This window comes from Salvelinus namaycush, chromosome 4, assembly GCF_016432855.1.
Source record: "Salvelinus namaycush isolate Seneca chromosome 4, SaNama_1.0, whole genome shotgun sequence".
Taxonomy (NCBI): domain Eukaryota; kingdom Metazoa; phylum Chordata; class Actinopteri; order Salmoniformes; family Salmonidae; genus Salvelinus; species Salvelinus namaycush.
Genome location: NC_052310.1, coordinates 7,361,791 through 7,433,879, shown reverse-complemented (window position 1 = coordinate 7,433,879; position 72,089 = coordinate 7,361,791). Strand labels below are relative to the sequence as shown.

Genomic DNA, 72,089 nt, shown 5'->3' with positions numbered 1-72,089 from the left:
GGATTCAGTCAGATTGACACTCATTTTAGGGCTGGATTCAGTCAGATTGACACTCATTTTAGGGCTGGATTCAGTCAGATTGACACTCATTTTAGGGCTGGATTCAGTCAGATTGACACTCATTTTAGGGCTGGATTCAGTCAGATTGACACTCATTTTAGGGCTGGATTCAGTCAGATTGACACTCATTTTAGGGCTGGATTCAGTCAGATTGACACTCATTTTAGGGCTGGATTCAGTCAGATTGACATCCGCATAGCGTTGTTTTGGCGGTGTCACTCATCTTAATCTAACAGCCCATGTTTTGAAATTAGAACAGCTTTTTACAATAAGTCTACTGACTGGTAACCACTCTCTGAACTTGATATTAAATTGTTAAACATCATTTAGCTCCAGTCATTACTGTCTGTTGAATATTAATGTTAAGTGGATGGTGGTATAAAACATATCTTCATGGAGGGTCATAAACAGTATCTACTCCCTTGAAGTAAATTGACTAAACAAAAGCTAATTTACAAGCAAATTACCTCGATAAAACCATTATTTATTTTTTTCATTAAAAAGAAACTTCCTGAAATGGGGGAGTTTACATTTAACATTGGTGTACCAACGAGACACACCTTTAGTAAGGGCCCCTATGGTTTCAACCTCTACCTTCAAGCCACTAAGTGAGGGCTTCCAGAGCTCACACCTGGATAATCTGCCTGCTCCACCTGAGCCTTTAAAATGGGACCCAATGTTGGTGCAAACCACATTTCAATAAAGGGACATCGAAACAATGTATCAAGGACATTAAAACAGCGTCTTCTCTCTCTCTCTCTCACTCTCTCTCTCTCACAAATGTTGTGTATTTCCCCCTGAGCAGAATAATACACGCTGATAGATCTACCCTATATATACATAAGTATGTGTACACCCCTTCAAATGAGTGGATTTGGCTATTTCAGCCACACCCGCTGCTGACAGGTGTATAAAATCGAGCACACCGCCATGCAATCTCCATAGACAAACATTGGCAGTAGAATGGCCCGTACTGAAGAGCTCAGTGACTTTCAATGTGGCACCGTCATAGGATGCCACTTTTCCAACAAGTCAGTTCACCAAATTTCTGCCCTGCCAGAGCTGCCCCGGTCAACTGTAAGTGCTGTTATTGTGAAGTGGAAACGTCTAGGAGCAACAGCGGCTCAGCCCGAAGTGGTAGGCCACACAAGCTCACAGAACGGGACCGCCGAGTGCTGAAGTGCGTGAACATCGTCTGTCCTCGGTTGTAACACTCACTACCGAGTTCCAAACTTCCTCTGGAAGCAACATCAGCACAAGAACTGTTCGTCAGGAGAATGAGTTTCCATGGCCGAGCAGCCTAAGATTGTGTGGATTATTAATGGTCTTGGGCTGTTTTTCATGGTTCGGGCTAGGCCCCTTAGAAATCTTAACGCTAAAGTATACAATGACATTCTAGACGATTCTGTGCTTCCAACTTTGTGGCAACAGTTTGTGGAAGGCACATTCCTGTTCCAGCATGACAATGCCCCTGTGAACAAAGTGAGGTCAATACAGAAATGGTTTGTCGAGCTCGGTGTGGAAGAACTTGACTGGCCTACACAGAGCCCTGACCTCAACCCCATTGAACACCTTTTGGATTAATTGAAATGCCGACTGCGAGCCAGGCCTAATCACCCAACATCAGTGCCCGCCCTCACTAATGTTCTTGTGGCTGAATGGAACCAAGTCCCTGCAATGTTCCAACATCTAGTGGAAAGCCTTCCCAGAAGAGTGGAGGCTGTTATAGCAGCAGTATATCTATTAAACTAGAGCAGTAAAAATAAATGTTTTGTCATACCCGTGGTTACAGTCTATTATAGCACAGATGTCAGCCAATCAGCATTCAGGGCTCGAACCACCCAGTTTATAATTAAGCAATAATCTCTCTGTCTCTTTATCACACACAATCACATATACACAATGCAGACACACATGCATACAAAACAGAGCAAGTACATTCCTCTAAATTCAGTGCACACACACACTTGCTTATGTAAGCTAACACTCGCTTATGCTACAACTACAAAGTGATAGGTCTACACGTCAAATACGAGATTTTACTTTTTAATAACATAGTGCCCTGAAATCTACAGGCCCTCCAGGATTCTGCGACTGCAACATTATTTAGCAAAATCAACAATTCCCTGCATATTATGCAAGGGCTTGCGAATTTGACTAATCACTGCAATATTTCTGCATAAAATAGTCCAATCATTGTAATATTTCTGCATAAAACTACCCATCACAGCAGTTCAGATGTAGGATCTTAATTTTACCACTCTCTTGCCGGAGAACATTCCACCAATACAGGACATTTAAAACGTGAAGTAGTGAACTTGAAGTTTAAAAAGGCTTCTGAAGTTTTTCATTTCCACTTTGAAATTTCCAACATGATTATCCCTTCTGAAAAATGTAGCAACCCCTACAAATATGTCCATGAATTATACTGAACAAAAATATGAACGCAACTAGCAACAATTTTAAAGATTTTACTGAGTTACAGTTCATATAAGGAAATCAGTAAATTGACTGGGCAGGGGTGCAGCCACTGGGGAGCCAGGCCAATTCAATCAGAATGAGTTTTCCTCCACAAAACGCTTTATTACAAACAGAAATACTCCTTAGTTTCATCATTTGTTCGGGTGGCTGGTCTCAGATGATCTTGCAGGTGAAGAAGCCGGATGTGGATGTCCTGGTCTGGCGCACTTACATGTGGGCTGTGGTTGTGAGGCCAGTTGTACGTACTGCCATATTCTCTAAAACGATGTTGGAGGTGGCTTATGGTAGAGGAATTAACATTACATTCTCTGGCAACCGCTCTGGTGGACATTCCTGCAGTCAGCATGCCAATTGCATGCTCCTGGCATTGTGTTGTGGGACAAAACTGCACATTTTAAAGTGGCTATTTATTGTCCCCAGCACAAGGTGCCCTTGTGTAATGATTATGCTGTTTAATCAGCGTAATCACTGATATGTTACAATTGTCAGGTGGATAGATTATCTTGGCAAAGGAGAAATGCTCATTAACAGGGATGTTGTAAAGAACACGATAGGAGACAGAGCTCTGAGAGAAGTGTGTCTCAAAACAAACAATACCTCACAGTGATGGGGTGCAAGGAACTGAACTAAATAGAGTGGGATGATGACATGCAGGTGTATGAACAGGTGATTAGAATTCCGGTGATTGGGATCTAGAGAGTGAGTTGGAAAGTGGGCTGCGCTCCGGGGATCTAAGTGTTTGGGAGTGTGAGTTGGACGCAGACGTTATAGTACCTCCCCCCCTCCCCAGACGGCTCTTGACGGCCTAGGAAGCTGAGCAGGGGACGTCCCCTGGTGGTGTGGAGTTGGGCGGTCAGGACGGTTACAGTGGAAAGCCAGGATCGTGGCTGGGTTGAGGCTGTCCTGAGCAGGGATCCAGGACCGTTATTCGGGTCCATACACCTCCCAATCCACCAGGTTGTGGATGCGACCACCCAGGCGCTTGGAGTCAAGGAGGGCTTGGATGGAATAAGCCGGTGCACCGCCGACGTCAAATGGGGGTGCGCCACAGGAGGATGGAGAGGGATGTACCTCACAGGCTTGAGGAGGGACACATGGAAAGATGAGGAGATCCGGTAATGGCGGGGCAACTGGAGACGGTAGGTGACAGGATTGATGCGGTGTGTTATTTTGAAGGGACAAATGAACCGGGGACTGAACTTTTTGCAGGGTCACAAAGCCGGATGTCCCGGGTAGAGAGCCACACACGTTTCCCAGGGTGGAAGAGTGGAGTAGGTCGGCGACAGCGGTCAGCGAACTGTTTCTGGGAGAGGGACGCTTGACGGAGGTGCCGATGTGTGGTCTCCCAAACCTGCTCGCTCCGTCGAGACCACTCGTCGACAGCAGGCACAGTTCCGGGCTCGGTCTCCCATGGGAACACGGGGGGTTGGTACCCGAAGGACACACTGAAAAGGAGTGAGATGGGGTGAGGAATGCACCAGGGAGTTCTGTGCGTATTCGGCCCAGGCTAGATAGCGACTCCACTTGTGTGGTTGGTGGGTGCAGTGTTGGCGAAGGTACTTCACTATTTCCTGATTCAGACGTTCCGTCTGCCCGTTGGTTTGGGGATGGTATCCAGAGGATAGGCTGATGGAGACCCCCAGTCGGTTGCAGAAGGCTCGCCACACCCTGGAGGCACACTGGGGTCCCCAATCCGAAACGATGTCTTTCGGGATCCCATACAGACGAAACACCTGTTGGAACATGCACTCGGCCATTTCCATGGCATTAGGTAGATGCGGAAGGGGGATGAGTCAGCACATCTTGGAGAACCGGTCCACTACAACTAATATAGTCGTGAAGCCCGGAGAGTCCGGCAGATCCGGGAGTAAATCCATGGCGATGTGAGACCATGGTCTGTGTGGTGTAGGTAAAGGCTCGAGCTTACCGGTAGGTAGTTGGCGAGGGCTCTTTGACCATGCACAGACGGGACAGGAGAGAACGTAATCTCGGACATGCTGTTAGGGATGATCACTAGAATTTGCGTGTCAGTAGCTCCGTGGTCTGGGTGATTCCGTGAGGGCCAGAACTCAGTGAGGTATGGCACCACTGCATTAGTTGGGGTCTGACGGACGCCGGAACGTAGGTCTTGCCTGCAGGGGTGTCGGGAGGTCCTGGGTCATGACGTATGGCCTCTTGGATGGCTGATTGGATTTCCCACTGTATGGGTCCCACGACGCAAGATGGAGGCAGGATGGGCTCGGGAGCTGGGTTAGAGGAAGGGGAGTCAAATAGACGGGATAAGGAATCAGCCATCACATTTTTCTTGCCGGGCAAGAAGAGTGCCCAGCGAGCATGTCTGGGGTTGAGCCTCTTAGCACTTCTTAAGTACTCCAAATTGCGGTGGTCGGTAAAGACAAGGAATGGGTGATGAGCTCCCTCTAACCAGTGGCGCTACTCTTCGATAGCCAGCTTCATGACGAGAAGCTCTCGGTTCCCCACATCATAGTTCCTCTCAGTTTCTTTGAAAAGAAGCCACATGGGTGTAATTTGGGAGGTGTCCCGACCTGCTGAGAGAGAACCGCTCCTACACCAACCTCAGAAGCATCCACCTCCAGAACAAAAGGAAGGGTGTGATCTGGCTGCCTACGGATAGGTGCAGAGGTGAAGAGGCGTCAATCGCCATTTGTCAAGGTCTCAAATGCAGTAAGGGCGGGGTCAGTCCATTGGAGGGTACGGGTTTTTTTGCTGGTAAGAGCTGAGAGAGGAGTGGTTGTGCTGCTGCAGTTTTGGATGAACCGGCGGTAGTAGTTGGAGAACCCTAGGAACCATTGTAGTTCTTTTACGGTGGTAGGTTTGGGCCAGTTAAGCACGACCGTGACTTTGCCTTCATCCATGTCGACCCCTCCTGGTGTCAGCACGAACCCTAGGAAGGTTACCGTAGTAACGTGAAAGGCGCTCTTCTCAGCCTTGACATAAATATGGTGGTTCTATAGTCGTTGGAGGACCTGTTGCACATGCTGTATGTGTTCTGCAAGGGAGTGAGAGTAGATCAAGATATCGTCAATGTACACGATGAGGAAATGGTTGATCATGTCCTGGAAAACTTCATTAATGAAGGACTGGAAGACTGCGGGAGCATTTGTGAGACAGTAGGGCATAACCAGGTATTCGTAGTGACCCCTAGCGGTGATGAACGCAGTCTTCCACTCATCCCCACTTTGGATTCGGACCAGGTTGTAAGCCCTATGTAGGTCCAGTTTGGAGTAGATGGTAGCCTGTCCAACTTGTTCTAGTGCTGCCGGAATCAGAGGAAGAGGAAAGCGATTCTTAATGTTGAGGTCATTGAGGGGTCAGTAATCTATGCAGGGATGGAGACTACCATCCCTTTTCTTCACAAAAAAACCCAAACTGGATCCAGTCGGAGACGTGGATGGATGAATCCCATGTCGAGGCCGTCTTCTATATAGGTGTCCATAGCCTCATTCTCTGGGATGGACAAGGGGTAGATCCGACCCTTAGGGGGCGATGCCCCAGGAAGGAGGTCGATCGCGCAGTCCTCTGGGCTATGAGGGGGCAGAATGGACGCCTTTTTCTTGCTGAAGACACTCAGAAACTGGGCATATTCAGGTGGGATGTGGGTTGGAATGGCAGGCTCCAATCCTTCTATAGAGGTGGCTCGACAGGGTAGACTGAAGCAGTTCTTAAAACAGGTGGGAGACTGCTGTCAAGCAGTTCCCGTTGTCGCCAGGAGATGACAGTGTCGTGAAGGCTTAGCCAGGGGTGACTGAGGATTAGGGGTTCTTTAGGTGAAGACAACACCATTAACTGAATGACCTCAGAGTGAAGGAGGCCAATCTGAAGGGTGATACTTTCAGTCATGCGAGTCATAAGACCAGTTCCGAGAGGTTGTCCGTCTAGCGCATTAATCCTAAAGGGAAGATTAACAGGGATTAGTTTGACTCTCAACTCTTGTGCCAATTGTTCGTCAATGAAATTTCCTGCGGCCCCCCGAGTCCTCTAGTCCCTCCACAAACTGAGTGGTCCCATTAGCAGAAAGAAGAGCCGGGATACCAAACTGCCTTTTGGTAATATTCACAAATGTAGAGGTGCTTACCCGGGTGGAAGTGGAGGGGTTGTGGTTACCCCTTTGTGGGGGGCGAATCGGACAGCTAGTGAGTAGGTGGTTACTCTCTCCACAATAGAGGCACAGGTTTTCACGTAACCGCAGTTGTCTCTCGGCAGGCGTGAGAGGGGCGCGGCTGATTTGCATGGGTTTGGGGCTATTGAACCGTGGTGGACGAGAGATGGGCGTGGAAGAATCCCAGGCAATGGGCAGTCCACCAGTAGGTCCACCAGTCCACCAGTAGGTTTGTTTTTTATTTCACCTTTATTTAACCAGGTAGGCTAGTTGAGAACAAGTTCTCATTTACAACTGCGACCTGGCAATATTCATTGGTTGCCAATGGATATGGACATTCGGATGTATTGGTTTAGGTCCGTTAAATCTCCTCTATATGCCAGTTCGGTCTGTAACTCCCGATTAAGACCATTCCCTTTGCTGTGACCCAATCCAGAGCTTTGCCTGTGAGTGGGAGATGACAAAGTCCACCCTGTCTTTGTCAGAGGTAAAGTCAACTGGGTGATGGTCTATGTACAGGTTACACTGCATGAGAAATCCTTGACATTTCCCTTGGGAGTCGTCATATTTATTAGGCATGGATATAGGGGAGGATATAGGGGACGATGAACGAGAGGAGGCTGTGGCACCTGATATCGGTGAAGCGGGAATGGACTGGCGAAGGAGGTCGCAGAGTTCATCGATCCGTTCCTCCTGTCGGGCTAGACGTATCTGCAGCTCCGCTGAATCCATCTGTCGTTTTTGGTGAGGTATTCTGTAATGAACACGATAGGAGACAGAGAGCTGGTTTCAGGGGCAGGCAGAAGGTTATATACGGTAGGTCCCAAATGGCAACAGTACAGGCAGGCAAAAACTATCATACACGGGAGGAGTGAAGGACGGGGAAAAAAAACTGAGCTCCGAGAGAAGTGTGTCTCAAAACAAACAATACCTCACAGTGATGGGGTGCAAGGAACTGAACTAAATAGAGTGGGATGATGACATGCAGGTGTGTGAACAGGTGATTAGAATTCCGGTGATTGGGATCTGGAGAGTGAACTGGAACGTGGGCTGCGTTCCGGGGATCTAAGTGTTTGGGAGTGTGAGTAGGACGCAGACGTTACAGATGTAAACAAATGTGTGCACTTATTTGAGAAAAATAAGCTAATAAGGGTCCAACACTATAAAGTTGACATTCATATAATCCACATTTCCTGGAGGATTATTTTCCTGCTTTCGCAAACTGTCTCAAATTAAGATCCTACATCTGCACAAAAAGAGGGCTAGCAAAAACAGGGCTAGCAATCTGCACATTTACCATATAATATGGTTCAATCCAGCCACACGTCAACAAACTTTTTTCTTCGTCACCACATTTTCACAACAAATTGGACAAAATCATTGCAAATTGCCATGCAAAATGCTAGAATTGCCGCAGCAAAATCAAGCATTTCCTATAGTGCCCAGCCTGACATATGAACACGCACAATAGGCCAGGGGTGGGCAACTCCAGTCCTCGGGGGCCTGATTGGTGTCACGCTTTTTCTCCCTCCCTAGCAAACACAGCTGATTAATCAAATTGCATTCTAAACTGAAGATGATTAGGTGATTATTGGAATCAGGTGTGTTAGCTGGGGCTAGGGCAAAACTGTGACACCAATCAGGCCCTCGAGGACTGGAATTTCCCACCCCTGTGACTATATACGATGCTATACACTTTGAGCCATGATGCTCTTTGATGTAGAAAGTGGTTTAATTATGAAAAAGTCCCTGCTGGGACATCTATTATTCATGCGTTCTCTTCTTTACACAGGGACATCTCTGCTGCTTATGCAAGTGTGTGTGTGTGTGTGTGTGTGTGTGTGTGTTTGTGTGTGCATGAATGTCCACGTGAGTATGCGTGTGTGTTTCAAGGATGCGGGTGCGGACAGCGAGGTGCTAATTTACTGTTTAAATGGAGTGGTAAAGTTCACAGGGAGACGCTGCCACACAGAGGCTTGTGATTGATTAAACACCTAACATAACTCACAACTAGACAAGTTGACGTTTCATTCAATACTAACCTTATTAGACATGCTAATGGCTCATTTGAATGCGAGGTGCTTGTGGAGCTACTATTGGTCATTTTAACTCACTCTACATGGGATGCACACAGGGATGGAAATTAAGCTAGCCCGAGGCTAGTACTTTTCAGACCGGCTAGTAAACAATGTGCCGAACCAGCCCACTGGATAGAGGAATGTTGTATTTTTAAAATATCGCAGAGCACTGATTTTAGACCTGGGCTAGTAAACATTGTGGTCTACTAGCCTGGCTGGCCACTGGCCCTCTCTGGACCACCCATCCCAGATCCGGGATAACTGTCATCAAAAACGCTGACTAGCATAGCCTAGCCTAGTGCCACAGGGTTTTAAATTCCATCCTTGGATGCAAGTGCAGCACATCTATCTGAGCTATTCCAGTAGTTTAATAGAGATGACATTGACTTGAAATGATCAGTGTTTCCCAACTCTCTCAATCATCGTTCAGTCAGCCACCTGTCAGACAAGAGAGTAAAATAACATGCTAACAGAGCAGTCACTACGGCAACAACACTGACTCCACGCGACTATTGTACCTGGTGATTATGCTAAAGATAAATTGTGTGTGTGAATATCAATGCATAAACATAACCAAACACGTATAATAATGCCACACTAACACATCAGCTCAGCCTGATCAAATATTGCAGTCAATCTCAAGTGAGCATGTTACCATGAACTATGACTGACCATTAATTGTCATAACTTTGTTCCAGGTGCCACTAGCAAAGATGGTGAATAAATTAAGATGTATTACTAAAATGGTTATACTTCCGGTCTGTCAGCCTGGTCTCAGAGCCAAACGAAATATACATTTACATATTTATGATAACTTCCAAGAAGTATGATACCTACTAATGGTTTAGTTACTTCAGACAGAAACGAAGGTAGAGGGAGGTTGGTCGGGGAAGATGGGTATGCGTAATCCGCAACCGACTAGCAATCCAAAGGTTGCATGTTCGAGTCGTGTCGGGGACAACTGTAGCATTTTAGCTTCCCTTCCCCTTATTCTAAACTTAACCCAATTCCCCAACCGGCTACATAAATGGATCTAACCTTTGTCATTTTAGTTCGCCTAACCTTCAATATAAATAATTCTATATTGTCATTAGTTAAATTCTCCCCAGTAATTGTCCTTTGTTGTTATGATGCAACAAGCAACCTGGTCTCAGAGAAAGATGTATAATACTGTACGTCCACCAAGATGTATGATAATTTACATAATCTAATTTGTATGCTATTGTACGACCAGGTAAGATGTATGATACTACACGTCCTCTTATTGTGTGACCGCAATTCCATTCCAAATGTAACCTAACTTAACATATTATAGCGTCACAGATTTACATACAGAATAATATGAATTGCCCTGATACGACGTTGATAAACTCGCATTCATTGGGAAATATGAAGATGGAAGACGGATGTTAAGTTTTGAGAAGAGTCCAACCTTGTAGAATTATCTTGCATCAGACTTCCCCATAAGGGAGGTCTTGTGGCCTATCGGGTGAGAGGACAGCAACAGAATGGTGATTATACATTTTTCAGACCCCAGAGAGAGCGAGGGAGATGGAGAGAGATTTCTGTAACCTCTACAGAAGAGAAGAGCTTTATGTTCCACAAAGGATATTATTCAACCCCATTCACAATAGTGGGGTGGCGGGGAAAAATAGGACAATCAATGTAAGATCGGGAGAGAGATTGGCAGACAAGAAAAATAAAGACTCTCTCTCTCTCTTTCGTCATTCACAGTCAATCACCCCCTCCCTCCCTCCAACTCCGTCCATTCACAGACCCACTGAACAGCTACAGCACAAGTAAAGGTCATTTCCATCCTGGCATTCACCTCAGATATCTCCCATGTCCAGGTGTTCCCCTTTTCTCCAAAATGCCTTGTCAGTTCATTGTAATTCCTCAGGAGGACGTTAGCTGGCCAGTTAGCTGCTGTTTTACCGAAAGAGAAGAGATGGGAACAGACAGACAGACAGAGCAGAGCAGATCAGGTGATCCTCCAGCATTTTAAACAAGGCTGATCAACTGGCTGTGGAGAATCTCTCTGGAGGCGGTAGAAACGCACACCTGGTGTGGATAATCTCTCATATTAAAAGTTCACAGAGTGTCCTTGTTGCCTCGGCTGTTGTTGTTGTTATTGTCTGACGGCGAGCAGAGGGTCCTCCGAGGTAACTGAGCACTCAGTGGACCAAATCATCTTCTGGAGAAGCACTTCTCACGCCATGGAGGTAAGGCCTGACAGATGCTGTTTGTGTGCTTACCGTGGACTGATGAACATCAAGGCTTTTATAGATACTTTTGTAACCCTTTTTATGCAAGTTTTTTTTTATAGGGCAGGGCAGCTCTAACCAACATCTCCAATCTCGTCTCATTGATTGGACTCCAGGTTAGCTGACTCCTGACTCCAAATAGCTTTTGGAGAAGTGATTAGCCTAGGGGTTCACATACTTTTTCCAACCTACACTGTGAATGTTTAAATGCTGTATTCAACATAGACATGAAAATACAATAATTTGTGTGTTATTAGTTTAAGCACACTATGTTTGTCTATTCTTGTGGCTTAGATGAAGATCAGATCAAATTGTATGACCACTTTATGCAGAAATCCAGGTAATTCCAAAGGGTTCACATAGTTTTTCTTGCCACTGTACATAACAGAGACTGCCAAGAGAAACACACGGACAGTAGTAATGACAGGGAATGAGAGATAAAGAGTAAAAGAAGATAGAAACAGACAAAGGTAAAAGAGCAACATGACAACCATGACTTTACACACACGCACTCAGAAACAGAACATTGTGAAGTTCTGGTCACCAGCCATTACTTTCCTCCTCTAACCCCACAGGACTGGTGTTCTGCCTGTTGGCTGTTATCATGAGGGCTGAGAGGAGAGAGAGAGTGGGTGGAAAGAAAGAGAATATGTGTGTGTGTGTGTGTGTGTGTGTGTGTGTGTGTGTGTGTGTGTGTGTGTGTGTGTGTGTGTGTGTGTGTGTGTGTGTGTGTGTGTGTGTGTGTGTGTGTGTGTGTGAAAAAATATACATCACAATGATTAACCCTAAAGATCCGAAGTGATCAAAAACATAATTTCGCTTTTGAGCTACTAGTTACCGAAATAAAAATACAATTTACCATGATTTCTGTCTTAATATGGAGGAATGAAAAATAATATCTGTTTTGTATACTAGTGTATGCTGACTCAAAAATGCACTTTTGCCACAGAGGTAGATGTTCAGTGCATTCTGAAAATATTCAGACCCCTTGACTTTTTCCACTTTTTGTTACATTACAGCCCTTTTCTAAAATGCATAAAAATGTTTCCCCTCATCAATCTACACACAATACCCCATAATGACAAAGCACAAAATGATTTAAAAAAAAACAGAAGCATCCAGGGTCAATGCCCTGCTCAAAGACATGTTCTACCACCAGATGAAAAAACGTGAACCCGAACCCTCCAAGATCCCCCCACAGTTCCCCAATAGCTGTCCCTCAACCATTCGAGACCCCTCCCACAGACCCCAACCCAAGAAGAAAAATAAAAAATAAAAAATACAATAAATTCCATTCCCCACCCCCAAGAACCCCCCCAATGCACCAACAACCAAGAGAATGAACTAAAAAGAAAAAATGAAAATACAGAAGAAAACAGCAAACAACAATACAAAAAAATAAATAATAATAATAATACATGTAAAACAAAGGACATCAAGGACAACTAAAATCCTAACAGCAATGCCAACTGTATATGTTTGTGTGCATGTCTGGCACTATTACATGTATGTGTGTGTTCTTGTATGTGTTAATTTGAATGAGAGTGTGTGTATATGCATGTGTACAAACACCTCCACGGCATCATCCTCAGGCAAACCGGCATTAGTTGTAAAAACACTGCCACTTAGTGTCATTCAAATTTACTTATTATTATGTTTTATTTTGACTTTTTACATTTTTTTATTTTATCTTTGACCATCATTCTATCTCCCAAACAGCAACTCCATTCCCACTTGTCTCCAATTCCACATACCAACCCTCAGCTTCACTCAGCCCATCCCATCTATCTCTGCTGGCCACCCACTTCGGGTTTCTACGCAACACATATCTTTCAACTATGCTGTGATGTTTAACGTACAATTTCAATCTATCTACTCGAATAGAATCCACAGATTGTGAGTTGAAGATAAATACTTTTACTAAGAGTATTAGTATATTAGTAATTGACTGACCCGGTCTCTCCAGATCTCCTAACTATACTATTTCTAGGGTCAATTTTCAGCCATTCCTGAACCTGAGACCAGAAACCAAAGGCAATACCAAAATAAATGGTCTATTGATTCTGTTTCCTCACAACAAAATCTGCAGAGCTTTGATGATTTTATGCCTCAAATATTCAACATTTTGTTGGTGGCAAGAATTCTGTGTAATAAGTCTTGAATCTTGCGTTGTTTTATATATCAACTCATACACCCTGTACCATGGAATCGGTACATCAAAAATCTATTCCCAACTATTTTGCAATCTGTATGGCACAGTTGTCAACATCTTGGTCCTCAAATAAAACTGGTATACTTTCCTATTTATGCTATTTTTATTCCTCCGCCAGTTTTGATCCTTTATATTTGGCAGACAGACCAGTTCACCACCTCCTCCCGCTGCCACACGCCTCCTACATTTTTGGGATAATGCTGTAATCAATTGGTTGTACTCCTGGATTGAGCAGACCTTTCTGTACAATTCTGATAACTCCATGAAGGACATAACTATATCATTCCAATTTACAATATAATTTAAGAACAAAATACCCCTTTCAAACATCTTTCCCATAAATACAGGTATTTTATCAACCAGCACATTTGAGTTCAGCCATAATATTTGTTGTAATATTTGTTCTATCTTTTCAGGGGGATGAAATTGAAATTGTAGCCAGCTCTGCAATGCTTGTTTGAAAAAGAGAGATACTTTGAAAAAAGTATCATTTTCAATTAATCGAAAATGAAACATGGCAATCTGCACAAAGGCAAAAAGTTAATTTTTAAACAATGGATGAGCTTTTCTTAGTAATCTACTTGAGAACCATTTAAGGTTCAAATAAAACTTTAGAATGAGTGAAGCTTTTAGAGAGAGGTTTAGTGCTTTTATATTTAATCATCTCAAACCACCCAACTCATATTCATTATATAGATAGGCACAAAAACAAAGTGGAGCGAGCTTTAAGGTCGCGTGCCCCAACCACAACAGTACACTTGGCTATCCACCCAGATAGGAAATGGCTACTTCTTAATTTATCAAAGGAAAAACATTAACCAATTTCTAAAGACTGTTGACATCCAGTGGAAGCGATAGGAACTGCAAGCAAGTGCCTTAGAAATCTAGATCCACATAGAAAACTCATTGAAAACACTGTCCCCTCAACAACAACAAAAATTCCTGGATGGTTTGTCCTCGGGGTTTCGCCTGCCAAATTAGTTCTGTTATACTCACAGACATAATTTTAACAGTTTTAGAAACTTTAGAGTGTTTTCTATCCAAATCTATTCATATCCTAGCTTCTGGGCCTGAGTAGCAGGCAGTTTATTTTGGGCACGCTTTTCATCCGGACGTGAAAATACCGCCCCCTAGCCCGAAGAGGTTTTAACACTGTGTTATAGTCTCCGACCATAATGATTAGATCATTTGTTGCCTGTAAGTTCAATAAATTCGTATAAATGTTTTCGAAGAAGTGTGGATCATCCTGATTTGGAACATATAGATTAATGAGCCAAATCTCTTTTTTGTCCATTTTCAAAAGGATCCACCTTCCTTGCGAATCATTCCTGACTATTTGCACATTCAGATTGAAATTTTTGTTAATTAATATCATCACACCCTTTGAGTTCCTTTGTCCTTGACAGAAAATTATTTCACCACCCCATTCCTTTTTCCACACAACTTCATCTAAGGATGTAGAGGGAGTTTCCTGTAAACGGTATATGTTATATTCCTTTTCTTTTAGCCATGTAAAGACTGATCTTCTTTTTTTATAATCTGCTAAACCGTTACAATTATGACTGGCTATACTTATTTCACCCCTTACCATAACAAGATACTATTCTCAGTATATATTGACCATAATTAGTGCTTGTAAAGTTACTGCCATCAGAGCTATTATGAAGGTCAAACTAGAGCTTTCAAATGTCTGAAATTTAGAATTCAAGAAATAGGTTCTAGCAATATTTGTTTTATTCCCTTGCCTGTTTGCCTGTGAGCCAATGCCACAGATCTTAGAAAATTGAGACAAGATATTATGTGTGTAGCAAATCTGAGTAGGTTGATGTGAATGATATTGGATGTGATATAGTGAGAGTTGGTGCGATGTCAGTATAAGAGTAAGACTATAATGTGTGATGTCCAAATAAATAATAACTCTGCCAATTTGCATGGTTGAGTGTCTATGTGTGTAACATGTAGTGCGTATAGCCTTAATGTGCATGATGATAATTGTAATCCATATCGTATCACCATCAGAGTTGCATCATAATTACCTTTAACATAACTGAAAAACACATCCCAGCATTTCCATAGCAATTGACGTTTCACATGATCATGAAAGAGACCTTGCATTACTCTAGAGACAGCTTCACTACAGTATAAATATATTCCGTACAATGCCCCTATTATTCCCCAATGCCCCTATTCTGATATATTCCCCTTGCTTGTTGTAAACATATATAAACTTGTAGAGAAATACATAAAAAAGATAGATAAACAATAAACACATTAACTTCTTATGGCTGGGGGGCAGTATTGAGTAGCTTGGATGAATAAGGTGCCCAGAAGAGTAAACTGCCTGCTACTCAGGCCCAGAAGCTAAGATGTGCATATTATTAGTAGATTGTGATAGAAAACACTCTGAAGTTTCTAAAACTGTTTGAATGATGTTTGTGAGTATAACAGAAATCACACGGCAGACAAAAACCTGAGAAGAAATCCAACCAGGAAGTGGGAAATCTGAGGTTTGTAGGTTTTCAAGTCTATCCAATATACAGTGGAAATTTGGTCCACTTCCTAAGGCTTCCACTAGATGTCAACAGTCTTTAGAACCTTGTTTCCGGCTTCTACTGTGAAGGAGGAGAGCATAAGAGCTGATTGAGTAAGAGGTCCATTGCATTTCTAAAGACAAAGGAATTCTCCGGTTGAAACATTATTGAAGATTTATGTTAAAAACATCCTAAAGATTGATTCTATACATTGTTTGACATGTTTCTACGAACTGTAATGGAATTTTTTTACTTTTCGTCTGGCCTGCGCATCGTGAATTTGGATTTGTGAATTAAACGCACAAACAAAAAGGAGGTATTTGGACATAAATGATGGACTTTATCGATCAAAACAAACATTTATTATGGAACTGGGATTCCTGGGAGTGCAATCAGATGAAGATCATCAAAGGTAAGTGAATATTTATAATGCTATTTCTGACTTCTGTTGACTCCACAACATGGTGGGTATCTGTATGGCTTGTTTTCGTCTCTGAGTGCTGTACTCAGATTATTGCATGGTGTGCTTTTTCCGTAAAGCTTTTTTAAAATCTGACACAGCGGTTGCATTAAGGAGAAGTTTATCTATAATCCCATGCATAACACTTGTATCTTTTATCAATGTTTATTATGAGTATTTCTATAAATTGATGTGGCTCTCTGCAAAATCACCGGATGTTTTGGAAGCAAAACATTACTGAACATAACGCGCCAATGTAAACTGAGATTTTTGGATATAAATATGAACTTTATCGAACAAAACATACATATATTGTGTAACATGAAGTCCTATGAGTGTCATCCGATGAAGATCATCAAAGGTTAGTGATTAATTTTATCTCTATTTCTGCTTTTTGTGACTCCTCTCTTTGGCTGGAAAAATGGCTGTGTTTTTCTGTGACTAGGTGCTGACCTAACATAATCGCATGGTATGCTTTCGTCGTAAAGCCTTTTTGAAATCGGACACTGTGGTGGGATTAACAACAAGTTTATCTTTAAAATGGTGTATAATACTTGTATCTTTGAGGAATTTTTATTATGAGATTTCTGTTGTTTGAATTTGGCGCCCTGCACTTTCACTGGCTGTTGTCATATCGATCCCGTTTACTGGATTTCAGCCGTAAGAAGTTTTTAAATTATAAAACATTTCTCGACAATAGAGAGAGAGGGAGAGAAGAGAAAAGAGAGAGAGTGAGAGAAGAGAGCGAGATCAGGTGTGTGTGTGTATATATAAGTCTGTATGTGTAAGCAAGCATGTAATTGAGTACGTGTGTGTTCATATCCACTCCATAATGTTCAGATATTTTTACAGTTCCCATACCTTCTTTTTTTTCGTAACCTGAAGTCCCTGTAGAATTTAGTATAGCCACGGTGTTATTGAGCTGTCTCATAATAGCTGTCCATCTATAAAGAGTTTGTCCACAATGATAAAGGCACGCGTACCATCAGGTGGTGGTCCTTCTGGAAGGTTCTAGCATCTCCACAGAGGAACTCTGGAGCTCTTTCAGAGTGACCATTGGGAGTGACCTTTCCCCCAGATTGCTCAGTTTGGCTGGGCGGTCAGCTCTAGGAAGAGTCTTCGTGGTTCCAAACTTGCTCAGTTTGGAAGAGTCTGGCTCTTGGTTGTTCCAAACTTCTTCCATTTAAGAATGATGGAGGCCACTGCGTTCTTGGGAACCTTCAATGCTCCTGAAATGTTTTGGTACCCTTCCCCAGATCTGTGCCTCAACACAATCCTGTCTCGGAGCTCTACGGACAATTCCTTGGATCTCATGGCTTGGTTTTTGCTCTGACAATCACTGTCAACTGTGGGACCTATATAAACAAGCGTGTGCCTTTCCAAATCATGTCCAATCAATTGAATTTACCACAGGTGGAATCCAATCAAGTTGTAGAAACATCTCAAGGATGGTCAATGGAAAAAGGATACACCTGATGTCAGCGTGTGTAAAAGAGGCGAAGTCAAGTGCAGGAGAGTAGCGTGATGTAAACAGGCGCACTTTATTAAAGTTCCAAAGCGAGAGCACAACATAAATAAAATGCGCTCAAAAACACGGAACACAACAAAAGTATAGCGCGTAAAAAGACACCACAGTAACATGAAACAATTACACACAAAACATGATGGGAAACAGAGGGTTAAATACAAGTAGCTTAATTGGGGAAATGAAAACCAGGTGTGTATGGAAACAAGACAAGACAAATGGATATATGAAAAATGGAGCGGCGATGGCTAGAAAGCCGGTGACTTCGATTGCCGAACGCTGCCCGAACAAGGAGAGGAGCCGACTTCGGCGGAAGTCGTGACACCTGAGCTGAAGTACGAGTCTCATAGTGAAGGGTCTGAATACTTATGTAAATAAGGTATTTCTGTTTTTTATTTTGAATACATTTGCAAAAATGTCTCAATCACCATCCCTACGGTGATGCATGGAGGTGGCAGCATCATGCTGTGGGGATGTTTTTCAGCGGCAGGGACTGGGAGACTAGTCAGGATCGAGGGAAAGATGAACGGAGCACAGTACAGAGAGATCCTTGATGAAAACCTGCTACAGAGCGATCAGGACCTCAGACTGGTGCAAAGGTTCACCTTTCAACAGGACAACGACCCTAAGCACACTGCCAAAACAATGCAGGAGTGGCTTCGGGACAAGTCTCTGAATGTCCTTGAGTGGCCCAGCCAGAGCCAGGGCTTGAACCCGATCAAACATCTCTGGAGAAATTAGTTCACTGGGCTGTAGGTAAACCTATTCTAATTCAACTAAGTAAACCAAACGGACTGTTCGTCTAATTTCTACATTGATACAGTATGTATTGTTTCAATATAGCTATTTACATGGAATTCATTAGGAGTAGCTTGCTGCTAGTTTAACTAAATATAAATATTCATAGTGTTTTCAGTGATTAATTACTTTCATACCAATTTATGAAACAAAATCTTGTAAATAATGGCTAGATTAATTTATTGCTATATTCTTGCTGAAGCAGTACAGATTCCTCAATAGAAATGTAAAGTTAAGCGCTGAGGTAATTGATTTCATGGTAAGGGACTGAATTCATCTCCCCTGGGAGATTATACTGCCTACTGACGGTTTGTTTTCCTTTGTCTGTGTAACCAATGTGAAATGGCTAGCTAGTTAGCGGTGGTGCGCGCTAATAGCGTTTCAATCGGTGACGTCACTCACTTTGAGACCTTGAAGTAGTGGTTCCCCTTGCTCTGCAAGGGCCGCGGCTTTTGTGGAGCGATGGGTAACGATGCTTCGTGGGTGATTGTTGTTGATGTGTGCAGAGGGTCCCTGGATCGCGAGGGGACGGACTAACGTTATACTGTTACATCTGTTTATGACGGGGATAATAAAGTTGTGCAATTCAAATAAATTATTTTGGGGGAGGGAGAGGAATAATGAACTTGCCCAATATACCAACTACATCATATGATGTTAACGTCAGTCAGACTCGGTAAGAAGCCTATACTGATGTGCATGCTTTTGTGTCTTTTATTCGTTCTGCTAAATTGCCCCCCAAAAACAGGGAAATAAACCAAAAAATAAAAATAAAAAAAGAGCCCGGACTTCCAAATGCCTGTATCTTTGTCAGCATCTGTGAAAGCGAGTCAGACAATGGGAACACTGCCAAGACGCTGCTATACAAATATATTCTATTGATTCTATTCTCACCTCTCTCTGTATCTCTCGTTCTCTGTCTCTCTCACTCTCTGTCTCTCTCTACTTTTAAAAGCCTCCTTCATTTGTGAGGTGAGGACCAGTCGATGAAAAAGTTATATATAGTGGATTAATTTGTATTGCTGTTGTTTTGATCCGTTGCTATGGAGACCCGTGAACCACAAACCTGAATACTTTCTATGGCCCTAAACAACAATGTAGAGTAGCTTATATTTGCAAATAGGCTGCTAATAGGTTCTGATTTTGTACAGCAACAACTGTCTGTGAGTCATATTAGTGTCACGGGCGGAACCCGGGTCTCCCACGGGAGACACCAACTTCTTGACAAATAAACAAAGAGGGTAACACTGGTAACACTGAGTCTCAGGCAGGGCTACATCAAATCAAATACTATTGGTCACATGCACATATTTAGAAGATGTCATTGCGGGTGTAACAAAATGCATCAGCACAACACCGTTAGCCTGACTCATGTCCACTACACTACAACTAATGCAAAGAGGAAATCATACAAAGTCTTTTTTTCATTCACACGTATACAAACATAATCTACATGCATGTACACACTGCTATATCTAGCTTAGCTGTCAAAGAATGCACACATGCACAGTTTCACATTGTACATCACTCTCTCGTTTAATGACATGTGCCACTCATTCTGACAACCCATGAATCCGTAAAAGCAGCACACTGTCGTAAACCATAACAACGTACAGTACGGCGAACAGCACGTCGTACCATACATAACATTGCCCCCTCCAAAACCAGGGACTGGTACATTTATAAACATGTCCATAGGCCAAGAACCTAGAGTGACACCTGTAAGAAAGAAACATTAACCCTTAAACGGAAGAGGTAAATAATGACGCTCCAAACTAGCCTGTTCAGTCCATTAACCTGGAGGTTGACTAAGACACCTAACGGAGCCTAAGAATGAAAGGAGGTTAAGTAGGCCCCCAGATGAGCGTGGCTCGTTCGTGCCCTCATAGGCCCTTCTTCAGCCGCCCCCGCTTGTGGCTCTGGACCTTGGGGAGCCCACAGAGGCTGGGGCTCGGGTGGTAGTAGTGGAGGAGGTGATTCAGGTGGCGTCTCTGGCCTGTATGTCAGTTTTGTGGGCATTTGTATTTCTTGAGGGGCAGGGACTATTCTGCGGCGGCTGGAGTGCCAGCGTGATCCATTGCTCAGCATGAAGGTGGTGGGCCCCAGTTGTCGACTGACCTGCAAGGGGTCCGACCAGAATGATGTCATTTTGTTGCACCGCTGAGACCGTCGGGCTCAGACCCAGTCTAACACTTGGATGACCGGCTTCTTCACCCTGTGTGCCTTGTCGAAACGCTGTTTCATTGCTCTTTGGTGCCTGGTCACTGCCTGCTTTTCTTGGGTGCGCCTAGTCGCCGGGTCTGCTATTCTCTGTGTTCTGAGTCTGACCAGTGGCAGTTCCATCTCACGACCTAGCATGAGAGATGCCAGGGAGACCTGTGTTGTTGTGTGTTTGCTTGCGCTGTAGTGCATTAGCGTTTGGTTCAAAGCAGTTTGGAATGTGCACCCCTGGACCAGGTGCTCTCTGATGCTGTTCTTCAGCGTTTTGTTGAAGCGTTCCACCCCTCCGTTAGCTTGCCGTGCGGATGTGTTTGATTCCCTTGCTGCTGAGATAGGAGGAGAACTCGACAGAGGTTAGCTGCTACCCATTGTCCGTGGTGAGAGTGAGGGATAGGCCCCACCTTGTGAACAGGCTGTCTAGGATGTCCACGATGGACTGTGCTGTGACAGTTCCAACAGGAACCACTTCTAGCTACTTAGAGTGGAGGTCATATACCACCACCAGGATGCGCTGATGGTGAGGGACTGCATGCCCATGGATCTCGCCACAGATATCCAGCTGGATGTGCTCCCATGGTTGGGACGGCCACGCGAGAGGCTGCAAGGGACCTGGGGCGGACTTTCCTGTTTTCCCACTGAGGAGGTATGCAGCACAATCCCTGACCAGGGCTTCAATGTCGTGGTCGATGCCTGGCCACCACACAACAGAGGTAGGACCATGTCATTGTTTTACAAGTCACAAGTAAGTCTCAAGTCTTAGCACTCAAGTCCCAAGTCAAGTCCCAAATCAAGACAGGCAAGTCTGAGTCAAGTCTCAAGTCAAGACCAACAAGTATCAAGTCAAGTTTCTTTCTAAAATTATCTGCCGAAATTGTTGCAACCCCTATCACTAGTCTGTTCAACCTCTCTTTCGTATCGTCTGAGATTCCCAAAGATTGGAAGGCTGCCGCAGTCATCCCCCTCTTCAAAGGGGGAGACACTCTAGACCAAAACTGCTATAGACCTATATCTATCCTACCCTGCCTTTCTAAGGTCTTCGAAAGCCAAGTTAACAAACAGATTACCGACCATTTAGAATCCCACCGTGCCTATGCAATCTGGTTTCAGAGCTGGTCATGGGTGCCCCTCAGCCACGCTCAAGGTCCTAAATGATATCATAACCGCCATCGATAAAAGACATTACTGTGCAGCCGTATTCATAGACCTGGCCAAGGCTTTCGACTCTGCCAATCACCACATGTGGTGATTGGCAGACTCAACAGCCTTGGTTTCTCAAATGATTTCCTCGCCTGGTTCACCAACTACTTCTCTGATAGAGTTCAGTGTGTCAAATCGGAGGGCCTGTTGTCCGGACCTCTGGCAGTCTCTATGGGGGTCGTCTCCATGGAGGCCGACTCTCTTCTCTGTATACATCAATGATGTCGCTCTTGCTGCTGGTGATTCTCTGATCCACCTCTACGCAGACAACACCATTCTGTATACTTCTGGCCCCTCTTTGTACACTGTGTTATTAACAACCCTCCAGACGAGATTCAATGCCATACAACTCTCCTTCCGTGGCCTCCAACTGCAAGTAAAACGAAATGCATGCTCTTCAACCGATCACTGCCCGCAACTGCTCGCCTGTCCAGCATCACTACTCTGGACGGTTCTGACTTAGAATACGTGGACAACTACAAATACCTAGGTGTCTGGTTAGACTGTAAACTCTCCTTCCAGACTGACATCTCCAATCCAAAATTAAATCTAGAATCGGCTTCCTATTTCGCAACAAAGCATCCTTCACTCATGCTGCCAAACATACCTTCGTTAAAACTGACCATCCTACCGATCCTCGACTTCGGCAATGTCATTTATAAAATAGCCTCCAACACTCTACTCAAAAAATTGGATGCAGTCTATCACAGTGCCATCCGTTTTGTCACCAAAGCCCCATATACTACCCACCACTGTGACCTGTAAGCTCTCGTTGGCTGGCCCTCGCTTCATAGTCGTTGCCAAACCCACTGGCTCCAGGTCATCTACAAGTCTCTGCTAGGTAAAGCCCCACCTTATCTCAGCTCACTGATCACCATAACAGCACCCACTCATAGCACGTGCTCCAGCAGGTATATCTCACTGGTCACCCCCAAAGCCAATTCCTCCTTTGGCCGCCTTTCATTCCAGTTCTCTGCTGCCAATGACTGGAACGAACTGCAAAAATCACTGAAGCTGAAGACTCATATCTCCCTCACTAGCTTTAAGCACCAGCTGTCAGAGCAGCTCACAGATCACTGCACCTGTACATAGCCCATCTGTAAACAGCCCATCCAACTACCTCATTCCCATACTGTATTTATTTATTTATCTTGCTCCTTTGCACCCCAGTATCTCTACTTGCACATTCATCTTCTGCACATCTACCATTCCAGTGTTTAATTGCTATATTGTAATTTACTTCACCACCATGGCCTATTTATGGCTCATTCAAGACATGGAATTGTGCGGTCAGCTCCTCAACTGTATGCAAGGGGTACTTATCCGGGACAGCCTTGTTCACAGCACAGAGATCCACACAGGTCCGGATTCCACCAGACTTTTTGGTTGCGATGACCAAGTTTGAAATCCAGGGGGCAACATTGACTGGCTCAATGATACCTGCCTCCAACTGTGACTGGAGATCTTTTATGAAGTCATCACGAGTGCAAAGGGAATGTGCCGCAGAGGCTGCATGACTGCGCTCACCTCCGGGTTCACTAGCGGCCTGTGAGTAAAAGTTGTAAGGCAGCCTGGTCAGTCAAACAGAGTTGGCCAGTTCTGTTGCCATGTGCAGGTAACTTGGTGGATAGCTGACCCACTGTCATGTCTCAGTGTGAACCCTAAGCCTGTGAAGAGGTCAAGGCCCAGGAGGTTGGCACCCCGTTTGCAACGTGAAATGTGAATGATGGCAGATGCTTGGCGCAGTAGTGCACTGGGACCTGGGCGGTGCCTGCAATGTCTATCTTGGATCTACCATACCCACACAGGGCAGTGGAGGGCTTGGATCTACCACACCCACACAGGGCAGTGGAGGGCTGTTGGACTGGTAGGTGACTGAAAAACGTGTAGTAACTGGCAAGGTTGAGCAACGACACCGCAGCGCCAGTATCCAGTAGCAAAGGCAAACCCACCTCGCCCAGCTGCACAGTGCATGTCTTGAATGACACATAGTTAGTGGAGATGGTTCGGATTTCAGCGTGTTCATGTTGAGAGTGAGATGAAAATAAGGGCCTGTTCTGGGTGGAGCTAGTAGCTGGGGCAGAACGACACACTTTAGCAAAGTGATTGTATTTTGAACAGTTCTTGCATATCGTTCCACGAGCTGGGCAGTTTGAAGCCCTTGAATTGTGAGAGCTAGCCCCACAGTTGCCACAGCTACTTCTGTTTGTTTGTCTGTGTGCCTGCTGCACGGGCATGTCGGTGTCTGTGTCCATGCAGCTATCGACGTGGGAGGGCGTGAACAGCACATGATTGTTGTAGTGGCCTGCTCAGGCTTGAAGCTGCTGTCTGAGAATGGCTGGGGGCCGAGTGTATGCTGCAGAGCTGTCTGTTAGCATAGTAGAGCATTCCAAAGCCACGTCAACTTGGAGTGCTATTTTAATAGCTCCATCAAGTTGTAAATTATCTGATTCCAAAAGTAGTTTCTCCCTTGTCTTTTCACATAATGTCCCCTCTATCAGCTAATCCCTGATGATCTCGCCCTGAAGTGTCCCGTAGTTACAAGAGCTAGCCAAATCCCTCAGATTAGCCACGTAGCGTTGAATGGACGCATTGGTGTCTTTTCTGTAGCCGGTAGCATCGGAGGAGCACTCGCTCTTTCCCAGCGAAGTGGTTCTGTAGGAGGCTGACTGCAGCGGTGAATATAGGAGCCGATCCAAGCGCTCTGAAAATCCTCTGTCCCTCTGTACCGAGGCAGTGATGGAGCGGTGCTGTCCTCCGCTTGTCGGAGATTCTAGAAAAGTCCATAGCTTCGAGATAAATGTTAAAACTTTTAAGACAGTTATTCCACGGTTCGCCAGGCACGGAGAGGAATGATGCTGGTGGTGGTAAGCTGAATTCAGCCATCTTCGTCGCCAATGTTATACCAAACTTAGCTGTCAAAGAACGCACATCTGTACAGTTTCACATTGTACATCACTCTCTCGTTTAATGACATGTGCCACTCATTCTGACAACCCATTCATCCGTAAAGCAGCACACTGTCGTAAACCATAACAACGTACAGTACGGCGAACAGCACGTCATACAATATATAACACACACACCATTTTAAGATTTTTTTTTTACCACCTAACATAGGTAGGCCGTCATTGTAAATAAGAATTTGTTCTTAACGGACTTGCCTAGTTGAAAAATAAAACTCATTATACATTTGTAAGGTTCTGCACACAAAGTACACACCACACAGTTATGTCCTTTGTAATTTCACATGAATCCATGCCAATACATTACTCAAAGTTAACACGATACAATAGGAACTTTCCATTTACACAAAGATAAAAGTCCTCCATATTTTGTGAGAGCAATGTTGGAATCAATTGTTCATTTCAATTCAAAACAACTTTATTTATCCCCTCAGTAGCAACTAGGAAAGGTATCGCCACATTACATTATGGATTTTTATTTTTTTATTTTTTTATTACACCTTTATTTAACCAGGTAGGCTAGTTGAGAACAAGTTCTCATTTGCAACTGCGACCTGGCCAAGATAAAGCATAGCAGTGTGAACAGACAACAACACAGAGTTACACATGGAGTAAACAATAAACAAGTCAATAACATGGTAGAAAAAAAGAGAATCTATATACAATGTGTGCAAAAGGCATGAGGAGGTAGGCAATAAATCGAATAATTACAATTTAGCAGATTAACACTGGAGTGATAAATCATCAGATGATCATGTGCAAGTAGAGATACTGGTGTGCAAAAGAGCAGAAAAGTAAATAAATAAAAGCAGTATGGGGGGTGAGGTAGGTAAATTGGGTGGGCTATATACCGATGGACTATGTACAGCTGCAGCGATCGGTTAGCTGCTCGGATAGCAGATGTTTAAAGTTGTTGAGGGAGATAAAAGTCTCCAACTTCAGAGATTTTTGCAATTCGTTCCAGTCGCAGGCAGCAGAGAACTGGAAGGAAAGGCGTCCAAATTAGGTTTTGGCTTTAGGGATGATCAGTGAGATACACCTGCTGGAGCGCGTGCTACGGGTGGGTGTAGCCATCGTGACCAGTGAACTGAGATAAGGCGGCACTTTACCTAGCATAGCCTTGTAGATGACCTGGAGCCAGTGGGTCTGACGACAAACATGTAGCGAGGGCCAGCCGACTAGGGCATACAGGTCGCAGTGGTGGGTCGTATAAGGTGCTTTAGTAACAAAACGGATGGCACTGTGATAAACTGCATCGAGTTTGCTGAGTAGAGTATTGGAAGCTATTTTGTAGATGACATCGCCGAAGTCAAGGATCGGTAGGATAGTCAGTTTTACTAGGGTAAGTTTGGCGGCGTGAGTGAAGGAGGCTTTGTTGCGAAATAGAAAGCCGACTCTAGATTTGATTTTGGATTGGAGATGTTTGATATGAGTCTGGAAGGAGAGTTTGCAGTCTAGCCAGACACCTAGGTACTTATAGATGTCCACGTATTCTAGGTCGGAACCGTCCAGGGTGGTGATGCTAGTCGGGCGTGCGGGTGCAGGCAGCGAACGGTTGAAAAGCATGCATTTGGTTTTACTAGCGTTTAAGAGCAGTTGGAGGCCACGGAAGGAGTGTTGTATGGCATTGAAGCTCGTTTGGAGGTTAGATAGCACAGTGTCCAAGGAAGGGCCCGAAGTATACAGAATGGTGTCGTCTGCGTAGAGGTGGATCAGGGAATCGCCCGCAGCAAGAGTAACATCATTGATATATACAGAGAAAAGAGTCGGCCCGAGAATTGAACCCTGTGGTACCCCCATAGAGACTGCCAGAGGACCGGACAACATGCCCTCCGATTTGACACACTGAACTCTGTCTGCAAAGTAGTTGGTGAACCAGGCAAGGCAGTCATTAGAAAAACCGAGGCTACTGAGTCTGCCGATAAGAATATGGTGATTGACAGAGTCGAAAGCCTTGGCCAGGTCGATGAAGACGGCTGCACAGTACTGTCTTTTATCGATGGCGGTTATGATATCGTTTAGTACCTTGAGCGTGGCTGAGGTGCACCCGTGACCGGCTCGGAAACCGAATTGCACAGCGGAGAAGGTACGGTGGGATTCGAGATGGTCAGTGATCTGTTTGTTGACTTGGCTTTCGAAGACCTTAGATAGGCAGGGCTGGATGGATATAGGTCTGTAACAGTTTGGGTCCAGGGTGTCTCCCCCTTTGAAGAGGGGGATGACCGCGGCAGCTTTCCAATCCTTGGGGATCTCAAATGATACGAAGGAGAGGTTGAACAGGCTGGCTCACAAATAACAAAATATACAGCCAACAGACATAACATCCCCAATAACACACACAAAATAATTAAGGTTCCTCAAAGGTTCTTTGGGAAGGGTGATGGTTCTATGTGGAACCAAATTGACTCAAAAAACGCTTTGAGCCCTTTAATGGTTCTTTGTAGTTCAAAATAGGGATTGGGGAAGGTTCTTTATAGAACCATGAAATCAAATTCTCTTTAAAGGTTCCATAAAGAACCATATAAAAGTTTTTTTTGGTGCTACTGTATATAGAACCCTTTTTTAATTGTTCTTTACAGAACCTAAGGAAAGGGTTCTTTATGGCAATGTACAGGTTTCATTTAAAACCTTACGAGCATGGTTCTTTACAGAACCTTTAATAAAGAGGTTCCATATAGCACCAAAAAGGGTTCCCATATGGTTATGTAGAATATAGAATATATAGAATCATTTGTTTTTAGTGTGTACATACATAAATGTACTGAACAAATATATAAATGGAACATGCAACAATTTCAAAGATTTTACTGAGTTACAGTTCATATAAGGAAATCAGTCCATTTAAATACATTCACTAATCTATGGATTTCACATGACTGGGAATACAGATATGCATCTGTTGGTCACAGATACTGTACCTTTAAAAAAAAGGTTGCGTGGGTCAGAAAACCAGTCCGTATCTGGTGTGACCACCATTTGCCTCATGCAGTGCGACACATCTCCTACGCATAGAGTTGGTCAGGCTGTTGATTGTGGCCTGTGGAATGTTGTCAATCCAGAGCATCCTAAACATGCTCAATGGGTGACATGCCTGGTGAGTATACAGACCAGGGAAGAACTGTGACATTTTCATCTTCTAGGAATTGTGTACAGATCCTTGTGCCATGGGGCTGTGCATTATCATGCTGAAACATGAGGTGATGGCGGCGGGTGAATGGCACTACAATGGGCCTCAGGATCTCGTCAAAGTATCTCTGTGCATTCCAATTGCCATCGATAAAATGCAATTGTTTTTGTTGTACATAGCTTATGCCTGCCCATACCATAACCCCACCGCCACCATGGGGCACTCAGTTCACAATGTTGACATCAGCAAACTGCTCGCACACACGACGCCATACACGTGGTCTGCAATTGTAAGGCCGGTTGGACGTACTGTGATATTCTCTAAAACGACGTTGGAGAGGAATGAACTAGAGCTAGAGGAATGAACATTCAATTCTCTGGCAACAGCTCTGGTGGACATTCCTGCAATCAGCATGCCAATTGCACGCTCCCTCAAAACTTGTGTTGTGTGACCAAACTGCACATTTTAGAGTGGCCTTTTATTGTCCCCAGCACTAGGTGCACCTCTGTAATGATCATGCTGTTTAATCAGCTTGTTGATATGTCACACTTGTCAGGTGGATGGATTACCTTGGCAAAGGAGAAATGCTCACTAACAGGGATGTAAACAAATTTGAGGAAAACATTTGATAGAAATAAGCTTTTTGTGGTTATGAAACATTTCTGGGATCTTTTATTTCAGTTCATGAAACATGGGACCAACACTTTACATGTTGTATTCATAATTTTGTTCAGTGTAGAATATGATATTATTTTGGTCCCTCTTGGAGTCGAGGGCATCCAATAAGCTCCTGGATGAACTGGCTTAATATGCATTGTTAATGTAATGTATGAAAAAGAACAAGCAGTGTTGCATTTTTAATATTCAACTATGCAGCGATAACTACAGAAACTCTTAATATTCATGGGGAAAACATGTTATTGAAAAGTTTTTTGGGGGGCTGATTCCAATGGTTTTCATGCCAATTTTAAATGTCTTTCATTTTACTATTGACTTCAATCTAACTGACTGATTGCATGGCTTTCAGGGCTGAACGGGGCATTCTAAATACCTGCGTCTCATTAAAATATTCCATTAGAAAGCAGCTCTCCGTGTGATCGTTTCCGAAAGTATTTGCTCATGAACCTGAAAATATTAGCAAGCCAACTAAGAACGGTTGAACCTTTTCAATAATGCATGGGGAGTGCTTTGGGGACTCCAGCAGGGACGATATTGATAGATTTTTATTCATCTATTCCACAGAGCTGTTATGTGTTTACCACCAGGTCCCTCGTAGAGGTGGTGGTTATAAAAGGTGCTCAATTAGCTTTACATCTTCTATTCTCCCAGTCAGAACATTAGCAGGAGAACTAGTGGTTTTAAAAGAGAGAAAGAAAGAGAGAGAGGACAGGAGGAGAGAGAGGATAGGTAAAGAGAGGAGAGAGAGAGGACAGGGAAAGAGAAGAGAGAGAGAGAAGAGAGAGAGAGAAGAGAGAGAGGAGAGAGAGGACAAGTGAAAAGAAGCGAGAGAGAGGAGAGCGAGAGGACAGGTAAAGAGAAGAGAGAGAGGAGAGAGACAGGTAAAGAGAGGAAAGAGAGAGGAGAGCGAGAGGACAGGTAAAAAGAAGAGAGAGAGGAGAGAGACAGGTAAAGAGAGGAAAGAGAGAGGAGAGCGAGAGGACAGGTAAAAAGAAGAGAGAGAGGAGAGAGACAGGTAAAGAGAGGAAAGAGAGAGGAGAGTGAGAGGACAGGTAAAGAGAAGAGAAGAGAGGGAGAGGACAGGTAAAGAGAGGAGAGAGAGAGGAGAGAGAGGACAGGCAAACAGAGGAGAGAGGACATGTAAAGATACTTTTTTTGTATGGAAGTTTTTGTATGGAGGTCAATGTGAGAGTGTCAAATTTGGCCATCAAAAAATGTAATTGCTATTTGCTACGTGAGGTTTATTTGATCGAATAGAAGTTTTGTAATGATTAGGTTATTACGAGTTTACTGATATAAGTAGGACACATAACATCCAGGCAACTTTGAGAAAAAACACTTTATATCAGAGTTGTCTCGAAATGGCTATTCATATTCATGACATGAGGCTGGTAGCATCAGTGGTGTAAAGTACTTAAGTAAAAATACATTACAGTACTACTTAAGTCGTTTTGGGGGCATCTGTACTTTACTTTACTATTTATATTTGTTCCAAATTTTACTTTTACTTCACTGCATTCCTAAAGAAAATAATGTACTTTTTACTCCATACATTTTCCCTGACACCCAAAAGTAATCGTTACACTTTGACATGAAAATGGTCCAATTCACACACTTATCAAGAGAACATCCCTGGTCATCCCTACTGCCTCTGATCTGGCAGACTCGCTAAACACAAATGCTTCATTGGTAAAGTATGTCTGAATGTTGGAGTGTGCCCCTGCTATCCGCCAATAAAACAAAAACGGGAAAATTGTACCGTCTGGTTTGCTTAATATAAGGAATTTGAAATGATTTATACTTTTACTTTTGATACTTAAGTATATTTAAAACCAAATACTTTTGGACTTTTACTCAGGTAGTATTTTACTGGGTGACTTCCACTTTTACTTGAGTCATTTTCTATTAAGGTATCTTTACTTTTACTCAAGTATGACAATTTAGTATTTTTTCTACCACTGGGTAGCATAGCATCTCTCTCCATTGAATACAGGCGGTTGGCGTCAACAACCGTCATTAAATATTCAAAAAAGTATGAAAATAACAAGATGTATCCACCAATCCAAAGAGAGGAATAGGCGGGAGCTAGAAAGCCCGCCGTTCCATTCTGTGGACAATGAATCCCATTGTTTGAGCAGAGACATAAGTATCTCATTATTATATCAAAATCTTTGGTATGTGTTTGTTCACTGCATGCGTGTGAGAAATAGAGAACAGGGAGAGTGAGAAGAAAGGAAGAGGGAGAAAGAAGGATGAGCGAGAGAGAGAACTACCAGCGTCCTGTTTAATAGTAAAAGAAACTCAACTGAACTCCTCAACTGAACTTATTATTATTACATATTCATTATTCCGAAACCCACTCTTTTTGTGCTTAAATATTACATAAATATGTGGTATCCCTGCAGCCCACACACTACATTCATTACCATTTATTTCAGCAAGCGGCTAGTATACATAACTTTAATGTGCATATTATCAATTTATGCAGCACCAGTGCCAAACATTAGCCCACAACATACAGTAATATTCTAGTAAGACTGTAATGTTTGCGATGGGAGTCGGAAAGCATGTTCATGGAGTGCATCATTTAATAAACAAATGAACAAAACAAAAAACATGAACAACGCACAGACAAGAAACAGAAACAATGACACCTGGGGAAGGAACCAAAGGGAGTGACAAAAATAGGGAAGGTAATTAAGGAGGTGATGGAGTCCAGGTGAGTCTGATGACGCGTAGGTGCAAGTAACGATGGTAACAGGTGTGCGCCATAACGAGCAGCCTGGTGACCTAGAGGCTGGAGAGGGAGATCACGTGACATAAACATTCAAACTGTAGCTATCATTGCCACCTTTTGTATAGTGCCGTGAGTAAATACTGAGACAGTGATACCAAACTTAAGGTGGCTATAAATAAACTTTATATCACTGTCTATGTTCCACTGCTTTACTATGTCGCATAGTTTTGAGCGAAAGTTAGGCCCATTCAACTTCACATATTCATACTGTCTCCACTGGCCACCCGGATAAGAATATCTGCATCACACTGCATAAGGTCTACAAACCCGTAGGACTGCATCAGGTCTGTATGACATCACTCCTACACTATCATTGCCGTCATGTTGACGCACTGCTAGCGGCAGTTGAGTAGGCTGTAATAGCATCTGTAGACGTACTGTATATGTCTAGAAGAGGTGGAAATCGAATCACATCACAGAGTTAACATAGCGTTAGACACACGTAAAGCAAATGTTTCATACACTTTGTTACATAGCAACAGACAGATAGGATGTAGTATGGGTAGAATCCCCAGGAGGAGACAGGCCTCCGGAGGAGAATGTCTCCCTGTTCAAACAGTGCTGTAGGAGATTAGCAGTTAGAGAGAGATAATGCAGTGCCGTGAGAGGGATTGAGAGGGGGTAGTGAGGGAGAGAGAGAGAGAGAAAGAGAGAGAGAGAGAGCTTAAGCCCCACTCTACAGATACAGAGCAATCGGAAAGTATTCAGACCCCTTGACTTTTTCAACATTTTGTTACCTTACAGCCTTATTCAAAAATGTATTAAATTGTTTATTTTCCTCTTATCAATCTACATAAAAACAGATTATAAAAACTTTCCTCAGTTACTTTGTTGAAACAGCCTCGTGTCTTCTTGGGTATGACACAGCAAGCTTGGCACAGCTGTATTTGGGGAGTTTCTCCTATTCTTCTATGCTGATCCTCTCAAGCTCTGTCAGATTGGATGGGGAGCGTCGCTGCACAGCTATTTTCAGGTCTCTCCAGAGATGTTCGATCGAGTTCAAGTCCGGGCTCTGGCTGGGCCACTCAAGGACATTCAGACACTTGTCCCAAAGCCATTTCATTGTCTTGGCTGTGTGCTTAGGGTCGTTGTCCTGTTGGAAGGTGAATCGTCGCCTAAGTCTGAAGTCCTGAATGCTCTGGAGCAGGTTTTCATCAAGGTTCTCTCCGTACTTTGCTCTGTTCATCTTTCCCTCGAGTCTGACTAGTCTCCCAGTCCCTGCTGCAGAAAAACATCCCCACAGCATTATGCTTCCACCACCATGCTTCACCGTAGGGTTGGTGCAAGGTTTCCTCTAAATGTGACATTTGGCATTCAGGCCAAAGAGTTTGATCTTGGTTTCATCAGACCAGAGAATCTTGTTTTTCATGGTCTGAGAGTCTTTAGATGCCTTTTGACAAACTCCAAGAGGGCTGTCATGTGCCTTTTACTGAGGAATGGCTTCCGTCTGGCCACTCTACCATAAATACCTGATTGGTGGAGTGCTGCAGAGGTGGTTGTCCTTCTGGAAGAACTCTGGAGCTCTATCAGAGTGACCATTGGGTTCTTGGTCACCTCCCTGACCAAGGTCCTTCTCCCCCGATTGCTCAGTTTGGCCGGGCGGCCAGCTATAGGACGAGTCTTGGTGGTTAAAAACTTCTTCGATTTAAGAATGATGGAGGCCACTGTGTTCTTGGGGAGCTTCAATACTGCAGACATTTTTTGGTACCCTTCCCCAGATCTGTGCCTCGACATAATCCTGTCTCGGAGACAATTCCTTTGACTTCATGGCTTGGTTTTTGCTCTGACATGCACCGTCAAATGTGGGACCTTATATAGACAGGTGTGTGCCTTTCCTAAGCATGTCCAATCAATTGAATTTACTACAGGTGGACTACAATCAAGTTGTAGAAATATCTCAAGGATGATCAATGGAAAAAGAATACACCTGAGGTCAATTTCGAGCCTCATTGCAAAGGGTCCGAATATTTATGTAAATAAGGTATTTCTGTTTTTATTTTTTATACATTTGCCAACATTTCTAAAAACCTGTTTTCGCTTTCCTATTACAGGGTATTGTGTATAAATTGATGAGGGAAAAAAATATTTTAGCAATTTTAGAATAAGGCTGTTATAAACTTCTTTGGGATAGGGGGCAGTATTCGGAAGTTTGGATGACTGAGGTGCCCAAAGTAAACTGCCTGTTACTCAGGCCCAGAAGCGAGGATATGCATATAATTGGTTGTATTGGATAGAAAACACTCTAATGTCTCCAAAACCGTTAAAATAATGTCTGTGAGTATAACAGAACTGATATGGCAGGCGAAAACCCGCGCGTGGATGAGGACGTGCACTTCGTTATTTATCTCCGGTAATGAACATACTATTCTCCGTCTTAAATTTTATAGTTTATTTACATATCAGGGTACCTGAGGATTGATTAGAAACGTTGTTTCACTTGTTTGGATGAAGTTTATTGGTAACTTTGGGATTCATTTGTATGCATTTTGAACGAGGGAAAACAGTGGATTACTGAATCAAGCGCGCCAAATAAACTGACTTTTTTGGGATAAAAAGAAGGACTTTATCGAACAAAACGATCATTTGTTATGTAGCTGGGACCCTTGAAATTGAAGATCTTCAAAGGTAAGTGATTTATTTTATCGCTATTCCTGACTTTCGTGACGCCTCTGCTTGTTTGGAAAATGTTTGCAATGCTTTTGTATGCAGGGCGCTGTCCTCAGATAATCGCATGGTATGCTTCGCCGTAAAGCCTTTTTGAAATCTGACAAAGTGGCGTGATTAACAAGAAGTTAAGCTTTTAAACGATGTAAGACTAATATTACAAATTTAGTATTTTTAATTTCGCGCACTGCAATTTCACAGGATGTTAGCGAAGTGGGATGCTAGCGTCCCACTGTTCCAAAAGAAGATTTTATGAAGCAAAATGTGGAAAAAGTCAAGGGGTCTGTAAACTTTCCAAATGCACTGTATATCAACGAATTGGCAAGGGCACTAGAACAGTCTGCACCACCCGGCCTCACCCTACTAGAATCTGAAGTCAAATGTCTACTGTTTGCTGATGATCTGGTGCTTCTGTCACCAACCAAGGAGGGCCTACAGCAGCAACTAATCTTCTGCACAGATTCAGTCAGACATGGGACCTGACAGTAAATCCAAGTAAGACAAAGATAATGGTGTTCCAAAAAAGTTCCAGTTGCCAGGACCACAAATTCAAATTCCATCTAGACACTGTTGCACACAAAAAAGTAGACACACCTCGGCCTAAACATTAGTGCCACAGGTAACTTCCACAAAGCTGTGAACGATCTGAGAGAAAAGGCAAGGGCTTTCTATGCCATCAAGAGGAACATAACATTTTATATACCAATTAGGATCTGGCTAAAAATACTTGAGTCAGTTATAGAACCCATTGCCCTTTATGGTTGTGAGGTCTGGGGTCCGCTCACCAACCAAGAATTCACAAAATGGGACAAACACCAAATTGAGACTCTGCATGCAGAATTCTGCAAAAATATCCTCTTTGTCCAACACAAAACACCAAATAATGCATGCAGAGCAGAGTTAAGCCGATACCCGGTTATTATCAAAATTCAGAAAAGAGCCGTTGAATAGGGGACTCTTCTCCAGGTTCATATCTCTGTAGGTGACGGCTTTGTTATGGAAGGTTTGGGAATCGCTTCCTTTTAGCTGGTTATAGAATTTAAGGGTCTGTTTACAAACAGACCCCACAGAGCTCCAGGACAGCAACACAATTAGACCCAACCAAATCATGAGAAAACAAAAAAATATTTACTGGACACATTAGAAACAATTAACAAAAAACAGAGCAAACTAGAATGTTATTTGGCCCTAAACAGAGAGTACACAGTGGCAGAATACCTGACCACTGTGATTGACCCAAACTTAAGGAAAGCTTTGACTATGTACAGACTCAGTGAGCATAGCCTTGCTATTGAGAAAGGCCGACGTAGGCAGACCTGGCTCTCAAGAGAAGTCAGGCTATGTGCACAATGCCCACAAAATGAGGTGGAAACTGAGCTGCTCTTCCTAACCTCCTGACAAATATATTACCATATTAGAGACACATACTTCCCTCAGATTACACAGATCGACAAAGAATTCGAAAACAACACATATTTATGTTAATTTATTTTCCCTTTTGTACTTTAACAATTTGCACATCGTTACAACACTATATAGACATAATATGACATTTAAAATGTCATATGAGAGAGAGAAATAGAGAGAGGTAAGAGATGACGTATGAGATTCACTCGGACCTGATGATAACGGGACAGTAAGTCCACTAATAACAGATATCTCTGCAAGAAAAATACTGCAAACATCAAATTACACATTATCGACATGCAGAGAAGAACAGCAATAGGCAATAGATTGAGTAACCCAGATCTTTCTCTCCCACGTAAATTACAGCCATTTAACTCTCCCCAGCTGAAGGTGACGTTAGTTAAATGTGACCGTGGCATTTACATTAGGGTGATAGTGACACGGCTTAGCAAACACAGAGAGAGTTAACCCTGCTAATCTCTTCTTCATTGGTGAAAGGACACCGTAATTGCCTGTTGGGCTGCCATGGATTGAAATCAATTATCTGAGTGAGGACACAAAGGTAAGAAGGGATGGAAGGATGAAAGGATGAAGAAAAGAGAGTGAGGGTGGCATGGAAGTGTAACAGCCCCATCTTTTATGTAGCAGGATTAGACGGGGGGCCTAATAAAGACTAGGTATCTCTCTACTAGACGGGGATGGGGCTAATAGAGGCTGGGGGTATCAATTCAATTCAAGGTCTTTAATGGCATGGGAAACATATGTTAACATTGCCAAAGCAAGTAAAGTAGATAATAAACAAAAGTGAAATAAACAATAAAAAATGAACAGTAAACATTACACTCACAGAAGTTCCAAAATAATAAAGACATTTCAAATGTCATATTATGTCTATGTACAGTATTGTAACGACGTGCAAATAGTTAAAGTACAAAAGGGAAAATAAATAAACATAAATATGGGTTGTATATACAATGGTGTTTGTTCTTCACTGGTTGCCCTTTTCTTGTGGCAACAGGTCACAAATCTTGCTGCTGTGATGGCACACTGTGGTATTTCACCCAATAGATATGGGAGTATCAAAATTGGGGGGTTTTCAAATTCTTTGTGGATCTGTGTAATCTGAGGGAAATGTGTGCCTCTAATATGGTAATATATTTGTCAGGAGGTTAGGAAGAGCAGCTCAGTTTCCACCTCATTTTGTGGGCAGTGAGCACATAGCCTGTCTTCACTTGAGAGCCAGGTCTGCCTACGTCGGCCTTTCTCAATAGCAAGACTATGCTCATTGAGTCTGTACATAGTCAGAGCTTTCCGTAAGTTTGGGTCAGTCACAGTGGTCAGGTATTCTGCCACTGTGTACTTTCTGTTTAGGGCCAAATAGCATTCTAGTTTGCTCTGTTATTTTGTTAGAGCTCCAGGACCAGCTTGCTTAGTGGACTCTTCTCCAGGATCATCTCTCTGTTGTTATGGAAGGTTTGGGAATCACTTCCTTTTAGGTGGTTGTAGAATTTAACAGCTCTTTTCTGGATTTTGATCATTAGCGGGTATCGGCCTAATTCTGCTCTGCATGCATTATTTGGTGTTTAACATTGTACAAGGACGATATTTTTGCAGAATTCTGCATGCAGTCTCAATTTGATGTTTGTCCCATTGGTTGGTGAGCAGACCCCAGACCTCACAACCATAAAGGGCAATGGGTTCTATAACTGATTCAAGTATTTTTAGCCAGATCCTAATTGGTGTGTCGAATTTTATGTTCCTTTTGATGGCATAGTAGGCCCTTCTTGCCTTGTCTCTCAGCTCGTTCACAGCTTTGTGTAAGTTACCTGTGGCGCTGATGTTTAGGCCGAGGTATGTATATTTTTTTGTGTGCTCTAGGGCAACGATGTCTAGATGGAATTTGTATTTGTGGTCCTGGTGACTGGACCATTATTTTTGTCTTACTGAGATTTACTGTCAGGGCCCAGGTCTGACAGAATCTGTGCGGAAGATGTAGGTGCTGCTGAAGGCCCTCCTTGGTTGGTGACAGAAGCACCAGATCATCAGCAAACAGTAGACATTTGACTTCAGATTCTAGTGCCCTCACCAATTTGTTGATATATATGTTGAAGAGGGTGGGACTTAAGCTGCGTCCCTGTCTCACCCCACGGCTCTGTGGAAAGACATTTTTTTTTAAATCAACAAAGCATGAGAAGACTTTGGCTTTGTTTTGGTTTGTTTCTCAATAAGCGTGTGCAAGGTGAATACGTGGTCTGTCTTATGGTAATTGGGTAAAAGCCTATTTGACATTTGCTCAGTACATTGTTTTCAATGAGGAAATGAACTAGTCTGCTGTTAATGATAATGCAGAGGACTTTCCCAAGGTTGCTGTTAACGCATATCCCACAGTAGTTACTGGGGTCAAATTTGTCTCCACTTTTGTAGATTGGGGTGATCAGTCCTTGGTTCCAAATATTGGGGAAGATGCCAGAGCTAAGGATTATGTTATAGCCAATTGGAATTTGTGGTCTGTGTATTTCATAATTTTAATTTTTTTTCCCCAGAAGTGGTTAGAGTCTATGGATTCTTCAATTACATTGAGCTGATTTCTGACATGCTGTTCCTTCTTTTTCCGTAGTGTATTTCTGTATTGTTTTAGTGATTTACCATAGTGAAGGCGAAGGCTCAGGTTTTCTGGGTCTCTGTTTTTGGTTGGATAGGTTTCTCAATTTCTTTCTTAGGTTTGCATTCTTCATCAAACCATTTGTCGTTGTTGTTAATTTTCTTCTGTTTTCTGTTTGATATTTTTAGATTTGATAGGGAAGCTGAGAGGTCAAATACACTATTTAGGCTTTCTACTGCCAAGTTTACACCTTCACTTTTACAGTGGAACGTTTTGTCAAGGAAGTAGTCTAAAAGGGATTGAATTTGTTGTTGCCTAATTGTTTTTTGATAGGTTTCCACACTACTTTCCTTCCATCTATAGCATTTCTTAATATTATTCAGTTCCTTTGGCTTTGAAGCCTCATGATTGAGTATTGCTCTGTTCAAGTAGACCGTGATTTTGCTGTGATCTGATAGGGGTGTCAGTGGGTTGACTGTGAACGCTCTGAGAGACTCTGTGTTGAGATCAGTGATAAAGTAGTTTTCAGTACTACTGTCAAGAGATGAGCTATAGCTGTACCTACCATAGGACTATGTACATACCCAGGAGGAGTTGTGACCCGTTTTTCTTGGTTATGTTGTCGTAGTTGTGCCTAAGGGGGCATATGGGGGATATGGGGTACCCCTGTGCGCTGAGGGTGTTGGGTTCTTGTCCAGTTCTGGCATTTAGGTCGCCACAGACTAGTACCTCTCTGTACTAGACAGGGACAGGACTAATAAAGGCTAGCTTAATCTCTCTACTAGCCGAGTGGGGGGGACTAATAGAGGCTGGGTATCTCTCTACTAGATGGGGGGGCCTAATAGAGATGGGTATCTCTCTACTGGACGGGGGGGGCTAATAGAGGCTGGGTATCTCTCTACTAGATGGGGGGGCCTAATAATGGCTGGGTATCTCTCTACTAGATGGGGGGGGCCTAATAGAGGCTGGGTATCTCTCTACTAGATGAGGGGGCCTAATAGAGGCTGGGTATCTCTCTACTAGATGGGGGGGGGCCTAATAGAGACTGGGTATATCTCTACTAGATTGGCGGGACCGAATAGAGGCTGGGTATCTCTCTACTGGACGGGACGGGGACGGGACGGGGACGGGGGGAGCTAATAGAGGCTGGGTACCTCTCTACTAGATGGGGGGGCCTAATAGAGATGGGTATCTCTCTACTGGACGGGGGGGGGGGGGGGGGGCTAATAGAGGCTGGGTATCTCTCTACTAGATGGGGGGCCTAATAGAGGGTGGGTATCTCTCTACTAGATGGGGGGGATAATAGAGGCTGGGTATCTCTCTACTAGATGGGGGGGGGGGGCCTAATAGAGGCTGGGTACTCTCTACTAGATGGGGGGGCCTAATAGAGGCTCGGTATCTCTCTACTAGATGGGGGGGAGCCTAATAGAGGCTGGGTATATCTCTACTAGATGGGGGAGGGGGTGAATAGAGGCTGGGTATCTCTCTACTGGACGGGGGGGGGGAGCTAATAGAGGCTGGGTACCTCTCTACTAGATGGGGGGGCCTAATAGAGGCTGGGTATCTCTCTACTAGATGGGGGGGCCTAATAGAGGATGGGTATCTCTCTACTAGATGGGGGGGCCTAATAGAGGATTGGTATCTCTCTACTAGATGGGGGGGCCTAGTAGAGGATGGGTATCTCTCTACTAGTTGGGGGGGCCTAATAGAGGATGGGTATCTCTCTACTAGATGGGGGAGCCTAATAGAGGCTGGGTATCTCTCTACTAGTTGGGGGGGCATAATAGAGGCTGGGTATCTCTCTACTAGATGGGGGGGCCTAATAGAGGCTGGGTATCTCTCTACTAGATGGGGGCCTAATAGAGGATGGGTATCTCTCTACTAGATGGGGGGGGGGGGGGGGGCTAATAGAGGCTGGGTATCTCTCTACTAGATGGGGGGACCTAATAGAGGCTGGGTATCTCTCTCTACTAGATGGGGGGGGGCTAATAGAGGCTGGGTATCTCTCTACTAGATGGGGGGACCTAATAGAGGCTGGGTATCTCTCTACTGAATGTGGGGGCCTAATAGAGGCTGGGTATCTCTCTCTACTAGACCGGGGGGAGGGGGGCTAATAGAGGCTAGGTATCTCTCTCTACTAGACCGGGGGGAGGGGGATAATACAGGCTTGGTATCTCTCTCAACTAGACCGGGGTGAGGGGGGCTAATAGAGGCTGGGTATCTCTCTCAACTAGACCGGGGTGAGGGGGGCTAATAGTGGCTGGGTATCTCTCTCTACTAGACGGGGGAGGGGGCAAATAGAGGCTGGGTATCTCTCTCTACTAGACCGGGGGAGGGGGGCCTAATAGAGGCTTGGTATCTCTCTCTACTAGATGGGGGGGGCCTAATAGAGGCTTGGTATCTCTCTACTAGCCCGGGGGGAGGGGGGCTAATAGAGGCTGGGTAGCTCTCTCTACTAGATGGGGGGGCCTAATAGAGGCTTGGTATCTCTCTCTACTAGATGGGGGGGGGATAATAGAGGCTGGGTATTTCTCTCTACTAGACCGGGGGGAGGGTGGCTAATAGAGGCTGGGTATCTCTCTCTACTAGACCGGGGGGAGGGGGCTAATAGAGGCTTGGTATCTCTCTCTACTAGACCGGGGGGAGGGGGCTAATAGAGGCTGGGTATCTCTCTCTACTAGACCGGGGGGGGGGGGATAATAGAGGTTGGGTATCTCTCTCTACTAGACCGTGGTGAGGGGGGCTAATAGAGGCTGGGTATCTCTCTCTGCTAGGTGGGGTATAATAGACAGCTCACACTGTGAAGTCATATTGGACTAATTAAAATGAAACACAACCCTTTCCTCTCAATTACACACACACATCCCAAAATATATTTACAGTACCAGTCAAAAGTTTGGACACACCAACTCATTCAAGGGTTTTTCTTTATTTTTACTATTTTCTACATTGTAGAATAATAGTGAATCAAATCAAATCAAATGTATTTATATAGCCCTTCTTACATCAGCTGATATATCAAAGTGTTGTACAGAAACCCAGCCTAAAACCCCAAACAACAAGCAATGCAGGTGTAGAAGCACGGTGGCTAGGAAAAATTCCATAGAAAGGCCAAAACCTAGGAAGAAACCTTGAGAGGAACCAGGCTATTCTGGCTGTGCCGGGTGGAGATTATAACAGAGCATGGCCAAGATGTTCAAATGTTCATAAATGACGAGTATGGTCAAATAATAATAATCACAGTAGTTGTCGAGGGTGCAACAAGTCAGCACCTCAGGAGTAAATGTCAGTTGGCTTTTCATAGCCGATCATTGAGAGTATCTCTACCGCTCCTGTTGTCTCTAGAGAGTTGAAAACAGCAGGTCTGGGACAGGTAGCACGTCCGGTGAACAGGTCAGGGTTCCATAGCCGCAGGCAGCACAGTTGAAACTGGAGCAGTAGCATAAACAGGTGGGTTGGGGACAGCAGGGAGTCATCATGCCAGGTAGTCCTGAGGGATGGTCCTAGGGCTCAGGTCCTCCGAGAGAGAGAAAGAAAGAGAGAAAGAGAGAATTAGAGAGAGCATACTTAAATTCACACAGGACACCGGATAAGACAGGAGAAGTACTCCAGATATAACAGACTGACCCTAGACCCCTGACACATAAACTACTGCAGCATAAATACTGGAGGCTGAGACAGGAGGGGTCAGGAGACACAGTGGCCCCATCCGATGATACCCCCGGACAGGGCCAAACAGGAAGGATATAACCCCACCCACTTTGCCAAAGCACAGCCCCCACACCAACCCCCACACCACTAGAGGGATATCTTCAACCACCAACTTACCATCCTGAGACCATCCTGAGACAAGGCCGAGTATAGCCCACAAAGATCTCCGCCACGGCACAACCCAAGGGTGGGCACCCACCCAGTGAAGACATCAAAACTATGAAATAACAGATATGGGAATCATGTGGTCACCAAAAAAGTGGTAAACAAATCAAAACATATTTTATATTTGAGATTCTTCAAAGTAGCCACCATTTGCCTTGATGACAGCTTTGCACACTCTTGACATTCTCTCAACCAGCTTCATGAGGTGGTCGCCTGGAATGCATTTCAACTAACAGGTGTACCTTGTTAAAAATGTATTTGTGGGGCCTCCCGGGTGGCGCAGTGGTCTAGGGCACTGCATCGCAGTGCTAACTGCGCCACCAGAGTCTCTGGGTTCGCCCCCAGGCTCTGTCGCAGCCGGCCGTGACCGGGAGGTCCGTGGGGCGACGCACAATTGGGCTAGCGTCGTCCGGGTTAGGGAGGGTTTGGCCGGTAGGGATTTCCTTGTCTCATCGCGCTCCAGCGACTCCTGTGGCGGGCTGGGCGCAGTGCGCGCTAACCAAGGGGGCCAGGTGCACGGTGTTTCCTCCGACACATTGGTGCGGCTGGCTTCCGGGTTGGAGGCGCGCTGTGTTAAAGAAGCAGTGCGGCTTGGTTGGGTTGTGCTTCGGAGGACGCATGACTTTCGACCTTCGTCTCTCCCGAGCCCGTACGGGAGTTGTAGCGATGAGACAAGATAGTAATTACTAGCGATTGGATACCACGAAAATTGGGGAGAAAAGGGGATAAAAATTTTAAAAAATAAAAATAAAATAAAAATATGTATTTGTGGAATTTCTTTCCTTCATGCGTTTGAGACAATCAGTTGTGTTGTGACAAGGTATGGGGGTATACAGAAGATAGCCCTATTTGGTAAAATACCAAGTCCATATTATGGCAAGTACAGCTCAAATAATCAAAGCGAAACGACAGTCCATCATTACTTTAAGACATGAAGGTCAGTAAATGCGGAACATTTCAAGCACTTTGAAAGTTTCTTGAAGGGCAGTGGCAAAACCCATCAAGCGCTATGATGAAACTGGCTCTTATGAGGACTGCCACAGGAAAGGAAGACCCAGAGTTACCTCTGCTACACAGAATTAAGTTCATTACAGTTACAGTGGGATCTGGCTCCGACGCACGAGGGGATGAGGACGTATGAAAGATGTTAGGTTTGCGTTAGGTTACCGTGCACTGAGTGAGTCGCCCTCCTCTCTTTTTATCTCTCTCTCTCCTCCTACTGTATATTCTCAGTCGGCGCCATTCCTCCCCTCTCTCAACATCTCTTCTCCCTCCATACCCTCCACTCTTTTTCCTCTCTCTCCTTCCCACCACCCTAGAGCTCCTCAGTCACTCAGGGCATGATTTTGGGAGCCGCCTCCCTTGCTTCTCTCCCCTCCCTCCAAACACCTCCCTATCACTGCGGCAACGTAATCTCCTTCCAGACCCAACTTCTCTCTTCGACTCCCTGCCCTTATTTATCTTTCTCCTCGACCCTCTCTTTCCCTGTCTCCTCTCCCTCACTCTCTCTTGGTCCCTCTACCCACACTCCCCCTTCCCTATCTCCTCCTCTATGTTTGTCCCTCTCCCCCTTTCATTCCTCTCCCTCACTCTGTGTCTCGTTAAAGTAACACAGGCAGTAGGGGCTTGACCTGATTGACTTTTATTGCATTTTAATACCCTGGTCTCTGTCTGTCTGTCTCTTTCTCTCCTGCAGAGCCATCTCCTGTGCTGAGTTGTTGTGTATTAGCATGTCATCATTAATTCATGGTAAGCTTTAAACACTCATAGATCTGAGAGACAAAGAAAGGTTCTAAACAGTCAGAGCTCTGAGAGACAGACAGACAGGTTCTAAACACTCAGAGCTCTGAGACGCAGACAGACAGGCTCTAAATATTCAGAGCTCTGAGAGAGAGACAGACAGGCTCTAAATATTCAGAGCTCTGAGAGAGAGAGAGAGAGAGAGAGAGAGAGAGAGAGAGAGAGAGAGAGAGAGAGAGAGAGAGAGACATGTTCTAAACATTCAGAGCCATGAGAGAGAAAAACAGACAGGCTCTAAACACACAAACCTATTGGAGGAGAGTAGGAAGATGAAGGGTTTGATGAAGATGAGGAAAGTGATGGTGATGCCATTTTGTCAATCTCCATTGTTAATCATTGTCAATCATCCGTCATGACACCCATTGCAAAAACCATTAGCTCAGTCCGTGATTTTTGGACACAAAATCTCTGTGTAGTCGTAGCCTTAGACAGATTGAAAGATTAAGGGTGGCTTCAAACCAAAACCCATGAAATGCAGCGTTGCGGTAACTACTGGGGAGAAATGATTAGCTAATAACACTGTTCTCTGTTTTCAATTGGTTGACGTACACGTCGTTGTAACTTTTCTGACGGACAACACAGCACAACACTAGGCCCTTACCCAACGCACTCCTCCCATTGAAAACCTGATATTGCGTCATTGCGTCATGTAAAGACATGTTACCGTGGAAACGATATCAACAACTACGAGTTGAATACCCAGTCTTCAGTCAGCTCAACTGTCCTACAACACAATATTCTAATACTGGCTAGTTTTATCTCGTCTCTCCTAATGTCCGCTGTTAGATCTTTCTCAGGGGACAAACATAACCAAAATTAACTCACCAGTCACCAACAACACCAGTCTCAGGTTTGACAGTTGACAGCCCACAGAAGCAGTAGCTAGCGCTGGATGTAATCCATATCCTGCCCAAGATTGTTGAACAACTTTATGGATGCCCATTTTCACTAGAGTATTTCCAGAGGAATATGTGCATTGCACATCAAGCTACTGTCAAAGATAATCTGTGGCAGACCACCCATCTTCCGCATGGCAGGGGAAGTAATCACACCATATTGTCTGGGGAAGACTGTTTCTCCATGCATGACAATTATCTCTAGGCGTTGCTACCATGTGTTAATGGGCAAAAGGGGGGCATGTATGTTGACATGATTGTAATCCAAACCCAATGTAAATTGTGACCAACTCACTTACAAAACTCTGTTTTGGGGCGAGACTGACTTCATGACCAACATGATCCTATTTACACTTTGTAGTACATTTTGACACTAGAATAAATGTTTCTGACTGATAACCATACAACATAGGCCGTTTTCAAACAGAGAAGTTGCTTTTTTTAGTTCAGTCATTGTTTAAGTTACTGCGCTTTTTACGGCGTCCCTTTGTCTTGTTTGAAACAGGCCCCCAGTGTCTTATCTGGAGCATGAAGTCACGAGCTGTGCTGGCCAGCTAGCAACCTAGCGGTGCCCAAAGCCCTTGTCTGCCCTAGAAAGCCTATGGAAACTACGATCGCCAGAACGGCCAAACTATTATTCTTGTTCACGGCTGTTTTGGGCTCTAAAATTTGCTTATTTTGATCAAGTTTGATCCCCATTGTAAAAAATGTTAAAGTTCACTACGAATCAAAATATTTAATTAAATAATGATCCATTCTGACTGCTAAATTTGTCGTTCCACAGGACCACGTGCTTACACAGACCAACATGGGCAGGCAGGCTACGAGAGGAGGCTCCTTGCACGTGCCCCCAAACAGTGCTGCTCAGGCAGGATGAAACTGACTACATCAACCATAGTCCTTTACTAGTTACGCCCACTTTCACCATGATCCTTAGCTATTTCTTTTGTGCTATTTAGCCCAAGGGGACAGGGTTACGGTCTCTCGAAGCAAGGATTCGACTGCTCCTACAGTTTTGCTTCAATACTGCAGTTTAACCGACGCCAGGCCCAGAAAGACCATTTCCATAGACGGCCACATAGAGAAGTCAGTCAGATTTGAAAAGTCATCACCTTTGTGCACAAAACATCCATTAAATTATTGAAATAATTGTCGCTGAGGCCGCTTTCTTTTCAGCACTCACAGCCGAAGACATACTCACATATTCATCTGATGTCTGCCATCCTTTTGAACAACGTGATGACGTCGTCACTGCTCGCTGTGCACACTGAGTGCTTGTGCACATGTGATGTTTGTCCATATAAACTGGATGCAAACCAGATATAGAGGGTGATAATGGCCATTTCATTGTCTTGGCTATGTGCTTAGGGTCGTTGTCCTGTTGGAAGTTGAACCTTCACCCCAGTCTGAGGACCTGAGCGCTCTGGAGCAGGTTTTCATCAAGGATCTCTCTGTACTTTGTTCCATTAATCTTTCCCTCGATCCTGACTAGTCTCCCAGTCCCTGCTGCTGAAAACATCCCCACAGCATGATGCTGCCACCAGCAGCATACCAGCCTGCATACCACTGCTGGCTTGCTTCTGAAGCTAAGCAGGGTTGGTCCTGGTCAGTCCCTGGATGGGAGACCAGATGCTGCTGGAAGTGGTGTTGGAGGGCCAGTAGGAGGCACTCTTTCCTCTGGTCTAAAAAATATCCCAATGCCCCAGGGCAGTGATTGGGGACACTGCCCTGTGTAGGGTGCCGTCTTTCGGATGGGACGTTAAACGGGTGTCCTGACTCTCTGAGGTCATTAAAGATCCCATGGCACTTATCGTAAGAGTAGGGGTGTTAACCCCGGTGTCCTGGCTAAATTCCCAATCTGGCCCTCAAACCATCATGGTCACCTAATAATCCCCAGTTTACAATTGGCTCATTCATCCCCCTCCTCTCCCCTGTAACTATTCCCCAGGTCGTTGCTGCAAATGAGAACGTGTTCTCAGTCAACTTACCTGGTAAAATAACGGTAAAATAAATAAATAAATAAATGCTTCACCGTAGGTTTGCCAGGTTTCCTCCAGACGTGACATTTGCCATTCAGGGCCAAGAGTTCAATCTTGGTTTCATCAGACCAGAGAATCTTGTTTCTCATGGTCTGAGAGACTTTGGGTGCCTTTAGGCAAACTCCAATGGGCTGTCATGTGCCTTCTACTGAGGAGTGGCTTCTGTCTTGCCACTCTACCACAAAGGCCTGATTGGTGGAGTGCTGCAGAGATGGTTGCCCTTCTGGAAGGTTATCCCATCTCCACAGAGGAACTCTGGAGCTCTGTCAGAGTAATCGGGTTTTTGGTCACCTCCCTGACCAAGGGCCTTCTCCCCCGATTGCTCAGTTTGGAAGAGTCTGGGTCTTGGTTATTCCAAACTTCTTCAATTTAAGAATGATGGAGGCCACTGTGTTCTTGGGCAGCTTCAATGCTGCAGAAATTTGTTGGTACCCTTCCCCAGATCTGTGCCTCGACACAATCTTGTCTCGGAGCTCGACGGACAATTCCTTCGACCTCATGGCTTGGTTTTTGCTCTGACACGCACTTTCAACTGTGTTACCTTATATAGACAGATGTGTGCCTTTCCAAATCATGTCCAATCAGTTGAATTTACCACAGGTGGACTACAATCAAGCTGTGGAAACATCTCAAGGATGATCAATGGAAACAGGATGGACCTGAGCTCAATCCCAAGTGTCATAGCAAATGGTCTGAATACTTATGTAAATAAGGTACGTATTTTATTTTTAATACATTTGCAAAGATTTCTAAAAATCACTTTTTGCTCTGTCATTATGGGTTTGTGTGTGTAGAAGTGAAGTTGTGTGTGTAGAAGAAGAAGTGTAAGAAACTGGACATTATTGTGGCTGCGGCAGAAAAGTTTTTGGGACTTAAGAATTTTACATCTGAAGACGTGCATGGGGTACTGGCGCTGGAAGATGGACCGCCCTCCCAGGCTCCCCTTAAGCCTGTGTAGGGATCAGATGTTTGATTTATTATTGTTATTACTATTTTATTTTTATTTTATTTTGGGGGGGAATCCTGTTTCCATCCCGCACAATCGCCAATATACCATAAAAGAAGAAGAAGATATAGACGGTCCATGAATCAGCATATGTGAACCTGTGGCTCAGCTGGTAGAGAAACGCACTTGCAATGCCAGGGTTCTGGGTTCAATTCCTACGGGGGACCAGTACAGGAAGAAGTACAAAAATGTATCCACTAACTACTGTAAGTTGCTCTGAATAAAAGTGTCTGCTAAATTACTCAAATGTAATGTCAAAATGATTCTGTTGGAAACAACGGGTGGATGTCTTGGAACCAGTCTCCTGTTCTTATAGATGGGTCAGATGTCAATGTCAGGAAATCAATTTGCACGCTTCAATGGGGCAGAAGTCTGAGTAGTTGTGACCCTGGATGGCCAGATAGCTACCAACAATGACAAGGAACTGCCATGTGGGGAATCGTAAGTAGCTAGTTTCATCTTGTTCTTGATACCATGTCTTGGTGTTTTGACTGATTATGTCAATGATAATATGGGTAAAATGCTCTAGCTAGCTAACCAACAACTGTAATGATGTATTTGAGAGAAAGTGCTCATTCTGCTAATTTATTTGTTTTCAATAAACATTGGAGACAAAATATAGTTTACATGTTGTCAACTATCTAAGCCAACCCCATCTGTTTTGCCCCATAGTTGCGCACAAGTTTGTTATCAAAACAAATCAAATCAAGTTTATTTTATATAGCCCTTCGTACATCAGCTAATATCTCGAAGTGCTGTACAGAAACCCAGCCTAAAACCCCAAACAGCAAGCAATGCAGGTGTAGAAGCACGTTGGCTGGGAAAAACTCCCTAGAAAGGCCAAAACCTAGGAAGAAACCTAGAGAGGAACCAGGCTATGAGGGGTGGCCAGTCCTCTTCTGGCTGTGCCGGGTGGAGATTATAACAGAACATGGCCAAGATGTTCAAAATGTTCATAAATGACCAGCATGGTCAAATAATAATCAGGAATAAATGTCAGTTGGCTTTTCATAGCCAATCATTAAGAGTTGAAAACAGCAGGTCTGGGACAGGTAGCACGTCCGGTGGACAGGTCAGGGTTCCATAACCGCAGGCAGAACAGTTGAAACTGGAACAGCAGCAAGGCCAGGTGCACTGGGGACAGCAAGGAGTCATCATGCCCGGTAGTCCTGACGCATGATCCTAGGGCTCAGGTCCTCCGAGAGAGAGAAAGAAAGAGAGAAGGAGAGAATTAGAGAGAGCATACTTAAATTCACACAGGACACTGGATAAGACAGGAGAAGTACTCCAGATATAACCAACTGACCCTAGCCCCCCGACACATAAACTACTGCAGCATAAATACTGGAGGCTGAGACAGGAGGGGTCAGGAGACACTGTGGCCCTATCCGATGATACCCCCGGACAGGGCCAAACAGGAAGGATATAACCCCACCCACTTTGCCAAAGCACAGCCCCCGCACCACTAGAGGGATATCTTCAACCACCAACTTACAATCCTGAGACAAGGCCGAGTATAGCCCACAAAGATTAGTTAGTTGTTATGTTAATAAACAACTAACTAATCTATTATATGTCAGTGATTCAGCCCCATTCAGCAATATGGCGCGCTTCAAATTCAAATACTTGCGGCTTCATGCACCATTGGGTATTTTCCATATGAATAGATGGATGACGTCAGTGCTATCACTATCTACAGGTTTTAATGTCTATGGCCTCAAACTCAACTCTGGACATCAAAGCCAGTTCCACTGCATTTTTTTTATTGTTCCCCTCTAATCAGGGACCAACAACCTCTCCCTCAATGTGCGCAAGACAAAGGAGATGATTATGGAATACAGGAAAAGGAGGGCCGAATAGGCCCTCATTTACATCGACAGGGCTTCAAGTCAAGAGTTTCAAGTTCCTTGGTGTCCACATCACCAACAAACTATCTGGGTCCAAACACACCAAGACAGTCGTGAAGAGGGCACCACAACACCTTTTCCCCCTCAGGAGACTAAAACGATTTGGCATGGGTCCTCAGATCCTCAAAAAGTTCTACAACTGCACCATCGAGAGCATCCTGACTAGTTGCATCACCACCTGGTATGGCAACTGCTCAGTATCTGACTGCAAGTCACTAGAGAGGGTAGTGCGTTTGGCCCAATACATCACTGGCACCAAGCTTCCTGTCATCCAGGACCTATATACAAGGCGATGTCAGATGAAGGCCCAAAAAATTGTCAAACACTGCAGTCATCCAAGTCATAGACTGTTCTCTCTGCTAACGCACGGGAAGCGGTATCGGAGGTCCAAAAGGCTCATGAACAGCTTCTACCCCCAAGCTATAAGGCTGCTGAACTTTTAATTTAATGGCCACCCGGACTATTTTCATTTCCCCCCCCTCTCTTTTGTTTTTACACTGCTGCTACATCTATCACCACAGTGTAAATGCTAAATTGTAATTATTTTGCCTCTATGGCCTATTTATTGCCTTACCTCCCTACTCTTCTACATTTGCACACACTGTACGTAGATTTTTCTATTGTGTTATTAACTGTACGTTTGTTTATGGGTAACTCTGTGTTGTTGTTTTTTTGTCGGTCGCAGTTGTAAATGAGAACTTGTTCTCAACTGGCCTACCTGGTTAAATAAAGGTGAAATCAAAAAAATACTCGCTGTTTATCAGCTTACCATTCATTACCCCTACATACATGTACAAATTACCTCGACTAACCTGTATCCCTGCACATTTAATCTGTACCGGTGCCCCCTGTATATAGCCTCGTTATTGTTATGTGTTACTTTTTTATTTTACTTAGTAAATATTTTCTTAACTCTTTCTTGAACTGCACTGTTGGTTGAGGGCTTGTATAATTAAGCATTTCACCTGTTGTAATCGGCGCATGTGACAAATAAAATTGGATTTGATTTAGACCTGGGACACCATGTTGTGCAAAACAGAAAAACAGCAGTCTCCAAACCTCGCAGGGTAAGAGTTGAGTGCCCTGGTATGGTTTGAAAACAGCCTGACTCTAAAAAAATAACTCTGCCCCTTTAAGAGCAGCAGAGCAGGGATGAGTTGAGTGTGGATGCCATTTTGCACATGGTGACGAAGTCTCTCCTACTCTTTACGCAAGCTACACAACGTTTACCTTTCGTCAAGACAAAGAGGAGTAAGCACACTCAGGTGAGTAAAGAGAGAAACAGAGATTTACCTGGACGTGTGGAATTCTGCCATAATCACTGCACTTCCTGTTTTTCCTCCCGTGTTCCACTTTTGGGGGGGAATCCTGTTTCCATCCCGCACAATCGCCAATATACCATAAAAGAAGAAGAAGATATAGACGGTCCATGAATCAGCATATGTGAACCTGTGGCTCAGCTGGTAGAGAAACGCACTTGCAATGCCAGGGTTCTGGGTTCAATTCCTACGGGGGACCAGTACAGGAAGAAGTACAAAAATGTATCCACTAACTACTGTAAGTTGCTCTGAATAAAAGTGTCTGCTAAATTACTCAAATGTAATGTCAAAATGATTCTGTTGGAAACAACGGGTGGATGTCTTGGAACCAGTCTCCTGTTCTTATAGATGGGTCAGATGTCAATGTCAGGAAATCAATTTGCACGCTTCAATGGGGCAGAAGTCTGAGTAGTTGTGACCCTGGATGGCCAGATAGCTACCAACAATGACAAGGAACTGCCATGTGGGGAATCGTAAGTAGCTAGTTTCATCTTGTTCTTGATACCATGTCTTGGTGTTTTGACTGATTATGTCAATGATAATATGGGTAAAATGCTCTAGCTAGCTAACCAACAACTGTAATGATGTATTTGAGAGAAAGTGCTCATTCTGCTAATTTATTTGTTTTCAATAAACATTGGAGACAAAATATAGTTTACATGTTGTCAACTATCTAAGCCAACCCCATCTGTTTTGCCCCATAGTTGCGCACAAGTTTGTTATCAAAACAAATCAAATCAAGTTTATTTTATATAGCCCTTCGTACATCAGCTAATATCTCGAAGTGCTGTACAGAAACCCAGCCTAAAACCCCAAACAGCAAGCAATGCAGGTGTAGAAGCACGTTGGCTGGGAAAAACTCCCTAGAAAGGCCAAAACCTAGGAAGAAACCTAGAGAGGAACCAGGCTATGAGGGGTGGCCAGTCCTCTTCTGGCTGTGCCGGGTGGAGATTATAACAGAACATGGCCAAGATGTTCAAAATGTTCATAAATGACCAGCATGGTCAAATAATAATCAGGAATAAATGTCAGTTGGCTTTTCATAGCCAATCATTAAGAGTTGAAAACAGCAGGTCTGGGACAGGTAGCACGTCCGGTGGACAGGTCAGGGTTCCATAACCGCAGGCAGAACAGTTGAAACTGGAACAGCAGCAAGGCCAGGTGCACTGGGGACAGCAAGGAGTCATCATGCCCGGTAGTCCTGACGCATGATCCTAGGGCTCAGGTCCTCCGAGAGAGAGAAAGAAAGAGAGAAGGAGAGAATTAGAGAGAGCATACTTAAATTCACACAGGACACTGGATAAGACAGGAGAAGTACTCCAGATATAACCAACTGACCCTAGCCCCCCGACACATAAACTACTGCAGCATAAATACTGGAGGCTGAGACAGGAGGGGTCAGGAGACACTGTGGCCCTATCCGATGATACCCCCGGACAGGGCCAAACAGGAAGGATATAACCCCACCCACTTTGCCAAAGCACAGCCCCCGCACCACTAGAGGGATATCTTCAACCACCAACTTACAATCCTGAGACAAGGCCGAGTATAGCCCACAAAGATTAGTTAGTTGTTATGTTAATAAACAACTAACTAATCTATTATATGTCAGTGATTCAGCCCCATTCAGCAATATGGCGCGCTTCAAATTCAAATACTTGCGGCTTCATGCACCATTGGGTATTTTCCATATGAATAGATGGATGACGTCAGTGCTATCACTATCTACAGGTTTTAATGTCTATGGCCTCAAACTCAACTCTGGACATCAAAGCCAGTTCCACTGCATTTTTTTTATTGTTCCCCTCTAATCAGGGACCAACAACCTCTCCCTCAATGTGCGCAAGACAAAGGAGATGATTATGGAATACAGGAAAAGGAGGGCCGAATAGGCCCTCATTTACATCGACAGGGCTTCAAGTCAAGAGTTTCAAGTTCCTTGGTGTCCACATCACCAACAAACTATCTGGGTCCAAACACACCAAGACAGTCGTGAAGAGGGCACCACAACACCTTTTCCCCCTCAGGAGACTAAAACGATTTGGCATGGGTCCTCAGATCCTCAAAAAGTTCTACAACTGCACCATCGAGAGCATCCTGACTAGTTGCATCACCACCTGGTATGGCAACTGCTCAGTATCTGACTGCAAGTCACTAGAGAGGGTAGTGCGTTTGGCCCAATACATCACTGGCACCAAGCTTCCTGTCATCCAGGACCTATATACAAGGCGATGTCAGATGAAGGCCCAAAAAATTGTCAAACACTGCAGTCATCCAAGTCATAGACTGTTCTCTCTGCTAACGCACGGGAAGCGGTATCGGAGGTCCAAAAGGCTCATGAACAGCTTCTACCCCCAAGCTATAAGGCTGCTGAACTTTTAATTTAATGGCCACCCGGACTATTTTCATTTCCCCCCCCTCTCTTTTGTTTTTACACTGCTGCTACATCTATCACCACAGTGTAAATGCTAAATTGTAATTATTTTGCCTCTATGGCCTATTTATTGCCTTACCTCCCTACTCTTCTACATTTGCACACACTGTACGTAGATTTTTCTATTGTGTTATTAACTGTACGTTTGTTTATGGGTAACTCTGTGTTGTTGTTTTTTTGTCGGTCGCAGTTGTAAATGAGAACTTGTTCTCAACTGGCCTACCTGGTTAAATAAAGGTGAAATCAAAAAAATACTCGCTGTTTATCAGCTTACCATTCATTACCCCTACATACATGTACAAATTACCTCGACTAACCTGTATCCCTGCACATTTAATCTGTACCGGTGCCCCCTGTATATAGCCTCGTTATTGTTATGTGTTACTTTTTTATTTTACTTAGTAAATATTTTCTTAACTCTTTCTTGAACTGCACTGTTGGTTGAGGGCTTGTATAATTAAGCATTTCACCTGTTGTAATCGGCGCATGTGACAAATAAAATTGGATTTGATTTAGACCTGGGACACCATGTTGTGCAAAACAGAAAAACAGCAGTCTCCAAACCTCGCAGGGTAAGAGTTGAGTGCCCTGGTATGGTTTGAAAACAGCCTGACTCTAAAAAAATAACTCTGCCCCTTTAAGAGCAGCAGAGCAGGGATGAGTTGAGTGTGGATGCCATTTTGCACATGGTGACGAAGTCTCTCCTACTCTTTACGCAAGCTACACAACGTTTACCTTTCGTCAAGACAAAGAGGAGTAAGCACACTCAGGTGAGTAAAGAGAGAAACAGAGATTTACCTGGACGTGTGGAATTCTGCCATAATCACTGCACTTCCTGTTTTTCCTCCCGTGTTCCACTTTTGGAAAATTCTAATAACATATAGACGGCCTAGTATCAGTTAAAAAATCAACTTCTCCAAACCGTAATTGGGCAATCTGCAGGTTTTACATCCATGTTTTGACTTATAAATGAATAAGACATATTACTGATTATTGAATAATGTAATAAATGCCTGGTGAGCTTAGTTCAACTATCGTACTCCATCAGAACCCAATATGAGTTGTTTTACTCTAGCTGCTTTTAGCAACGCGGGTGTATTTACATACACAAGCGTTGCTTTCAATTGTATTGGGTTGCACAAAAACAGTCACCGGGCAGGACGGTTGGTCATTATTACCGGGCTATTTGATACAAAGGCTGCATTTCAAACTCAAAGTAGATAGCCCTCGGCCTAAAACCCTCAGCCCTTGGGGGAATACCCGTGGACAAATTTTGTCGTTGGTCCAAATTATGAGCCACGCAAGGGAAGTTTACAACGTAAGGCCCTCAGCCCTCGTTTTTAGTGAAGTTTGCGAGTGTACAATTATGTTCACTCCGGGCCTGAAACGCTCCATAATTAAATTCAAGATGATTGGACATCCGCTAGCGATGGGCATTCCAGCTCTTTTTGCTCCCAAACGGCTCTTTAAAAAAAATATGTTTTGTATTTTTTCAAGTCAAACAGTTTGCGATAGTTTGACCATGATTGGTGTTAAAACAATTATTATTAAATTAAATCATACTCTATCTTAACCACAATGTATTTAAAAATGCATTGGTTTGTTATGAAAAAGTATATTTAAAGTATAACTTTTTAAAGTATATAAACAAAGTACATATAAATCTAACCATTCAAAATGAATACAATCTGAACAACATAATAATAGAATATTGCACCATATCAAAGAAAAATAAATAACAATTTGCTAAACTGCAGCATCCCACTTAAAACATTAAACTGGTCCCTCTTTTCTCTCTTCGTTATTGCCATGTTATAACCAGCAGCACACAGTGACGCTGACCATATTTTGCTTTTATGAGAGATTTGCATTCAGTAATGAAAGCTGCCTCACTTTCGAGGGGCTGATGCGGTTTCTTCTCTCAGTAATTATTTGTCCCGTTTTCGAGAAGACCCTCTGAGGGAACAGATGTGGCCACTATGCAGAGTCTCCCTGTCATGACTTTAGTAAGCTGTGGGTAGACAGAGGCCTTGTTCTTCAACCAGCTCAGAGGATCTGCAGATCTTTGGAGAAGCTCCTCCAAATAGGATCGGACCTCCATTATGGCATCTGCTGAGGGATTCTTTCGTGCTGCATCCCCAGTTGCTCTCTTGTCAAACAGCATCCAAAAGCAGAGGTTTGTGGCACTACTGCTGGTGCTTCTGCTCCATCTGATCCCTCTTCTTCCTGTTGCCCTGGTGCCTGAGCCAGCTCTGCTGGGACTGTCCCTCCCTGCTGCTGAGGTTATTCTTTGAAGAGCCTCATCAATCGCTCTGGCATCACTGAAGGCTAACTTCTTAAACCTTGGGTCAATTGCAGCGGTTTCTAATAGCACGTGATTATTTTCCATTCTGTGGAACTTTCTGTCCATTGATGAACATAGGGTGTCCATCAACTCTGTCACATGTCCTGTGGTTACATTTGCTTCTCTCTGGCGGCTGGCTGTGATTCGCTGCAGACCCTTACACAGGAGTATCATTTTTGAGGCTGTCACATAGCTGAAAAGAGAGAACAGTAACTTATTAGTTCAGGTTCATGTTTTGTCTACTGATACTACATTCTCATCTACTGCTCATATACATATATACATATATAATACTGGATTAAATAATGATGTGGTAATAACTGCTTACTGTACCTCTCTCCTGATCTCCACAGTGACCTGCTCAAAAGGTTCCAGGACTCTGCACACCTCTTTCCTCCATCTCCCATTCCTCTTGGGTTAGAGCATCAACAGGGGTATTGACAATGGCCAGGGTAGAGATGATGGCATCCTTTGACTCAAAAAACCGCTTCAACATATAAAATGTTCAGCCTCCCGGGTGGCGCACTGCATCGCAGTGCTAGCTGTGCCATCAGAGATTCTGGGTTCGCGCTCATGCTCTGTCGCAGCCGGCCATGACCGGGAGGCCCATGGGGCAGCACACAATTGGCCCAGCGACGTCTGGGTTAGGGAGGGTTTGGCCGGCAGGGATATCCTTGTCTCATCGCACACTAGCGACTCCTGTGGCGGGCCGGGCGCAGTGCACACTGACACGGTCGCAAGGTGTCGCAAGGTGTACGGTGTTTCCTCCGACACATTGGTGCGGCTGGTTTCCGGGTTGGATGTGCATTGTGTCAAGAAGCAGCGCGGCTTGGTTGGGTTGTGTTTCGGAGGACGCACGGCTCTCGACCTTCGCCTCTCCTGAGGCCGTACGGGAGTTGCAGCGATGAGACAAGACAGTAACTACTACCAAATGGATTCCACGAAATAAGGGAGAAAAGGGGGTGAAACATTTTTTTTTAAACATATAAAATGTTGAATTCCACCTTGTAGTCTTGTTTAGGCCTCAGCTCAGGCATCCCCATCGGGCGTTGTGTAGACTTTAGTTTTTCAGCACCTACTGTGCTCCTGTTAAAGTATTCCACATCTGCTTTCACTTTGTCCAGTGGGCTTCATCACCTTCAGAGCATCTCTTACTATCAGGTTGATTATGTGGGCAAGACATGGATGATGGGTCCATTTTAACATTTTCATGTCTTTGGTTATGTTAGCTAACACAACAGACCACTTTTCCATCTACTTGCCATTCTCTGGCCACTTTCAACAGTTCCTCTGCCAAGTTCTCTGAGGTGTGTCTGTCGCTGAACTCAAGGCAGTCCAGAAGACAGCTAGACATCGAAAAATCTTCAATGAAGTGACATGTAAGAAGTGGTTACCCTTGATGTCCAGCAGTCAGTGGTAAGGCAAACTGCAGTAGCCTGTGTGGTCTCCTACTGTTTTGGAATAAGTGATTTTGAAAGGGTTTTCCTGCTTGAAATTGTGTACATTGGATTTAGACTATTGCTATGATTTCTAAAACCTCTGTCCTCCATGATCAAAAATTGCTGGAAATCGGTGGCAATCGTTTTAGCCAATGCAATATCAATTTGGCCTTGTTTTGCTACTGACATAAACTTTGGCATAAACTGGTCCATAGAAGACTGCGTTGCTGTGGGTCGTTGAGTAGGCCTACTTGGCTGAGTGGATTTAACTCCACGTGTGGAGGTGCCAGCTCTAACACTATCCCTAGCAGGCCCACTAGTTTCTCGTAGCTCCGCTACAGCTAGCTTCACAGTTGGGTGCACAGTTCGCATATGCCGGTGTAGGTTGTGCGAAGAACCGTCTTTATATGAGATTTAGGTTTTGGCAAATTCTACACTGTGCTCTAACATTGTCTACATTATTAACCTGTCTGGGAACGGGGTTCCGCTAGCAGAACCCCGTTCCGCTAGCGAAACCCCTCGCCAACAGCCAATGAAATTGCAGGGCGCCAAATTCAATCAACAGAAATCTCATAATTCAAGTTTCTCAAACATACAAGTATTAGACACCATTTTAAAGATAAACTTCTCGTTAATCCAACCGCAGTGTCCAATTTCAAAAGGCTTTTCGGCGAAAGCACATCATTATGTTAGGTCAGCAACTAGCCACAGAAAGCATACAGCCATTTTCAAACCAAAGAGAGGAGTCACAAAAAGCAGAAATAGAGATAAAATGAATCACTAACCTTTGATATTCTTCATCAGATGACACTCCCGGGACAACATGTTACACAATACATGTATGTTTTGTTCGATCGAGTTCATATTTATATCCAAAAACCTCAGTTTACATTTGGCTTTGCCTCCAAAACATCCTGTGAATTTGCACAGAGCCACATCAATTTACAGAAATACTCATAATAAACTTTGATAAAAGATACAAGTATTATGCATAGAATTATAGATATACTTGTCCTTAATGCAACCTCTTTATCAGATTTCAAAAAAGCTTTATGGAAAAAGCAAACCATGCAATAATCTGAGTACGGCGCTCAGAGACCAAAACAAGCCAAACATATACCCGCCATGTTGCGGAATCAACAGAAGTCAGAAATAGCATTAAAAATATTCACTTACCTTTGATGATCTTCATCAGAATGCACTCCCAGGAATCCCAGTTCCACAATAAATGTTTGTTTAGTTCGATAAAGTCCATTTATGTCCAAATACCTCCTTGTTGTTCGTGCCTTGACAAAACCAAATTCATGACGCGCGATCACTAGGTCCAGACGAAAAGTCAAAAAGTTTTGTTACAGTCCGTGGAAACATGTCAAACGATGTATAGAATCAATCTTTAGGATGTTTTTAACATAAATCTTTAATAATGTTCCAACCGGAGAATTCCTTTGTCTTTAGAATTGCAATGGAACGCAGGTCGCTCTCACATGAACGCACGTGGTCAGCTCATGCCTCTCTGGCAGACCTCTGACTCATTCAGCTCCCATTCCCCCCTCCTTTACAGTAGAAGCATCAAACAAGGTTCTAAAGACTGTTGACATCTAGTGGAAGCCTTAGGAAGTGCAATATGACCCCATAGACACTGTATATTCGATAGACGATGAGTTGAAAAACTACAAACCTCAGATTTCCCACTTCCTGGTTGGATTTTTCTCAGGTTTTCGCCTGCCATATGAGTTATGTTATACTCATAGACATCATTCAAACAGTTTTAGAAACTTCAGAGTGTTTTCTATCCAAATATACTAACAATATGCATATATTAGCAACTGGGTCTGAGTAGCAGGCAGTTTACTCTGGGCATGCTTTTCATCCAAAAGTGAAAATGCTGCCCCCTATCCCAAAGAAGTTCAAATGCATCCAAATGCTACTGTGCTTCCTACTCATTTCCAGCTGTTGTTTTCACAGCTGTCCTTCCTCTCTCTCTTCGGCTGCTAAGTGTTTGACTGTGAGTGAGTTGGCTCGGCACTCCCTCACGCATCTTTGGTTCATTGGTTGAAGCTGCGTGTCTGATTGACAGGAACAACAGGTGAGGCTGTTAGTCTGAGCAGACAATCAGAACGAATGTGTGTGCGCTTGAGCATTTAGGCCTATATTGTTTTGTTTATTTTTTTGTTCTTTAAGTTAGTTCATTCTATTCATTTCAATCTTTTGATTATTCGTATCTTAATTTTTCATATTTTTATAAATAGATTCGGGTCTTCTGATATGCGAGCAGGCTCCCAAGTTTCACCTACAAGAGCTGGTTCTTACACGGAACCCAAACCGGCTGCGCACGTGCGCCATCGTGCATACATTTATTTTGTCCCCCTACACCAAAAGCGATCACGTCACGCAGGTTAAAATATCAAAACAAACTCTAAACCAATTGCGTTAATTTGGGAACAGGTCAAAAAGCATTAAACATTTATGGCAATTTAGCTAGTTAGCTTGCACTTGCTAGCTAATTTGGCCTATTTAGCTAGCTTGCTGTTGCTAGCTAATTTGTCCTGGGATATAAACCATTGAGTTGTTATTTCACCTGAAATGCACAAGGTCCTCTACTCCGACAATTTATCCACATATAAAACGGTCAACCGAATCATTTCTAGTCATCTTTCCTCCTTCCAGGCTTTTTCATCTTTGAACTTATATGGTGATTGGCATTTAAACTTTCATAGTATTACTACACCGACCGGCAACACAGTTCATCTTTCAATCACCCACGTGGGTATATCCAATGAGGAGATGGCACATGGGTACCTGCTTCTATAAACCAATGAGGAGATGGGAGAGGCAGGACTTGCAGCGCGATCTGCATCAGAAATAGAAAGGAGTTCTATTTTAGCCCTTGGCAACGCAGACGCTCGCGAGCAGTGTGGGTGCAATTGAATAACATAGATTTCAAAATTTATTTTGCAACGTGCGCGAGCGGTGTGGTTAGCCTATTAGAGCTGACTCGTTCGCGAAAGACCCATCACTAACATCCGCTAAGAAAAGTCTGCCAAAACTTAACTTAAAACCTCAACGTCAATATGGAGTCAACATACAAGTGTAAGTAAAAACGAATGTAAATAAGTTAGAAATTTGGCTACTAATGCACAAATACGTCTCATAAAAGTAATGATGTTTTTGTTTGGTTAGCTTTTGGAAATTGTAGAAATAAAACATTTTCCTTTAGAAGTTGCTAGGCAGGCTAACATTAGTTAGCTAATTAATTTGCTAGCTATCATACAGTAGGTGTATATTAATAATTATAAAGTTAATATAATTAGACATGTAATCATAATTGACTGTAGCACATATAAAGCACCCACAAGCTACCGGTGGCTGAAAACACAATCATCGCGGGATGAACGAGTGACGAATTTCCAGCCAAGGGTGGTCAATTTAAAAATCCTTCCTCCCTCGCCCTGCAAGTGTATACTCGTCAGATGTCATGATACATCATCAGAAGTGTCCACTTCATTTGAGGGTTGAGGGGATAGTGTGTGTCAGCCGAAGGCTGTTTCAAACTCATAAAAGACATCCTCCTCCATTTACTCTCACCTTACGCCCTTGGGGGAATCCCCGCGGCCATCTTTATCGCTGGTCCAAATGATTAGTCAAGCAAGGGAAGTTGGCAACATAAGCCCCTCGGCCTTCGTTTTTGATCAAATTTGCGAGTGTACAATTATGTTCCCTCCGGGCCTGAAACGCCCCATAATTCAATTCATGCATGCATCCGCTAAGACATGTCAGCCAAAACTTAAAACCAACATTTTATATGGAGAAGTCAACATACAAGTGTAAGCAAAAACAAATGTAAATAAGTTAAATTGTGCTACTAATGCACATGACGGCTCAAACACGTATCATAAAAGTAATGATTTTGTTTGGTTAGCTTTTGGAAACGTTAACTTGCTCACATAACTTTCCCTGACATCACACTTACACATTGTAATTGTCGATTTACTTGATATAGTAGGGTGGCTAACATTCGATGTCTGGGGATGCGTTGTCCAAGATATTAAATGCAATCATAATTGACTGTTGTGCATATAAGGCACAAATGATAGTTCCAGGATGACTGAAAACACAACCGTGGGATGAACGAGTGACACATTTCCGGGCAAGAGCGGTCATTTTTAAATGTATTAATTGTTCCCATGCCCTGCAAATGTCAACTCGTCAGACTTCATCAGAGGTGTCCACTGAATTTGAGTGCTGAAGGGAGAGGGTATGTCTGTTAAGTGTTTGGAATGCAGCCAAAATATCTAAAGGATCATATGATTAAACAGATTTTCCAAACTTGGGTCTGTTGTAGACCCACTTCCTCTCTGCTTAGCTCATGTAAAAATAGAAGTCCTACTTCTATAAAAATAATTAACTTTTCGGGACTTTCATTTTGACATGAGCTAAGCAGAGAGGAAGTAGGTCTACAACAGACTAAATCAAATTGTATTTGTCACATGTGCCGAATACAACAGGTGTAGACCTTACAGTGAAATGCTTAATTACAAGCCCTTAACCAACAATGCAGTTGAAAAAATAAAAAATACCTTAACAATAAGAAATAAGAGTAACAAATTATTAAAGAGCAGCAGTAAAATAACAATAGCGAGGCTATATACAGGGAGTACCGGTACAGAGTCTATGTCCGGGGGCACCGGTTAGTCGGTTAACCTACATTTGGGAAGTCTGTTTGATAATACGATCGTTTAGATATTTTGTCTCAAATTCTCCCTGTATAATGACCAACCGTACTGCCCTCCGGCACATTAAGTTAAACTGGAATTGTATTTAACTTCTGGCTTCCCGCGGGCTGTTTTGTGCAAGCCAAAACAATTGAATGCAATGCTAGTGTATGTAAATACACCCGAGTTGCTAAAATTGACTAGTTTTACCCCAGTGTATATAAACAATGTAAACACGCACTATATAGCCTCATAACATGGTTAAAACTATCATTTTGACATCATGGACAGTCAGTCCTTGCATCCATAGCTCTGTCAATTAATTTGACAGTGGTTAGATAATGTATTTCACCAGCCCCATCTCTCAGCTTTTTAGTGAAACAGTGGCGGGGAAAATGCTTTGTTATGGTTTCAACTGCTAATTGCCGCTTTAAAGGGGAAATCTGAGATTGAAACAGCAGAAAAGCGGTTACCATTACACTTTTTGTGGGCTGGACAAATGTAACCATTGTCATCAAAATAATTTTTTCAAGCTCTATTTATTTGTATGTTATTTTTTATTTTATTTTTTATTTTTTACAATTTACGTTGTTTACAAACAATGGAGTAAAACAAGTTAATATTTTGTGTTTTGTTGCGGTAAGACAGTTGAACTAAGCTCATGAGGCATTGGCCCATGGCTATCTATAGTTATTTTAAATCTGATTGCCCCATTTAATACATAGTTAGAAAGTTGATTGCATGTACCTGGGTAATAGTACAATAGACTCTTTTGTTAACCTCTTCTCTTTATGATAAAAACTTTGTCTATCTCTAAAAATTGTGTAAAAAATGTCAATTGTTTTGATATCACTACAAAAATGGTCTTACATCTAACAATACATTTAGTATTCAGAAAGTGAATTACTGTATAACGCTGACTCATTATAGGATGTGAATTAGTGTATAACGCTGACTCATTCCAGGAAGTGAATTACTGTATACCGCTGACTCATTCCAGGAAGTGAATTACTGTATAACGCTGACTCGTTCTAGTAAGTATTTTTATAGTTGTTATTTTGTGTTCCAGAAATGGCGTCCTCTAGCCGTCTCATGTCTGAAGTTCAGTTCCAGTGCTCTATCTGTCTGGATGTGTTCACTGAGCCTGTCTCCACTCCATGTGGACACAACTTCTGCGAGGCCTGTATCAGCGGATACTGGGATACCACTGACCTGTGCCAGTGTCCACTGTGCAAGCATAAATTCAACAGAAGACTTCAGCTAAAAACCAACACAACACTCAGGGATGTTGCAGATTATTTTAAGCGGAAGAGAGCGGGAGACCTAGATGAGTCCCTCCCTTCGCTTAGAGAAATGGTCTGTGATGTTTGCACTGGAAAACGGTGTAAGGCTCTGAAGTCCTGCCTGGAGTGTCAAACCTCTTTCTGTGAGACTCACCTGCAGCCTCATCAGAGAGTCACCGGCCTGAAAAGGCACAAGCTAATAGACCCCGTGGAGAACCTGGAAGACAGGATGTGTAAGAAGCATGACAGACTGCTGGAGCTGTTCTGTAGGACCGACCAGACGTGTGTGTGTCAGTTCTGCATTGAGACAGACCACAAGAATCACCACACCGTCCCTCTAGAAGAAGAGTGTGGAGAGAGGAAGGTTCAGCTGTGGAAGACGAAGCAACAGATACGGCAGATGATCAGGGAACAACTAGAGAATGTTCAGAATGTCAAACACTCAGTAGAGCTCAGCAAGAGAGATACACAGTGCGAGATGGCCGACAGCCTGCAGGTCTTCAGTGATCTGATTGATTCCATTGAGGAACGCAAGGCTGAGTTCATTGAGGAGGTTGAGAAGAAGCAGAAAGCAGCAGAGAATCGGGCTGAAGGGTTTATTAAAGAGCTGGAGCAGGAAATCACTGACCTACGTAGGAGACACACTGAGTTGGAACAGCTCTCACACACTGAGGACCACCTCCACCTCCTCCAGACCTTCCCATCCCTGTGTACCCCTCCAAACATCAAGGACTGGTCTGAGATCAGTGTTTACAGTGAGACGTGTGTGGGGAATGTGGGGAGAGTTTTGATAAATTCCTTGTCTAGGCTGGAGACGATTGTGAGATTCTTTTCTGAAAGATGCACTAAAGCAGTGGCGCACTTTCATGACATCAATCTGAAGAAGATGCAGCAGTATGCTGTGGATGTGATTCTGGACCCTGATACAGCATATGAAAGGGTTGTCGTATCCAAGGACAGGAAACGGGTGAGAAAGGGAGTTAGAAGAATGAATCTCCCTGACAACCCAGGTAGGTTTCTTTGGAGTCGCTCTGTCTTGGGAAAACGGGGCTACTCCTCTGGAAAATTCTACTATGAGGTGCAGGTGAAGGGGAGGGTTTCCTGGAAGTTAGGAGTGGCCAGAGAGTCCATCGAGAGGACTGGGTTGTGTTCACTGAGCCCTAAGAATGGATTCTGGACTGTGGAACTCAGGAAAGGGGATAGGTGTCGGGCCAACAACTCTCCTTCTCTAACTCTCTTCATTGAGAAGCCCCAGAAAGTGGGGGTGTTTGTGGATTTTGAGGGGGGTCGGATCTCCTTCTATAATGTGGAGGCCACGTCTCATATCTACTCTTTCATTGGCTGCACCTTCACTGAAAAACTCTATCCATACCTTAACCTTGGTGGTTTTGATTTTGGAGTTCAAACGTCTGCTCCATTGGTCATTACTCCAATCAATCATTTACACAGACTTAATCAGAGTCCAATAAGGCCATAGAGGTTTAAGCAACACAGAATCGGCAATGTAACATATTACCAACCTGACGACGCTGAAAACGAAACTTGTTTGTTAATGTAAAATATAAATAAGTGCTTAAGCCTGTCTTCTCTTGTGATTTCTACACTTGTTTTTGAATACCACTTGTTCCTGCCAGCACCTGGATCTAGATGCACGGCTGTGCACTGTTTTGTTTTTGCACTGCAATTAAAATGACTGAACATTATATTGAACACCAATGAGTAGTCAGTCTACCCACTTTCAAATTCAACTGTAAGTAAGCCTTAAACAGACTATTGAATCGTCAGAAATTAGTGTCTCAGTCCCAATCATGAACTAGGTTTCCATCCAATTGGTGAAAGATTTTCATGCAAATATATTCTAGAATCTGCATATAGAAAATATGCACATTTTCACACCAGTGGAATGTTTCCACCTAACTGACTTGTTGCAGATCAAAATCAGTGCATGATGACAGTGCACACAAAATGTACTTTTTTTTGCTTAAGTTTTCATATACCGAATAAAAATCTAAAGTTCAATGTGTTTCCATCACATTTTCAGCTCCACTGATTTAAATAGCGTTAAAGGTGCCTGCTCTGGTCTTGACACGTTCGCTCTAGCCACCCGCTGGCAGATACTGTGTGAGGAGTCTAGTCTACATGACAGATACTGTGTGGGGAGGCTAGTCTACATGACAGATACTGTGTGTGGAGTCTACATGACAGATACTGTGCGGGGAGGCTAGTCTACATGACAGATACTGTGCGGGGAGGCTAGTCTACATGACAGATACTGTGTGGGGAGGCTAGTCTACATGACAGATACTGTGTGGGGAGGCTAGTCTACATGACAGATACTGTGTGGGGAGGCTAGTCTACATGACAGATACTGTGTGGGGAGGCTAGTCTACATGACAGATACTGTGTGGGGAGGCTAGTCTACATGACAGATACTGTGTGAGGAGTCTAGTCTACATGACAGATACTGTGTGGGGAGGCTAGTCTACATGACAGATACTGTGTGGGGAGGCTAGTCTACATGACAGATACTGTGTGTGGAGTCTACATGACAGATACTGTGTGGGGAGGCTAGTCTACATGACAGATACTGTGTGGGGAGGCTAGTCTACATGACAGATACTGTGCAGGGAGGCTAGTCTACATGACAGATACTGTGTGTGGAGGCTAGTCTACATGACAGATACTGTGTGGGGAGGCTAGTCTACATGACAGATACTGTGTGGGGAGTCTAGTCTACATGACAGATACTGTGTGGGGAGGCTAGTCTACATGACAGATACTGTGTGGGGAGTCTACATGACAGATACTGTGTGGGGAGGCTAGTCTACATGACAGATACTGTGTGGGGAGTCTACATGACAGATACTGTGCGGGGAGGCTAGTCTACATGACAGATACTGTGTGGGGAGTCTACATGACAGATACTGTGTGGGGAGGCTAGTCTACATGACAGATACTGTGTGGGGAGGCTAGTCTACATGACAGATACTGTGTGGGGAGTCTACATGACAGGTACTGTGTGGGGAGTCTACATGACAGATACTGTGTGGGGAGTCTACATGACAGGTACTGTGTGGGGAGGCTAGTCTACATGACAGATACTGTGTGGGGAGGCTAGTCTACATGACAGATACTGTGTGGGGAGTCTACATGACAGATACTGTGTGGGGAGTCTACATGACAGGTACTGTGTGGGGAGTCTACATGACAGATACTGTGTGGGGAGTCTACATGACAGATACTGTGTGGGGAGTCTACATGACAGGTACTGTGTGGGGAGTCTACATGACAGGTACTGTGTGGGGAGTCTACATGACAGATACTGTGTGGGGAGTCTACATGACAGATACTGTGTGGGGAGTCTACATGACAGGTACTGTGTCTGGAGTTCCAAATTAAGCAGCAGCAGCTGAAAAGATGAGCTCCTACAAATATTGAAATTTAAATGTTTTTTTAGAGTAAAGTACATCGAAAAAAATCAAAAGAAAACTGCAAACTGAATAGGAGACCAAACAAGCAGCTAACAAAGAAGAAAGGCTTTTGAAAAAGTAACAATTTTTCATAAAATTATACCGTTTTCTTAGCTAGCTAAGTTGTTTACCTGTTGCTAGGCAGTTGCTAGGGACATTCCTGGAAGAAGCTAGCTAGCTAACAAGGAGTGTCTAGTTGGCAGAAGAGAAGAAGGGACAAAGAAGGGACAAAGTGGGACAAAATAAGGACAGAAGAAAAGGGAAAGGGGACATTAAGGTGAAGCAGTCCTCTAAAGACACAAAAGACAATAATACAAGAAACAACACTTCTATTGCCTCTCCCTCTATGATACGCACTTCCGGGTTGGAGCGAGTAGTTGCATTCCGCTTCGCTCCACAGGTAGTATTACATTTCATTTCATTACAGTACAACAGTTTGATTTGTTTGATCTTAGCTGGCTACATAGCCGTCTTTGTATCCAAGATAATTGTGTAGTCTAGAGTAATTGTCGAGGTTACCTAGCCAGCTACACTTTCAAACAAAGTCAACAACGCAGCCACTGCTAGCTAGCCTATTTCACCAGCCAGCAGTACTATATCATTTTAGTCAATAAGATTTTTTGCAACGTAAGCTTAAACTTTCTGAACATTCGAGACGTGTAGTCCACTTGTCATTCCAATCTCCTTTGCATTAGCGTAGCCTCTTCTGTAGCCTGTCAACTATGTGTCTGTCTATCCCTGTTCTCTCCTCTCTGCATAGACCATACAAACGCTTCACACCGCGTGGCCGCTGCTACTCTAACCTGGTGGTACCAGCGCGCACGACCCACGTGGAGTTCCAGGTCTCAGGCAGCCTCTGGAACTGCCGATCTGCGGCCAACAAGGCAGAGTTCATCTCAGCCTATGCTTCCCTCCAGTCCCTCGACTTCTTGGCACTGACGGAAACATGGATTACCAATGATAACACTGCTACTCCTACTGCTCTCTCCTCGTCTGCCCACGTGTTCTCGCACACCCCGAGAGCTTCTGGTCAGCGGGGTGGTGGCACTGGGATCCTCATCTCTCCCAAGTGGACATTTTCTCTTTCTCCCCTGACCCATCTGTCTATCGCCTCCTTTGAATTCCATGCTGTCACAGTTACCAGCCCTTTCAAGCTTAACATCCTTATCATTTATCGCCCTCCAGGTTCCCTTGGAGAGTTCATCAATGAGCTTGACGCCCTGATAAGTTCCTTTCCTGAGGATGGCTCACCTCTCACAGTTCTGGGTGACTTTAATCTCCCCACGTCTACCTTTGACTCATTCCTCTCTGCCTCCTTCTTTCCACTCCTCTCCTCTTTTGACCTCACCCTCTCACCTTCCCCCCCTACTCACAAGGCAGGCAATACGCTTGACCTCATCTTTACTAGATGCTGTTCTTCCACTAATCTCATTGCAACTCCCCTCCAAGTCTCCGACCACTACCTTGTATCCTTTTCCCTCTCGCTCTCATCCAACACTTCCCACACTGCCCCTACTCGGATGGTATCGCGCCGTCCCAACCTTCGCTCTCTCTCCCCCGCTACTCTCTCCTCTTCCATCCTATCATCTCTTCCCTCTGCCCAAACCTTCTCCAACCTATCTCCTGATTCTGCCTCCTCAACCCTCCTCTCCTCCCTTTCTGCATCCTTTGACTCTCTATGTCCCCTATCCTCCAGGCCGGCTCGGTCCTCCCCTCCTGCTCCGTGGCTTGACGACTCATTGCGAGCTCACAGAACAGGGCTCCGGGCAGCCGAGCGGAAATGGAGGAAAACTCGCCTCCCTGCGGACCTGGCATCCTTTCACTCCCTCCTCTCTACATTCTCCTCTTCTGTCTCTGCTGCTAAAGCCAATTTCTACCACTCTAAATTCCAAGCATCTGCCTCTAACCCTAGGAAGCTCTTTGCCACCTTCTCCTCCCTCCTGAATCCTCCTCCCCCCTCCTCCCTCTCTGCGGATGACTTCGTCAACCATTTTGAAAAGAAGGTCGACGACATCCGATCCTCGTTTGCTAAGTCAAACGACACCGCTGGTTCTGCTCACACTGCCCTACCCTGTGCTTTGACCTCTTTCTCCCCTCTCTCTCCAGATGAAATCTCGCGTCTTGTGACGGCCGGCCGCCCAACAACCTGCCCGCTTGACCCTATCCCCTCCTCTCTTCTCCAGACCATTTCCGGAGACCTTCTCCCTTACCTCACCTCGCTCATCAACTCATCCTTGACCGCTGGCTACGTCCCTTCCGTCTTCAAGAGAGCGAGAGTTGCACCCCTTCTGAAAAAACCTACACTCGATCCCTCTGATGTCAATAACTACAGACCAGTATCCCTTCTTTCTTTTCTCTCCAAAACTCTTGAACGTGCCGTCCTTGGCCAGCTCTCCTGCTATCTCTCTCAGAATGACCTTCTTGATCCAAATCAGTCAGGTTTCAAGACTAGTCATTCAACTGAGACTGCTCTTCTCTGTGTCACGGAGGCGCTCCGCACTGCTAAAGCTAACTCTCTCTCCTCTGCTCTCATCCTTCTAGACCTATCGGCTGCCTTTGATACTGTGAACCATCAGATCCTCCTCTCCACCCTCTCCGAGCTGGGCATCTCCGGCAAGGTCCACGCTTGGATTGCGTCCTACCTGACAGGTCGCTCCTACCAGGTGGCGTGGCGAGAATCTGTCTCCGCACCACGTGCTCTCACCACTGGTGTCCCCCAGGGCTCTGTTCTAGGCCCTCTCCTATTCTCGCTATACACCAAGTCACTTGGCTCTGTCATATCCTCACATGGTCTCTCCTATCATTGCTATGCAGACGACACACAATTAATCTTCTCCTTTCCCCCCTCTGATAACCAGGTGGTGAATCGCATCTCTGCATGTCTGGCAGACATATCAGTGTGGATGACGGATCACCACCTCAAGCTGAACCTCGGCAAGACGGAGCTGCTCTTCCTCCCGGGGAAGGACTGCCCGTTCCATGATCTCGCCATCACGGTTGACAACTCCATTGTGTCCTCCTCCCAGAGTGCTAAGAACCTTGGCGTGATCCTGGACAACACCCTGTCGTTCTCAACTAACATCAAGGCGGTGACCCGTTCCTGTAGGTTCATGCTCTACAACATTCGCAGAGTACGACCCTGCCTCACGCAGGAAGCGGCGCAGGTCCTAATCCAGGCACTTGTCATCTCCCGTCTGGATTACTGCAACTCGCTGTTGGCTGGGCTCCCTGCCTGTGCCATTAAACCCCTACAACTCATCCAGAACGCCGCAGCCCGTCTGGTGTTCAACTTTCCCAAGTTCTCTCACGTCACCCCGCTCCTCCGCTCTCTCCACTGGCTTCCAGTTGAAGCTCGCATCCGCTACAAGACCATGGTGCTTGCCTACGGAGCTGTGAGGGGAACGGCACCTCCGTACCTTCAGGCTCTGATCAGGCCCTACACCCAAACAAGGGCACTGCGTTCATCCACCTCTGGCCTGCTCGCCTCCCTACCTCTGAGGAAGTACAGTTCCCGCTCAGCCCAGTCAAAACTGTTCGCTGCTCTGGCACCCCAATGGTGGAACAAACTCCCTCACGACGCCAGGTCAGCGGAGTCAATCACCACCTTCTGGAGACACCTGAAACCCCACCTCTTTAAGGAATACCTAGGATAGGATAAAGTAATCCTTCTAACCCCCCCCTCCCCCCCCTTAAAAGAGTTAGATGCACTATTGTAAAGTGGTTGTTCCACTGGATATCATAAGGTGAATGCACCAATTTGTAAGTCGCTCTGGATAAGAGCGTCTGCTAAATGACTTAAATGTAATGTAAATGTAAAATGTAATGGGAGTCTACATGACAGGTACTGTGTGGGGAGGCTAGTCTACATGACAGATACTGTGTGGGGAGGCTAGTCTACATGACAGATACTGTGTGGGGAGGCTAGTCTACATGACAGATACTGTGTGGGGAGGCTAGTCTACATGACAGATACTGTGTGGGGAGGCTAGTCTACATGACAGATACTGTGTGGGGAGGCTAGTCTACATGACAGATACTGTGTGAGGAGTCTAGTCTACATGACAGATACTGTGTGGGGAGGCTAGTCTACATGACAGATACTGTGTGGGGAGGCTAGTCTACATGACAGATACTGTGCAGGGAGGCTAGTCTACATGACAGATACTGTGTGGGGAGTCTACATGACAGATACTGTGTGGGGAGGCTAGTCTACATGACAGATACTGTGTGGGGAGGCTAGTCTACATGACAGATACTGTGCAGGGAGGCTAGTCTACATGACAGATACTGTGTGTGGAGGCTAGTCTACATGACAGATACTGTGTGGGGAGGCTAGTCTACATGACAGATACTGTGTGGGGAGTCTAGTCTACATGACAGATACTGTGTGGGGAGGCTAGTCTACATGACAGATACTGTGTGGGGAGTCTACATGACAGATACTGTGTGGGGAGGCTAGTCTACATGACAGATACTGTGTGGGGAGTCTACATGACAGATACTGTGCGGGGAGGCTAGTCTACATGACAGATACTGTGTGGGGAGTCTACATGACAGATACTGTGTGGGGAGGCTAGTCTACATGACAGATACTGTGTGGGGAGGCTAGTCTACATGACAGATACTGTGTGGGGAGTCTACATGACAGGTACTGTGTGGGGAGTCTACATGACAGATACTGTGTGGGGAGTCTACATGACAGGTACTGTGTGGGGAGGCTAGTCTACATGACAGATACTGTGTGGGGAGTCTACATGACAGGTACTGTGTGGGGAGTCTACATGACAGGTACTGTGTGGGGAGTCTACATGACAGATACTGTGTGGGGAGTCTACATGACAGATACTGTTTTGGGAGGCTAGTCTACATGACATATACTGTGTGGGGAGGCTAGTCTACATGACAGATACTGTGTGGGGAGTCTACATGACAGATACTGTGTGGGGAGGCTAGTCTACATGACATACTGTGTGGGGAGTCTACATGACAGATACTATGTGGGGAGGCTAGTCTACATGACAGATACTGTGTGGGGAGTCTACATGACAGATACTATGTGGGGAGGCTAGTCTACATGACAGATACTGTGCGGGGAGGCTAGTCTACATGACAGATACTGTGCGGGGAGGCTAGTCTACATGACAGATACTGAGTGGGGAGTCTACATGACAGATACTGAGTGGGGAGTCTACATGACAGATACTGTGTGGGGAGGCTAGTCTACATGACAGATACTGTGTGGGGAGTCTACATGACAGATACTGTGCGGGGAGGCTAGTCTACATGACAGATACTGTGCGGGGAGGCTAGTCCACATGACAGATACTGTGCGGGGAGGCTAGTCTACATGACAGATACTGTGCGGGGAGGCTAGTCT

At 44.3% G+C, this 72,089-nt stretch overlaps 1 protein-coding gene across 3 annotated transcripts; it reads left to right on the top strand.

The window, feature by feature from the left end:
- Positions 1-50,958: 50,958 nt before the first annotated feature.
- LOC120046108 (E3 ubiquitin-protein ligase TRIM39-like) lies at positions 50,959-65,255 on the top strand. Of its 3 annotated transcripts, none has more exons than XM_038991067.1 (2): positions 50,959-50,976; positions 63,029-65,255. In XM_038991067.1, the coding sequence occupies exon 2, from the start codon at positions 63,031-63,033 to the stop codon at positions 64,717-64,719; it is 1,689 nt and encodes a 562-aa protein (XP_038846995.1). In that variant the 5' UTR covers positions 50,959-50,976; positions 63,029-63,030; the 3' UTR covers positions 64,720-65,255. The 3 variants fall into 3 exon arrangements, with proteins under 3 accessions (XP_038846995.1, XP_038846993.1, XP_038846994.1); XM_038991065.1 differs by lacking the exon at positions 50,959-50,976 and adding an exon at positions 54,131-54,234; XM_038991066.1 differs by lacking the exon at positions 50,959-50,976 and adding an exon at positions 59,288-59,333.
- Positions 65,256-72,089: the final 6,834 nt, after the last annotated feature.

Excerpts from the sequence above, each read along its gene's own strand:
- LOC120046108 (XM_038991067.1), top strand. The coding sequence starts at position 63,031 with ATGGCGTCCTCTAGCCGTCTCATGTCTGAAGTTCAGTTCCAGTGCTCT.